Source organism: Ambystoma mexicanum, chromosome 11, assembly GCF_040938575.1.
Source record: "Ambystoma mexicanum isolate Mex_15411 chromosome 11, UKY_AmexF1_1, whole genome shotgun sequence".
Taxonomy (NCBI): domain Eukaryota; kingdom Metazoa; phylum Chordata; class Amphibia; order Caudata; family Ambystomatidae; genus Ambystoma; species Ambystoma mexicanum.
In genome coordinates, this window is record NC_090934.1 from 275928871 (window position 1) to 276000959 (window position 72089).

Genomic DNA, 72089 nt, shown 5'->3' on the forward strand with positions numbered 1-72089 from the left:
TAATCATTTATTTCCATTTAATAAAAAAAATCTTCACTTGCTGAAAAAAAAAAAAGATTATTGGGTCTCACAATGTGACCTTTCCTATTAGAATGGATGGCACACACATTGAAACCAATGATGTGTTTTTATATGTACACTGAAGCATTGTTTGATTGTGAGCTCTGGCCAATAAATGGCTGATAGCTTTGTTCAACCTATGAACCTACAGATGTGTCAGAGTATGTATAAACACTTATAATTAACACCACACTGAAAATAACAAAAACAGTTGTAGAGCCTGCAGCCTTGGTTTCTTTTACTTAACAAGGTCTGTTTTAACCACATTAACCACTGCAGAGTCTAACTTGTCCCTCTCAGCGATTATGCAGCCCAAGTGGGATGGCAACATTCCTGCAGGATAAATGCAACAACAACAATAACACTATATGTCTCCAAAATACCGGGCTGGTCCCACCTCTGGGAAAGCCGCTTTCACTGCTGCACTCATTCTGCTTTTAACCATTAAAAAAAAAGCTCCCTTGCCCACTCCTTCAAGATATCTGTGTTTTTCTTCTGGTTGTGCTGCTGTCAGCAACAGCTCTTGTGGCTCAGGCAAACGCGCAACAGACAACTACACTCTCGCAGAGAGAGCATCTCATGGGTCCTCTATGCAAGTCTGTAATTAGAGCATGCAGACAAAACGACACTCCACTTTTTGCATGAGGACGATAATTATGCAAATGTATCTATAATTGTGAGAAAAACGTTACCGTCTTACATGAAACAGGGAGACAGCAGAAGATGTATGCATTTATTTATGTATTTATGTATTGTGATTTTATAATGGGCCCCGAATCATGGAATTATCTTCACAGGAAATAGGGAACTTGCACGCCAAACTGTGTGCAAAATCCTGCTCGTCGATTCATGGTATTGAATTTGTGGGATTTTTCCAGGACCTTGCGAAAGACATCACACAGAGCATGGGCGTGGCTTGTGCAGAAGGCTAGGAAGGAGGAGGAACAAAGAAAATGGGGAAGAGCATGCAAAAAAGTGGGAGTTCTGAGAGACGCCCGCAGGCATTCCCTCACATGCCTTCAATTGCCCCAAACCACATGTATTCATGGAACCACCTGCGCAGCCTCTAAGCATAGAAATGGCCACACAGATTTGTCAATCTCTACACCACCCGAGGGCAGGCATAAAGACACTTGCTCATAGGAATCGCAGCAAGGAGGTGGGTTTGCATGTTGGATTTAGGGGTGCGTGTATGCAACCAGGGTTCCGATCCAATTTATGGGTGAATGTACACAGTGTAGTGGGGTTTGAATGCAGATTTTCTGAGTTTAACCCGAGTTATGAATTTTCATATGCATGTTGCCAGGGTGCCGGCAACAGTAACGGAAGACACTGTGCAGGGTTTCCAAGATGCACACCTGCTTGCGGGGGCTTTCAGGCACAGTTTGAAGGGTGTATGTATGTGCGCCCGCTTGAGAACACAAAGGTAGCTGTTCTGGCTGTTTATGCTTGGTGTGGGGGCGGGTCGGGGGCATTCCGGATGTGACTTGCGAATACAGTTACTTTGCACTGTACATTCCATGAATACAAAGGGCACTCATTTTTATTCTGCAAGCAGGCTTGCACAGTCTCGTTCTCAGCACCAGGCAAATGCGGCAGAAATGCACACTTTTCCATGAATGGGGCCCAATGTGTTTCAAGGCGCAACAAGACAAGGGTGGGGACAGGCATGATAAAACAAAAACAGTCCTTCTGGGCCTTGTCACATTCGGATCGTGCAAGTTCAGTAAACAGAAGTAACAGAAGTGCAGGGCTGGGGGGAGTGTGGGAGAGTTAAGCAAGTGCCAGGGGAGGCCAGGTGGACAGAGCCCAAGGAGTGCATGGGCAGAAGGTCCACATGTTAAGTGCGAGGAACAGGGCTTGAAAGTTTTGGGGGGTGCAAGCCCAGCTAGGATACTGCAGGCAAAAGGATACCAGAAGGGCAAGTGCAAGTTGGATGTGGGGGTCAAAGGAGACCAAGTGCAGGGGTAGACTGGTAGATGATAGCCTAGTGCCCTGTAAGAATCTGAAGGAGCTAGGTAGCCAGTCACGATGCAGAGGGGGAACACTAGCAGGGGAGGGGGAGAGGGAAGGAGGAAGAAAAAAGGAAGGTCTTGAGAAGCTTCCAGAACTTAAGGAGATCCGGCTCAAGTCTAAGAGGAGCAGAGATGCCATTCCAGGGCGAGGCACCTGTGGAGGAGAGAGATCTACCGCCCACTTTCTGCTTGGAGAAGCGTCTGATCTGCCGAGAGTTGGAGGTAGACGACAAAAGGGCTCTAGCAGGGAGGTATTTAGGGAGAGAGAGTTGGATATAGTGGGATCCAGGCCGCAGAAAGCCTTGTGGATAATGCAGAGGGTTTTGAACTTGATCCTTGCAGAAACCGGGATGTATCGCACTGTGCCACTTTTAAATGAATAATACAGGAAATAAGGAATTTGGTTCTTCACAAGAGCAGACTTGTCTCTTGGATAAGGCAGTACTGAAATAACCCAATAAAGAATGTATCATGTTTAGTGGGGCTAATTGTGGCAATGCACATTGATCAAGTGCAGTGCAACATTTTGAGAATGTATCATTCCTGCCTTTCGATGAAACTCTATGAATTTGAAAACAAAGGAACAGAGCATCTAGTATTTTAAACCACCCTGAAGAAGGCCTGGCCTAGAAACACATCGGCCACTCTTGTCGAAACTTAAGTAGACGTTCTTTGAAGGGTTGTGATTTACAGTGGAAAAACCAATATCTAAACAACACCCGAAGAATAGGTGAATACAGTCCCACCTTGACATTAGCATTGTGAGAATCTTGGGGCTCAGAATTCTAGATGATGCCTAAGCATCTGGACAATTGCCATGTTAAAGTTTATTACTATTGCTGTGTTAAAAGTGTGAATGTTGTGTGAGTTTGTTTTCCTGGATTCAGGGCATGTGTTCTCAGGGGCTTATGATAACATAACATTGTACTGTTGCATTTTGCACATTTGCACTTTACTTGTTTTCATGTTCGAATGTGTGCTGCTAATTGCGATGTTTCCAATATCTCCATTTTAAACTTAATGTTTGACTTCAGGTGAATTGAGAAATAGATGAGACAAATGTTGGCCAAGAACCCGCATCTTGTCTACAGCCTTTTCCAAAACAATGAAAATGTATGTGTAGTTACAGGTGAGCAGATAACAAAGTTAAATGCCTTTAAACCCCATTACAGCCCCCCTCCAAAGCTGTATTATCAATATGAATTGAGACCAAAGCTGAGAGGTACATTTTACTCACCAGGGAGTCCCTCATACATTTGACATCTCGCTGGTATAGAGGGAAGGTATTCTAACTAACCCATGCCCAAAGTAACGTGAGCGTCGCCCCTCCCTACCTCCATTCCTTCTCCTGACTGCTTTTAAATGTCAATGATGTATTTCTTCCTGAAACAGCTCCCTTTTCCTGGTTTCCTGCATGACTCTCCATTCCCCTAGCCATTATTCTCCAACCTCTTGTGTCCCTTCAGGAAGCTTACATAGTCAATGTGAAGGTGTGAAGGGGGATGGGACCAGTGGAAGGCATTGGATGCCTGTGCGGTACCAAGTGCCACCCAGTCTTTGGGCCCTTGCAGCCCCCATTCACCTTCAAAACCATAGTTTGGAGGGTTCTATGTGCCTAGTGCCACTCGCCCAAACCTGGCATTAAAGCCATGCAAATACCTTAATATGTCTGTGAATTTGAAAGGGCAGCTCTTAGTCATTTGCGAATGGTGTCAAGTCTCCTAATGTAGTAGTAATGTTTGGGTGACAATAGCCGAAGAGGGAATTTTCATCTGAAAGCACCCGATAGCTCCACCTTCTACTAATTATTTCTGCATCATCTTTCAAGACACTTAAGTGGAGTCACAACATTGCCACTCGCACCCCTGTTAAACCCAGGTATTTCCACGATGTCCTGGCATACAAACGTTATTAAAGAATTATTTTTTTTTACATTGTGCATAATTATTAGGAACTTCACAATATGCCATCATCAGGCTTCCTCATCACAGTCCTTACTTCTGTGAGGCGTCACCTCTCCAGACAGACTCTCCAAACCACCTTGTCCCACATCAAAATGGAGGGTTCTCAGGACTGCTATAGCCCTACCTACATCACGTATGTTTGGTGCTTTCCTTTAGCCATTGATATAAGGTCCTTCACACCCATGCTCTCGGCCTGGTTTTCAACACGCCCTACCAAAGGTATGTGGGATATTTTAGCCCACTCCGCTGTGCTCACTTCATCACTTTACTGAAAGAAACAGCCCAAAATAACCTTGCTGACTCCTGTGCGTGCCAAAATCTTTAAACTGTGCTGAGCAATAATCGGAAAATGGCTGCACCGCCCTGCCAAAACACATTTCAGGTAGGGTGGAACAGAGTAATCACAGCAGAAATGTGCCAGTGTGCTCTGCAACATTTTACATAGAGCAAAATGAAAGAAGCAGCATTGTGCTGAAAAACCCCAAATGCCTCTTTTAAATGTCTACTTTTCAACCTTCAAAGTGCTGTTTGGCGCTAAATCCATTCATTCCTCATAAACCACTATGATCAAAAAGGCCCTGAGTTGCTCAGGATCATCCATTGTGGCTCAGAGGAAACGGGCATCACTTGAATGACAGCTCCTGCCAACATTATCTTTGGAAAAGTTTGATATTCAGAATAAACCTGAAAACTGCACTGTTAGAGAAAACACCCTTACCTAGCTCTGTCCCACTAACTGACTGATCTGTCCCACATGTCCTGTCCTCCTATGTTGTCCTGTGTCTCCTTGTTAGCGCACTGATGCCCACAGGCTGTGGCGCTCTATAAATACATAAATAAATAAATAATAATAATTATTATTATTATTTATTTATTTGTTTAGTTTCGAAGAAACTTTACAAAATTACACTAAAATCACAATACAATAAAAAACACAGTATATCGAAAACACAGGATAACAAACACTGTAAATCAAATCCAAGTCAAATCAAGTCAGATCAAATCCATTATGACAATAAAACAGTAAAAGACTAAAACAAGTACAATCTATCATACAATATTAAAACCGAGCATTTACCAGCAATTTACCAGCAATTACCAACCATTTCGTTCAGACAACCCATTAGTGCACTTTACACTATCTAAACGTTTTTTAATAGTTAACCACAAATAATACATAGCGATATGGACTTTTTGGCTGTCCGTGTTGAGACAATAAGCCCAAAAATGATCACCCTTTATGTATTCCAAATTGTGAACAAATGGTCCCAGCCACTTCATATATTCTGGGCCCAATGTCCTACATTCAGTGAAAATATGTTTGGCAGTCTCTGGGCTAAGTGCATTTTGACACAAAGGACAGTATCTGTCTTTTTTAAGAAGGCCCATCTGTGTATCCATTACTGTTAGTATCTGTAGCTGATTTATCCTCAGCCTTAGCCTAAATGCCCGCATACCCCTATTTGGGCATTGTCTAAGGTAGGCTTGAGGCTGCAGATAACTATGCACAATATTTGACATACATGCGTAACTCTGTAAAGACTCTACATGCCTATAATTTGCCACCCAATCCCACTGTCTTAACTTTTTTGAAAAAACCCTCTTCAGTGAGTCATAGGGTGTGCCCCTGGTAAAATCAGGGAACCATCCTGTGTCTTTGAACAGTTCATGGACCACCAGACCAAAACTGTCTTTACCATGTACCGGGGCAGCCAGGAGACTGAGCAGTTGACATTGAGGATTTGTACGGATTTTGATGTATAACAGCCCACGTCTTCTCAACAATTCTCCTTTAAGAGAAGTCAAACCAAATTCGAGTCTTATATACGGAATTGTTGCAGATGGCCTGAGTCTCAACATTTGCTTCCAGAAACTGCCTTCTAAGATGTCTAACCATGATAAATCAGCCATGGCCAGGGCTTCCAATCCATAGAGTATTGTTGGGCTAAAACTTTGTTTGTACAAGGCAATGATTCCCTCCAATGAATACCCTGCTGTATTCCTTACACATTTCGAAATAGAGTGGATCATCCTATGGGCTGTAACCTTTTTTCTTACCTTGATACTCTTATAAGATATTGTGCTATCGATATCTAACCCCAGATATGTATACACCTCAACGTAATCAATTATTCCCAGGTCACACTTAAGTATAGGTCTCTTCATCTTCTTAGCTGAGACAGCCAAAATTTTGGTCTTATCCATATTTATGGTCAAATTGTTTAAATCTGCATATTTACAGAGTGCCATGAACATTGCCTTGATACCCAAGAAAGTGTAATTTAAAAGAACCAAATCGTCTGCATACAATAGACAGGGCAGTTGTCTACCCCCTACTCTGGGACAACAACCCACCTCTGTGTGGAGCCAGTTTGGGACATCCGCCATATACAAGTTATACAGGGTCAGAGCCAGGGTACAGCCCTGTTTAACTCCTTTCCAATTTTCAACCATCTTGGTAATGACCCCATCGTCCGTAAGTCGGACTGATGCCTTAGTAGATAGGTGCAATCCCTGTAGTACACTAACAAGCCATGCAGGACAACCGGCTTTAATACGTTTTCCCAGAGTCTGGGCCGATCAACCGTGTCGAACGCGGCTTTGAAATAAACAAAAATGATGTATAAAGTCTGGGTACCGGATTCGAGGGTACCACGTATGAGTAAATCCAATACCCTGAGGTTATGACTTGTACCTGAACCAGCCTGAAAGCCAGTTTGAGTAAAATGCAGGATCTTAGATTCCTCAACCCACTGATTCAGAGCAACCAATATAAATGACGCAAAGATCTTCCCTGTTACATCTAATAATGACAATAGTCTATAATTCTCGGGGAGCATCCTGTCGCCCTTTTTGTAAACCGGTAAGAGAACCGAATTATGCCATGTGTCTGGTATATGCTGATTTTGGCATACCTTTTCAAATAGAGCTCGTAGAACGAGGGCCCACTGGTCCGGGTTCCTCTTAAGAACAATATTAGCCGGCCTATTAGGACCAGGGACTCTCGAATTATTCAACTTAAGAATTACTTCTTTCAAGGACTCTGTGGTGAAGGAGAGTGGCCACCCCCCTCCACAGTAGCAGGCAGTATATTTTGTATTGGGTCCCCCCTCGATTTTTTAAATAGGTTACCCAAGTTTGCCCTTGTATAGGGTTTACGGTGTGTTTTCTAACATCCCCCTTGGCTTTCGACCGTACCGACCATATTGAACGGGTACACTTTGCCCTTAATAATTTAATCATATGTTGCCATTCAGCATTCTGGATGGAATATTTCCATCATCTAAGCCAACCCTGGTAGGATCTACGGAGATCTTTACAATGGTTCGCCGTCTCTTCACATTTACCTCCCTTTAATGCCAGATGGATTTGTCGATGCATAGATCTTTTTTAATCCCGAATGTTTTTATCGTAGCAATTGGTATATTTATTACAAACCGCCACACCCCGTAATGCAACCTTACCCACTGTACTAGTGAGATGTTGGATCCTTTTTTCAATCTCACACTCATTCATGCAATCTATATTGCTTATCAATGCACTTGCAGAATTACCAAGAATACCATCTAGTTTACTTAAAGTATTTTCAGTCTACCTAATTGTATTACCTGCGTGGTTAACTTCCAGATTTTTGACTCCACTCCTATCGCTCTCTTGTATAGAAATGTCCATATCCAGTATTACCGGATCATGATCACTATGTTCCATACCATATACTGTAAAAGATTGTACCCGTTGTAGGCATGCATTGTTCCCAGAGAGGTAATCAAGAGTTGCAACTCCATTATTACCTCTCCAGGTATATGCCCCTGGTATATCCCCTGTTGTTCTACCATTCAACATCCATATATCGTATAGGCCCAAAAAAAATAAATAAATAAAAAGCAAACCAGGGACTGTGTTTTCATTTTTCCACGGGAAACACAGATATTTCTTTGCAACACGTATCAAGAATCAGCTATGCAGAGAAAGACTATAAACCAATGTCTGATATATGTATCCATAATGCAAACAACTACAGCACTCAAGGAAAGGATTAGAGCAGACTAAAGGTTGTATTTGCTGCAGTGGAAAACCAAATCTAAAAGAAATAAGTTAAATGTGCTTTTTCGTGAATGATGGGGAAAATCGCCTATTTTAAAAGTATATGCTTGTGTAAAGGCTTGATTATTTAAAAATGTAAAAGGATTTGCCATTGTTAGAAATACACCTACAAACCGTTTTGATTCCTAGGTTTCAGGCTAGATTTAACATGAGAAAATAAAAGCTCAACCCAGGATAAGCTGGTCAACTTTATATAAAAAAAACCTTCTCTGCAAGTTTCTAACACTGAGAAAGGGTGACACCCCATAAATTGCTGGCACATGAAAGGCTAATTGCTGGCTTGGAGGCTTTTGAATCCCCAGGACAATGGGGCCTTTCAAGTCACATTAGACATTCGTCTTTACCCCAGGCCAAGACAATTGTAGGCTAAGACACTCACCCTTCCAGCGGGAGAAGCAGGAAGCTTCACTATCAAGGGAGAGGACCCTCATTCTATCTCAAAGGAATTGACCGTTGTTTACACTTGAAGAAAAGAAAAAAAAAAACTGACAAGGACATTTGGTGTTTAAAATGCCTATTTTGCAAATTAACTTTCAAGACATTTAATTTTGCCACCAGGACGAGAAAAAAATGTGACATGTGCATAATTCTAAATCTAATGTTATGCTCTTTCTTTGAAGACGTGATAGAACCAAGTACTACATAAGGAACAGAAGTTATAAAGAATAACCAATTTTGGGGAAAGTATTGATATTATACACTTGACATTTTGTACACATATCCAAGGGGTAAATGCACATTCATGTATAAAGTTGGTACATTTTAGGCCAAATCTTTCATGGTTAAAATTGCCAAAATGTCGCAGAAAGCCTACCGGTCCCACAGACTGGCGATTTGGATTGAAATGTGACCCACGAATTATGTAACCTGTACATCTCATTTTCTCAGAGGTCATAAATATACAAATATGTATTTGTGGGAAAATTAGATTTTGGTTCTACGAGCTAGGGGAGGTTCCTAGACATTGTAAAAGTAACACAATAAAACATGACAGCCTCCAGTGACCAGTGCAGTAACCAGAAGGGCCAATCCAGTCCAGTCCAGTGCGTCCAGGTGACCAGAACCGCCCAGCTGATCCTATCCCACCAGATGTGCCCTGCTGTGCTTGGTTAGACTGATCCGTGTGATGACTAGAAACCTTGACGGTCCAAAATCCTAAATTAATGTGGACTGTAACTATTGATAGGAAGCATAGAAAATCAGAGTATATCTTGCTGTGTTTTGTTCCATCCCATCTATAAACCCTCCTATCCTTACCTTAATTTGTAACATTGTCTGAATCCTTACCGTTATCCTATTATTGATTTATCTTGCTAAGCACCATTTAGTCATTTTCATCTTGTGTAAATCTTAAGTCATCCATCCTACTCCGAGTGATCCGACTAGTATCGCCAGGAGAGAACACTGGAGGATTTGGTGTTAAAGTCATGAATCAGCTACACAGTTTACTTTATCCCTCCTTGGTATTCTAGGCGGAATGGTCGAGTCATAGAGTAACACTATAGTAAATATTTTATTGTCCAAACTGAGTTCTTTTCTGTTTTTACTGCCCAATTTTTCTAAAAACGCCTCTCATTCAATCTTGCATATCTTCCTCAGTTTAATAGATAGAGACTTCATTTCAACTCTGACTTAAACATAGGACCTGTAGCTACATCCCAACACAAGAACCACACTAAATCAGTTTAGTGAATTCTAGGCGGGAATCCGCATTTCTGCAAAATTTTACACATGTGATTTTCAATTTCAATTAATTTCAAAGTTCCATTAAGATTAAATTAAGATTAAATATTCTGCTTAAATTATAGCTCATTGTGGTTAGCATCTTGTCAATGTTGCTCCAATAGAATTTTTATTGATTTAAGAACTTTTGCACACATTCATTGTTTCACACAGCCATTTTCTAATGTCATTTTAAAAGTGTAAGAGTTCCAACCTGTTTTTCTCTCTTGTTTGGGGAGGGAAGGTTGTATCTAAATTCTGTTTACTGGTTTTTATTGCTGAATACTTGCTGCATCCTTATATCTATTTAGAATTGCTTATTTGTGAGTTGAGCAATGTTGCATGGGGAAATCCTAAAATAAGTGCTATCGTTCTAAACAAGCCAAAAGTTTTCTTTTCTCTGGTGTTTTCCTTTTGTGTGCTAAAGAATGAATTCAAATGCCTTATGTACCTTTTTTATTTGTTATTGTCACTGCATTGGTGATTGCTCTTCCCTATTACGAAGTATAATGTTTAATTTGAATTTTAAATAAATAAATAAATAATACCTTTGGAAACCAGTCTGATTCCTGGTCCATTGTGACCTGGGGGTATTTTGAGAAGGGGTGTGATATGAGTGGTATATCACTCAGAATATTCAACCTATAGACATAATAAAATAAGTATTTCATTTGTGCGCCGCTTACTAGGCTGAGACCAGGGTGTATTACCTGATTGAAATACTTAACAGATTTGGGGCCTCATGCTGTGATTTAGAGTTTGAGTTACCACCCGTGACAGTCTAACACAGCAGAATAACCTACAGGGTAGAGACACCTTGCTTGGTTGCTGTACTGTGCTACACTGTACAAGCACCTCTCAAAACAAATACTCCAAAGACCAGGCCGGTCCGTAAAAGTAAATCAACCCTGAAATAATTAATAAAGAAATTGATATTTCCAAAATGATGATCCCTGTAGAAATGAAAATGGCTAGGGAGCACCTCCTGCACAAGCTTTTTGTCAGGGATGAGTGGCCAGAGCAGACAGAACATGTCTGGCTGCAGGAAATCACAGAACAGGTCACTGCCATGAAAATGGATACATGGCAGGGCAAGGGCCCATTACACCAAGCTCTTAGTGAATTGTACATGGCCCCAAAAGTTAAAGAGGAGCAGAGTAAAATTGCCAGAATTGCGGCCTACCTATACCTCCACATAGGAGTGATCCAGGAAAAGCACACTAAAAACATAGTTTTGGCACAAAATCACATTGAAGCACTAGAAATAATCCCGAATGATCTAGACTCTGCAGAACAAAGGCTACAGAGAGCCAACAATTAGGGGCAGAATCTAGACAGTATGTCACAAAATTAAAAGAAGATCTGGGTCTCCTACAGAATGAGAATGCAGAGCAAGACACCCAATTACAGGCACTGAAAGAGGAGTGTCAGGAAAGGGATGACTCTCTGCAACAAGTCAACAAAAGCTGGTGCAACAATTAAATTATAATAGAGCTTGCACATAACAGATAGTTACCCTACAAAACCACATAGAAACCTTGAAAGAGGAAAACAATAAATTAATTGTGAGAGACCTAGACTCTCAAAGAGAATTTGATGAGGAGCGCCAGAATTCCAATCAAAAAAACAAAGGGATGACCTGGCTGAACAGAGAGGCACGCTAAGTCAGGAGAGGGACGCCTTAGGCCAGGAAGTAAGCCAATTAAAAACCAAGCTAGAGGGAAGAAAGCTGGCACTCCAGGAGCTCAACAAATTAAAAAAAGAATTTGGGAAGCTACTAGAGTACACCAGATGGGTGAAGGATGCTCTGGAAGAGAACACCCAGACCAAATATGCTAAAACTCAGGAGGTGAGTCTCAAGCAGCAGAAATTGGCCCAGTATTCCCAGACCAGGCAGGAAGCACAGAGAGACAATGAGGCTCTCTGTGAAAAGATTGATAGACTCCACCTACAAGTAGCAATGCAAGAGCAAATCATTGAAACCAGTAAGGCCTTGACAGAGGAACAAAAGGCTCAGATTTTTGCTTATCACCAGAGAATAGGGGCTGAAAGAGAAAAGGTAGAGAGGGACAGAGCAACCCCTGATCCTAACATCAGGAGCCCTGTACTCAGGGACTCTAACCCCTTCAATGCCATTAACTCTGCTAGCTTCATGTGCACTGGCTCATATGAACCAGGGGCCATGGAGATGGTAGAATTCAATAGAGTTCATAAAATGGGACTGACAGATCAGCGCCCCCAGAAATTGATGGAAAGGTGTCCCTGTACAGATCCCCAAATGTTAGGGCTAATATCTCTGATCCGGAAGACTCGTAAAAGGGGAGAGTCAGGGAATTGGACCCACAAAAATACTGCCTACCAAAAAAGATCAGTTTGTGAAATTTGGTGAGGCACTCCAGGAAATAAAGCCCAAAAAGAGCATCCTGAAGACCTCTGCCCAGTAAGGGCCTTGGGAGGGTACTTCGCTAATGCTGGGATCAGGGGAGAGTCAGAAGATTCTTCTGAGCACCACAGGAATAGGAAACTAGGCCCACATGTTAGGGAGAATTCTCAAGAATGGCTACTTTCCCTTACATAATGAGTCCCTCAGCAGCTTTGCTGGATTTCTAGGATTTTTTGATTTTCACCTGGTAAGAGTGTGAGCCCGTTTTCCCACTCTTACATGTGTTTTGCTGTGTGTGTGTTTAACATTTTTGTGTTCATAGACTGTGGAGCCTCACCTAGTCCACTGGCATCATCGTTTTACTGTGGGTTACACAGCACCTCCAGTTCAGTGACACACGGTTGTCTTTTAGACTTCCCAAATCAGACTCCATTTTCTGGGACTGACTACTGTTTCCCAGAACATGTAAAGTTGCCTTTGACTTTATTAGTCTTTTTAAATCCACAGACCAGTACAAAACATCTTACATGGAGTACTGGAAAGGGGTAATACTTATCCCTTTTTGTCTGTTTCTCTTTGAGCATTGTTTTGCTCCCTTTTCATCAAGACTTGGCTGGTGGCAGTGGTAACTACCCTATTTTTCCTACTGCGGTTATCTTAAATAACCTTGGTAGTGTTTTAGGCTATCTTGGTGGACTCGAACTTAAACCCGCTGGACCATATACGGTTTTATACGGTTCCAGCTGGGTTTATTCAACATTTCTTTTTAAAAATGTCTTTCTCGTGTTTTTCTCTGCGCACCAAACCAGGCTTGGTTCCTTTGTTCAACGTCTCTTTGCGGGCTTCTACACAGAAGCCCCCATTATGCGCCTGAAAGTCTGGGTAGGCAGGATGTGAGGGAGGGGTTTTAGGATCCCTGCCATGGGTTCCCTTGGTAACCTAAGTCGCACTCCTGTTTGATTGGCTAGGTGACTGTTCGGCCAGGACAGCCACCCTGCTGTGTGATTGACAGCCAGGTTGTGTGAATGGGGGAAAACTGAATATAAAAGCAGGTCTCTGGGTCTGGAAAGGCAGAGCCACCACTGGAACGATAGAACCGATGAGGAGCTGACGGAAGAGGGCCCCTACCATGACTGAACCGCCTGGTGAAGCCCTGCTGCAAGTATGAACCCTTGAACTCCAACAACAGAGAAGATCCTCCAGGAATGTTCGCCCAAACTACAAGCCAGGACTCCCTCCTCTGATTCAATTTGCTGTACAGCGCTACAGCGGGCCGGATAGCCAGGAAGGTCGGGTTGGATCCTGTTTGGAGCACACCTTTTATTTGTTGCTTTGCTCTGCTGCTGGTTTCTTCTCTGGACAGTGCAGGACCCTCTAGTCTTCCTACTTCATGTCAGCCAAACATTCGCTTCAGGAACCGTGAGCCTCAGGAATGTCCGCCTCAGCTACAACTTCTTCTCCATTTAAAGGTACTGTGCAAATCTGGTTGTTCGTTTCGTTCAGCTGTGGTGAAAGTGTGTGAAATCTTTCTCCAATCCGAGGGCTTGTCTTTCTCTACTCTTTAAACTAACTTTTCTGCCGACCAACTTCGTCCGAAAGTCTTGGCAAAGACTTAACCGTGAACTACCCTGAACCGTGTGATCTTGAGCCAAAGACTTTTGTCCTATTGACTTTGGCCCTAAGCCTATTTGATTTGATTCCATCACTGTAGTTCCTCTTTCTAGATTCCCCTGCTTACTTACCTGTTGGTGCTGCTCAGTTTCTGCCTAACTTTGTCTTTCCCTCCCTTTTTAAATTACGAGAGTGCCATTTTGCTCCCACTTCATTTTGTGATCTTGACTTGTCTGGAAACTATTGGGAGTAGTGTGGTGTATTAAGAGTGTGATTTTTGAACTGCTTTACTTTAGTGAAATGTTATAGAACTGATGTGTAAATAAATGTATATTCTTTTACTCAGAAACCTTGAGTCAGTGTTTGTTTGAATCATAGTAATTGCTGTCCTTTGTGTAACTATTGATACTGCTCACTTGCTCTTGAGATACGCCTGGCTGCTCAGCCATCGCTACCACTTTTACTGTGTAGTACAGGCTAACACCCCACATTCTGCAAGCACTTCTCAAGCTCGCAGAATCAGGGAGTGCCTAGAAGCAACCTCCAGTAGCAGTGCCTCTGAGTCAGAGGATGAGTAGACTCGGGTGACTAAAACCAAAAAGGCAAACAAAATTACGAGAGCTATGCAAAAAGATCCCCTTAAGCAGATCAACGCCATTAGGAGTGTTATAACTCCCTATCATAAAAATACAAAGTATTCAGTCTGGGAACACCTTGAACTAGGAGAACAGATGATGGACACTTTTCATCTGAAATACAGCCAGAATTGCATCCAGTATGTGAAATGGACATTCTCTCCTGGGAGGCCATCTTAAAACACTTCTCTGCACATAGAAACCCCCAAGAGGCCCGCAAGGTGCCCTACAATCTGCAGTGTGGGGAATATCAGGCCCCACAAGAATTTGTGCAGGAACTCAAACGTGCCTTTGTGCAGATCACCAGGAGGGTGCGCACAGATAGTAGGGAGTTCATCAACACCTTCTTCCATGCACTACCCAAATATATAATGACCCAGCTGGTGAGGCACTTTCACGAGAGGAGATCACTGGACTAGGTCATATAACAGGCGACCCGTATTTATGAGGTACAGAAACCTGTAGATAGTAAAAACATAAATAAAAACCCCAAACCAGCCAACACCCCTGCTGCTAAGGTGGCGGAGGTAAGGGTTGCCCCAATTTTAGATCTGGAGATGGGGGGCATACAAATTTACCTGTTCGAAATCCTGCCAGCCAAAGAACCAGGAGGCCCTCGGGCCAATCCCAGACAGGCAGTAGTCTGGGAGGTAATCCCACAAATGGGACCCCTAACTCCACTGATTACATTAGCCCCTGATACAAGGGCAACACACCCATCCTGGGGTATGTGTGGACTCCCCCAGCCCAAGGGGGAGATCCAACCAGGTAGGTACCACCCCCGGAAACATCCCTCCTAACTTTCCCCAGGAGGGCAGTAATCCCCCAAATGTTGGGTTGAGTTTATTTCCCTGGTGCCCTCAAAACCTCAACCTACAGAACAACCTTCCTTTCTTTCCCCACTTTCCTGAGTCCAGGCAGCCCAATCCTGGAGAGGGGAGGCCAAGGGTGGCGGTTACCCCAATTTTCCAAACCCACGGTACTATGGGAGAAGGGATAGCTACCCTTCCCGTGAGTCACCTAGAATGGACCAGAGACCCCCGTACCAGCCAGAACAGGTGTCTCAACTGGAGTGCCAGGTCCAGAACTTGTCACAGGATCTGGGTTGCTTGATGAGGGCTCAACAGAACCCTCAGATGAACATGGCGGCTCAGAACCCCACCAACCAAGGGTCTGGTACTCCAGAACAATGAGGGGGAGAGAACCCCAACAATTCACTGGTTCCCGAGAAGGAGGCACAGGGTGAAGGGAGGTGTAAAGCCTTAGAGGAAGCTTCCTTCCCCACCTGGGAAAAGCCCCTGGACACCCAGGAAACCAGAACTAGAATCTCCTTCCCCCGAAAGCCTGCAACCCAAGGAACAGAGGGCGGGGAGGAGAAATAAAGAATCCAAAAAGACCCATTTTGTGGAAGAGGTTATTGTCTGCCAATTTGAAGGAGATGGGTCCTCAGAGGATTGTGGGAAAAAAGATCTTCTCCTTCAGGGACGGAGGAACTTCTCCCAAAGAAAAATGGGTCATGAGAGATCCTAACGAAGACTGGGTGAATGTGGGCACTGCGTTAGAATCGCCCATCATTTAACCCCAGAATGATAATCCAGAAAACCACATTGCCCAAACCTATTCTGGTGACTGCCTCCGAAAAGGGGGAGGGGGGGCAGCCCAGAATCAGAACCAGGGGAGCCCAAAATTCCCCCAATATCCAGCTGCCATATTTTTCTTGCAGATCGCCAAGCACCCACACAGAATCATGCCCAAACTACCCATGTGTCGGAATCAAGAATCAAGAAACTAACCCACCAACTGACCCAAAATGCACATTATCTTTGCCCCCTTGAGGAGAAGGAGGGAAGATTTTATGACCCGGTCCAAGTCCAAGGGTAGTGTACATTTTCAGCACTGTTGGACACTGGATCCCAGGCTACTCTTCTGTCAAAGAGATCCTTTAGTCAGCTGAATTCATGTAGGTTGGAGAGATACCACATTCCTCTCACCCCTCTGCCTGGACAACTTCGAAACTTCAATGGGAATGAAATTTCTGTTGAGGGGACTGCAGATTTGGAAATTAAAATTGGGCAACACAAGGCAAAAAATACCTGGTCATAGTCGTGACGCCGGAGAGCACATCCTGTTTAATAGGGAATGACATCCTGCGAAGGTTGTCCCCCCTAATAGACTGCGTGACCAAAATCCTCTGGACCCAGACTAACTGGCCAATAAAATTAAAACATAGTGTCAAACATGTTAGTTTTAATGGCACTTGCACATGGTTGAACAAAAACAGGATCATATTGAGTTCCATTTTCAAAACAACCAAATCCGTGACGTGACAGTAATTACAGTAGGACAACAAACTGGTGATGGGAATTCCTCTCTATTTCTGAAAATCAAACTTCCTTTCAGTTTCAAGTGGCATCCCACACTTGAAGGAAATATTCTGAAATTCCATAATAATTCACAATCAGAAAATCCCAATTCCATAGTCAGGGGTGATGAGAAACCAGTTCAAAGCTTAGCTGACATTCAGAAGATTAGAGAACAGTTATTTATACCTATTCAGTTAAATGACAGGAAGGACTCTGTTCTTGCCCGAGTGTGCATGAACAACGGTAAGAGTGTGCATGAACAACGGTAAGAGCTTCATCAGCAAAGCCATGTTCCGAAATCACCCAATAGATCAAGCCATTCCCACAATTAAAGTGATAGACAAATAGCCTAGCAGGTGTATGCTCAAAATGTCTATAGGCAACTACAGCAAAGTATATAACTGTTGGGTCGTGCGAGATGTCCCTGCTGCATTCTATTTAGGTAGTGACATTCTCAATCGCTTTGCCATTAATTTGGACCTGATAAACTACAAAGCCTGATCCCGATTAGGGGGTAATCCCATGGACTTTGATGATTCAGAAAAAGCATTTCAGTCAGACTAATTGCTGCCGTATGCAGTTGAAGTTCAAATTGGAGAAGAGGTCACCATCCCAGGATGGACATGACTATCCCCACTCGATTTAAAAATTAAAAGAGGACAGAAACTGCAAAATCCTGATGCATATATTCACCTCAATGCCCATCTCCAACAGCAAGGGTTGGGGTTAAACCTAACACCAGTAGTCAATGTAGAACACAACACCATTCCAATTTTCGTGGATAACTGCCACCCTAGGAGTATCACTCTGGGCGCAGGCACGATTATTGGAATGGCGGTTGATAAACCACATTTATCCATAGATCTAGGTTATGAACTGATAGGACTAATGCCCATGACTGTTTTGACAGTGATAGCGACAATGACATAACACCGGACAGGATCTTTACCCGGCATGGGGGAGAATTTCCTGGTGTACTCTTCCTGCCTTTATGGTAAAGAAGAGGTGACCTGTGATTCAGGAGGGATGAGCTAATCTCCCAAGTCCACAAGGACTGCCTTCCCTGTCTGAAACCCTCTGTCCAGGTCAATACTTTAACCGGGGACTTCTCCACCCAGCTGGAGGAGGCCGCTGAGATAGCCAAACTAGAATTCTTTCCAGGCTCCAGGCAGATGTTTTAAGAGAGAGTCAACCTAGCTGATGCCTGTGAGACTCTGGAGCAAAAGCAAAAGTTGAAACAAGTTTTCTTAGATTTTCAGGATCTCTTTGCAGTGGACTCATATGACTGTGCTCTCACCGAAATCAATACAACAACAATCCCCACGGACCCTGGAATGACTCCAGTGTTTCTAAAGCAATACCGCTTGCCTCTCGCTTCCTTGGAGGCCTCACAGAAATAATCAAAAACCTTGAGTCCTGTGGGATAATCCGTCAAGTCCACAGCACCTTCAATAATCCGGTGCTGGGGATTTTAAAACCCAACGGCCAGTGGAGACTCTGTGCTGACCTAAGGGAGCTAAACAAACTGGTCCATACGTCCCAATGGCCCCTCCCCTACATTGACCAGGGGCTGGGCCAGGTCCAGGGGTCGAAGGTATACACTGCCATTGACCTGCCCAATGGGTACTGGACCGTACCTGTCAGTAGGGTGGACCAATACAAGCTGGCCTTTACCTTTGGGGGCAGCAGTACACATGCACCCGGACTCCCTTCAGATACATCAACTCCAGCAATTAATTTAACATCTTCTGACACAGTGCTAAGCCCGACATGGGTGAAGGGGATAACCTGGCCTATGTAGATGATGTTCTGATCAAAAGCTCAACTGTGGAGAAACACATAGCTGAAATCTGTTATATTCTTACCCAGTTGAGGGTTGCTGGAGCAAAACGTTCTTTCCAAAAGGCACAGTGGTGCAGGACCCGTGTCAATTTCTTGGGGCATGAGATAAGTCCTGAGGGTCTCTGTCCCCAGGAAAAGAAAGTGGAAGCACTCCTGAAACTAAAAGACCCCACAACTCTGCATGAGCTAAGGAGCCTCCTTGGACTGACTAATTACAGTAGAAAGTTCATTGAGGATTACGCAGAGATCACAAGACCCCTGATCCATTTGTTGAAGGGGGGGTCAAGTGGGAGTGGGGTCCAGAACAAGCCGAGGCAGTAAAACAACTCACAAGTGCCTTGTCTAGCATACCCTGTCAAAAACAAGGAGTTCTTCTTGGAGACAGGGTTCTCCAATAAATGCTTGACCGCAGTATTATACCAAATGCATGACAAGGTCAATAAAGTCATATCCTATGCCAGCAAGACTTTATCCTCTGTGGAGGAAAAATTCAACAATTGTGAGAAGGCACTCCAGGCAACAGAGCGGGCATTGGAAAATTACTGCCCGTTCATCCAGAGGGAACTCATCATAGTGGAGACTCCACACCAGCCTCTGCAATATCTGCAACGTGACAGAATCAGGGCCAGTAATTCCAGAATTTCTTCCTGGATTCTCTCAATGCAAGGCTTTCCTGTGGAGGTCAGATATGACCAAAACAACAAGAGTCTCCTCGCGCAAGGTCTGGCTGACTTTCATGATTGTGCCAGAGAAAACTGTCTCAAGGACGAAAGTCTTAAAACCCAGGACAACATGGAGGCATACCTGAATTTCCCGCACAAAGTCTATGAAGAAGACAAGTGCGAGGGAATGCCCACAGTTTATGTGGACGGCTGTTCCTACCATGTTGACAACAACGGGGAAAAGGAACTGGTGGCCGGCGTTGGGAATGCCTGGGTGAATTATGCCCTGGAACCCTCCGGTGGGTACAAAATCAGTCCCCGTAGTAGTCAGGTGGCAGAGCTGATGGCAGATCATCAAGCCATCCTCACTGCTGTCCAACACCAACTCCACAAACTTGTCATAATCACTGATTCAGATTATGTCAGGAACGGCGTCGTGGAGCACCTGGTAAATTGGAAAACCAGAGGCATGCTATGAGCTATCAACAAACCATGCAACCATGACAAGCTAATAAACAATATTGGTGATCTGTTCACCTCTAGTGGGATGACCATCTACTGGAAAACGATCAAGGGTCATTCCAGAATAGAGGGACCAGACAAAACTGGAAGTTACCTAGCTGATCAGCTGGCCAAAACCGGAGCCATCCAAGGGGATCTGCTTGAGATCGAGTTCCTGTTGGGGGAAATCCAGGTCACTGCTATCACTAGGTCCCAGACACATGCTCACAATGAACTCTCAACTGCCCAGTGGAGTAAGGACACCCCAGATGCTGATTTAATCACGGCTCAAAAAGGGGATCCAATCATTGGTAAGTTTTATCAACACATTGAGAACCCTGAGAACTTTCCCCTGACAGATACCAATTGCATTGGGAAAGAGGACCTCAGAGTGTTGATGAAATGTCCAAAAATGTTCTGAATCCAAGACGGTTTGTTGGTGAGGAGATCCATATCTGGCTGTGACCAGTGGATGGTCCCTACCTCTTTCCGAAGCCTGATGCTAAGTCACGCTCATGATGCAGCCACAGCCGGTCATCAGGGGTTTCACACTACCTTAGAAATCCTGCAACAGGTTGCATACTGGCCACACATGGAGCAGGTCCTTGACCAATACTTGAAGGGGTGTCTTGTGTGTGCAGAATTTCACCCAACAACACTCACACACCAAGCTCCCCTTCAAAAGTGGGGGATGACACTGCCTTGGTCAGATTTCCAAGTAGATTTCACCGGGCTCCTCTAGGGGGACCAAGTACATGTTAACCGTAACATGCTTGTTTATTAAGAGGGTGGAATGTCTCCTGGTCCCAAATTGCTAGGCAGAAACAGCAGCTGCCCTGATGATCAATCACATCTTCTTGCGTTTTGGACTACCCCAATGTATTGAGTCAGAACGAGGTAGTCACTTCACCAGCGAAGTGATGACAAAGATGTTGGAGATACTTGGGGTAAAAAGGAAACTACACATTGCATACCGCTGTGCTCTAGTGGTGGAGTTGAGAGATACAATAAAACCATTGTGAGCATACTAAAAAAGTTTGTGGCAGACTCTCGGCCAAGTTGGGATATTCGATTACTACTTGTCCTGATGGCCATCAGATCTACCCCTTCTTCTGCAGCTAAAATGTCTCCATTTGAGCAGATGACTGGACAAAGGATGGTGCTACCCCAGCATCTGCTCTATAGAACCCAAGAGCAGACACTAATAAAGGCCTCCACAACTCATGAGTATGTTGAGAATCTGAGAAAACATCTTGAACATGCTTTTGCGCATGCTCAGCGGAATCTAGAAAGATCTGCAGACAGCGTGAAGACCCACTATGACTAAAGACAAACAAAAATGAATACCAAGTAGGAGACAGGGCCTACTTGTACAATTTCCAAAGGACCCAAGCCAAAGAGTACACATTTTTACCTAGCTGGTGGGGACCTTTTGAAATTGTGGACAAAATCTCACCAGTCACCTACAGAATCAGCATCCCCAAGAGCAAATTGACAGAAGAAAATAAATGGGTCCACATCAATCAGCTAAAGAGTTGACAGCCTGGCACACTTTGCGTCAAATAGAGGAGTCCATAGAAAACACAGTGTGGGATACCTCTGAAGCATAAAAATATGTCAATATTTACTGAATGCATGTATATCCCACTTCTGAAATCCCGATGGGAGGATAGTAGGGGGGAACATTGTCATAACCAGGTTTGTGTTCTATTTGATAGAATTGCACTGATCATACCTAACAACCAAGGAACCTCCTCGGGGACCGGAAGGAAAAAGCCAAAGAAATCTGAAGTTTCACTGCATTATTCGCTGATGGAAGAAGGACTTCTACCAGACTGAAACCTGTTTTTTCATTAAAGAAAAATCCCACTTGCCAGACTCCCCCATGACTGAAAATCAAGACTGGGTGGGGGGGGGGGGTTTGTGGGATATTTTAACTCACTCAGCTGTGCTCACTACATCACTTTATTGCAATGGTGAAAGAAACTACCCAAAATGACCGCGCTGACTCCTGTGCGTGCCAAAATCTTTCAACTGCGCTGTGCAATAACCGGAAAATGGCTGCACTGCCCTGCCAACACACATTTCAGGTGGGGTGGAACAGAGTACTCACTGCAGGAATGTGCCAGTGTGCTCTGCAATATTTTACATGGAGCAGAATGAAAGAAGCAGCATTGTGCTGAAAAACCCCAAATGCCTCTTTTAAATGTTATCTTTTCAACCTTCAAAGTGCTGTTTGGCGCTAAATCCATTCATTCCTCATAAACCACTATGAACAAAAAGGCCCTGAAATGCTGAGGATCGTCCATTGTGGCTCAGAGGAACCGGGCCTCACTTGAATTACAGCTCCTGGCAACAGTATCTTTGGAAAAGCAAACCAGGGACTGTGTTTTCATTTTTCAACAGGAAACGCAGCTATTTCTTTGCAACAGGTATCAAGAATCAGCTGTGCAGAGAAAGACTTTAAACCAATGTCTGATACGTGTATCCCTACTGCACACAACTACAGCACTCAAGATAAGGATTAGAGCTGACTAAAGGGTGTATTTGCTTCAGAGGAAAACCGAATAAAAAAAAGTTAAATGTGCTTTTTCCTGATTTAAGGGGAACATTGTGTATTTTAAAACTATATTCTGTGTAAAGGCTTGATTATTTAAAAATGTAAAAGGATTTGCCATTGCTACAAATACACCTCTAAACTGTTTTGATTCCTAGGTTTCAAGCAAGATTTAACATGAGAAAATGAAAGCTCAACCCAGGATAAGCTGGTAAACTTTATATAAAAAAAACTTCTCTGCAAGTTTCTAACCCTGAGAAAGGGTGACACCTCATAAACTGCTGGCACAGGAAAGGCTAATTGCTGGCTTGTAGGCTTTGAATCCCCAGGATAATGGGGCCTTTCAAGTCACATTAGACATTCATCTTTGCCCCAGGCCAAGATAATAGCAGGCTAAGACACTCACCCTTCCAGCGGGAGGGACAGGAAGCTTCATTGTCAAGGGAGAGGCCCCTCATTCTACTTCAAAGGAATTGACAGCTGTTTACACTTGGAGAAAAGAACAAAAACTGACAAGGAAATTTGGTGTTTAAAATGCCTATTTTGCAACTGAACTTTCAAGACATTTAACTTTACCACCAGAATGAGAAAAAAAATGTGAAACGTGCATAATTCTAAATCTAATTTTATGCTCTTTCTTTGAAGACGTGATTGAACCCAGTACTACATAAGGAACAGAAGTTGTGAAGAGTAATCAATTGTGGGGAAAGTATTGCTCTTGTATACTTCACTGTTTGTACACATATTCCATGTGTAAATGCACATCTGTGTAAAATATTGGGAAATTTTAGGCCAAATCTTTCATGGTTAAAATTGGCAAAATGTCGCAGAAAGCCTAAACCAAGTTCCGCAGACTGGGGATTTGGATTGAAATGTGACCCACAAAATATGTAACCTGTGCATCTGATTTTCTCAGAGGTCATAAATGTATACATATGTATCTGTGGGAAAATTTGATTTTGGTTCTAGGAGCTAGGGAAGGTTCCTAGACATTGTAAAAGTAACACGATAAAACATGACAGCCTTTCCTGTTATCCAACCAGCAGAGAGCAAGGTGGAAACTATGCTCTTGCCCAATCATAGCATCATGGGTGTGGGTTGGAAGGCTGCCGATGTCATATAATTTAGTGATGTCATTTGGCATAATAAATAGGGGAACCTGACAACACACAAACACACTAATTCCTGGTTTCTTCCTGAATTTCTGTGTGGCACCCTGTTCCTGAATTCTCCATCCTTGTTCCTGATTCCTGATTTTCCTTACAAAGCTAAGGCCTCAGCATTGCTGAACTCTTTTTTAGCTTGGCCTCAAATACTGAAACAAATCCCAAAACCCCAAAACCCCAGGGAATCATTTTGATCCAGTTTGGCTTGCTACTACTAAATGCATGCCTGCCGCAAACTTGCCATCCCACTAATCCCCAGTCTCCAGTGACCAGTGCAGTAACCAGAAGGGCCAATCCAGTCCAGTCCAGTGCGTCCAGGTGACCATAACCACCTAGCTGACCCTATCCTGCCAAATGTGCCCTGGTGTCCTTGGTTAGACTGATCCGTGTGATGACCAGATCCCCTAATGGTCCAAAATCCTAAATTAGAGTGGACTGTAAGTATTAATAGGAAGCATAGAAAATCAGAGCATATCTTGCCGTGGTTTGTTCCATCCCATCTCTAAACCCTCCTATCCTTAACTTAATAACTTGTAACATTGTCCGAATCCTTACTGCTATCCTATTATTGATTTATCTTGCTAAGCGCCATTTCTTAAGTCATTTCATCTTGTGTAAATCTTAAGTTATCCATCCTACTCCGAGTGATCCGACTGGTTCCGCCAGGAGACGACACTGGGGATTTAGTGTTGAAGTCATGAATCAACTCCAGAGCTTACTTTGTCCCTTCTTGGTATTCTTGCTGGAATGCTCTAGTCATAGAGTGACAGTATAGTAAATATTTTCTTGTCCAAGCAGAATTTCTTTCTGTTTTCACTGCCCGATATTTCTAAAAACGCCTTTCATTCAACCTTGCATATCTTCCTCAGTTTAATAGCTAAAGACTTAATTTCAACTCTGACGTATACATACGACCTGTAGCTACATCCCAATACAAGCAATAAGAATCAGTATATTTCACCCATTTTTCTTAAAAACCGTTTAGTGAATTTTAGGCAGGAATCTGCATTTCTGCAAAGTTTTACACGTGTGATTTTCAATTTCAATTAATTTCAAACTTCCATTAAGATTCAAAGTGTGTCATTTTGCTCAAATTATAGCTCATGATTGTTAGCATCTTGCCAATGATGCTCCATAGAAATTTGTATTGATTTAAGAACTTTTGCACACATTCATTCTTTCACACAGCCATTTTCAAATGTCATTTTAAAAGTGTAAGATTTCCAACCCATTTTTCTCTCTTGTTTGGGGAGGGAAGGTTGTATCTAAATTTTGTTTACTGTTCTTTATTCCTGAATACTTGCTGCATCCTTATATCTATTTAGAATTGCTTATTAGTGAGTTGAGGTGTGTTGCAGGGGGAAATCCTAACATAAGTGATATAATTCTAAACAAGCCAAAAGTGATATTTTCTCTGGTGTTTTCCTTCTCTGTGCTAAAGAATGAATTTAAGTGCCTTACATACCTTTTTATTTGTTATTGTCACCACATTGGTGATTGCTGTTCCCAGTATGTGTTTAATTTGAATTTCAAATAAATAAATATTACCTTTACCAACCAGCCTGATTCCTGGTCCATTGTGACCAGGGGATATTTTGAGAAGGGGTGTGATATGAGTGGTATATCACTCAGAATATTGAACCTATAGACATAATAAAATAAGTATTTCATTTGTGCACTGCTTACTAGGCTGACACCAGGGTGTATCGCCTAATTGAAATACTTAGCAGGTACAAGTAGAGTGGGAGGGAATCAGCACTGTGATGAGCAAGATCCGGACTCGGAGTAAAGAAGATTACCGGTAAGTAATCGGGACATTTTATTTACATTTTTCAGAATTGCAAGTTACAGGTTGTGTGTCTTTTAAGTTTGAAATTAAGTTGTTGAACCGAGAAAAGAACATTTAGGCTTAATTTTCTTAGCATGTGTATGTGTATGGGGAATATAAAGCTACAATGATACTACTTTTGTTTAACGTATTTCTCTGAGGATTTTTAAATTTCTTTAAAAAAACATATATATTCAGCAAGCAGAACTGAGAAGATATGTGGTGAATTGAGGGCATACATTGCATACTTATATCAAATCCCAGCTCCTACTTAAGTGTGTCATCTTGGCAAATCATTATTTCTTACAGTATCTTGTCTAAATTGTGAGCTAATAAAGGAGATTCAGTCTGTAGTCTACATTATGCAGAGCCTCAGTTGTAGTTTAACAGACTATGGGCCTCATCACGAGTTGGGCGGTATCCCGACTGGGATACTGTCCATCTGTATTTGCATTATCGCCAACCCATCCAGCAGTATTACCACTGAATCCTGGGTTGAGCGGTAAACGTAATTCCCCATTGGGTTGAACAAATGGGGAATTTTCGGCACAATTACCACTGGCGGTATTACCGCTCTGTAATTGTGCCGAAAATCAGCATTTTTCAGGCCTGTTTTCCCCCAGCTCTGAGCTGGGGTAAACACGCCATTGACATGTTTGAGCGGACCCTTAAATGAAGCGTTAATAGCATTAACGCTGCATTTAGGGCTACCACCCAACTCATGATGAGGCCCTATAAGTGCTGCACTTCTTAAAATAATATTAGTGACGGGTCAGTTGCACATCTCAAAGTTATTGTCTTTTGCTATTATATTCCTGTGACTTCTCGTGTATTGCATTCTAGTAACTTCCCGTGATGCACGAGAGAATCAAAGATTGATGTCAAACCTTGTGATGTCATTTTTTAAATTGTCCCTTGCAACAATGTCAATACTTACACAAATTAGGGGACTTCACAGGTCTTTTGCGACACCAGAAATCACACATCCTACAAATGGCTCTGTAGAGGAAACAGCTAAATTCCTGACCGAGCGGGAGGAAATCGACTCCAGGGTCCCATTATCCACACGAAGCAGGCACACATTGAAGGGACCTTTGGGTGCCATTTCTAAAAACCCAATAAGAAAAAAAATACAAAGCAAGAGCAGCAGAAGCAGAAAGAACAGTGAGAAGTGGGGCGCATAAACTCTCTTAATGCCCTATCGTGGCCCATTGACAATGGGGTTCTTCGTGATCCTCAGCATGTAGGATCACGAACGTGCATTATCGTGAGTGGGTCGCGATACTGCATATTATTTTAAAATAACGACTGTGCCCCCAGAAAGCATTTAGACACAAGGGTGACGGCGTACGGCATAATAGTGTATAGGTGATGGAATTAAGGAAGAATAATAGATAAAAAGAGGTATGGGAAATCCGCATTAAAAACAAAAACAAACAAAATAAAAACGCACATTGCAGGTTTGGGCACAAAACGTAAACAACGATGGAATGGCAGCATGCCATTTTTATGTGCTGTACACCCATTTTTAGTTTGAGCTACTAAGCGTCGCTTGAGACACTTAAAAAGTGAAACTATTGTATAAGAGTAGATAGGGATTAATGGCATATGAGGAGGGACACAGCCTGTAAGTGTTGCATGGTTATGTTCCCACCCATTGATTGCCCATGGACATGTTAATCCCTGTGGCCATTCCCACCCAGTTATTGCTACTCCCCGCCTTAACCACCCCCACATAGGAACAGTCTGAGCTAACTTTAAGGAAGCCTTACCATCAAACATTGCACTACATTGCCTGCCAGTGTTTTTTCATAACAGTCTTCCGAGAGTTAATGACTTAATTGGAGCTGTAAACCTGCTACTAGTGTAATACAAATTTCTCTTTCCAGGTCTAACTACAGCCACTCGATTTTTAAGCATTCTGTGTTTGTCCAACGAGGTCCCATTAAAAACAAGCATTGGCAAAGCCAACAGTTTTGGCTCGTGTATAAGTATTAGGGATTTGACAGTCACTGGCAGCCTTTAGATGCCCAGGCACCATTTTGAACCTGTCACCATCAATGGCCAATAATACCACTACGGCTGCGCCTGGCAAATGCCTTTCCCATGCCTACACAAAAGCCCTGTGTTTTATTTAATACTCTGACAGCCCTCCCAAATGTCACTTGTGAATCCACTAAAGACTACTGGACCCATCTCTCTGGCACATCACGTGCCACCTGGTTTTGCTCTTCACCTTATGCCATTACTAGCCTGTCTTTTCTGGTTGTTATAAAAGAAGAAGGGAAGTGAAGATAATTGATATTAGCTCCCTGCCCTTTCCCACATTGAGGCGATGGCTTTGCCCGTTCCAGCTGTTTTGCTCATTCTTTAGAACAGCTGTGCGGCATGTTTATGGCAGCACTACAAGCAAAGAGCAGTAGCAGGAACATATCTCTCCAGCCCGAGCGTGCTTTTCTTCAATGTTACAGGTTTTCTTAAACAGGGCAGCATATGTGTCCAGGTGTACGCAAGGATAACTGACTTTTTGCCTTTTGAAAGCTAACCTTTTAATCCCATAAGTGGCATGCCCGTTGCTATGTCATGTTCGATGAAGCTTGTACTGGGTGCCTCCCTGTTTAAAGAAGGTCATAAGAAGGATGAAAGCCCGATCCCCTTCTGCCAGATGCCCCTTTGGCAACTTCTCCTATATTTTTAAGATGCACAGGATGGATTAACGTTACAGTGAAGTATCGTCACATGACCCTGCATAAATGTGCCAGTGCAACTATTAGAACAACACGGCTTTGACATTGGAACAGTTTGTTTATGAAAGGTTTCCCTAGAGAGCCACATCCGAATATATCTGCCAGGTCTTTCCATCAGGCATGGTTTCTCACCGGATCCACAAATGCAGATAATACAGGATCACTGGTGGGTCCTTCACTTGCTCACCACCATAGATTTGCTCTTCCAGTCCTGAAAAACAATAGTTTGGAGGGTTGCCAAGAGCAATGCCAGAGCTTATGATTCATTCAACCCTTTGCACCATCACTTTTTTGTTCTCCTGAAGTCGTCTTGAGTTGGACAGGTATGCACAGATGTGGGTGCTGAGCTTGCCATACCTAAAGACCTAACTACACCTCACAGGTGAGGCCAATGAGCCTAACACATGTATCCTGATACTTGTGGTATTGTGATAGGAAGGTGTGGCCTAGCAGTTCAGGCTGAACTGGCCATTTTGGTGTAGGATCTAGCCGATTTACATGTGTTTTTTCACTTTGCAAAATGACATGTCAGTCTGAAAAGAAAATTGGTTTCGAAGATTTCCCAAAGCATTACCATACGTAAGGATTTATTTAAAGGATTCACATGTTTTAATTTTGCTGTTCTTCAATGCAGCTAGTTTAAGCAATCACTAGTTTCTTTTGAATAGGTCCTTTCACCCCCTGCCCCCCCACCCCATACGCCTAAGGGAAGGGTAGCCTGGTGTCTATTCCATTTTTTGCATTGATACTCACCTTGCCTTCTAGAACCAGACCACCCTTAATCAAAAAAGAAGGCTACCACCCGTGACATTTTATCCCTTCAGTGCAGCACGACAACGACTTACAAACGTTTCTTACTTTGGTAGTCCTATGGATCTGTGGATGCATGTGTGGTTTCAGAATGTAGCTTTTAGAGTGGAATATAATTTTTGTATCTGAATGAGTGTTCAAAGTTGGCCAGTTAGATATGAGCCTGGCAAGTGTGGAGATAACCAGTGGTGTACGTCTTATCTTTGTCTTACCTGTACCCATGAAATTATAATTATTTGTTACAATGGACATTAAAGTTAGTTACCAGAACTGGACCCGCGCTGTCCTCTGTTACTGCTCGGAAGAGCCAATGTAGTGTGATTTATGTGAATTTATGTGTTTATAACCCAACCCCAACCCCCCCCCCAAATGTTTATGCCCTGACCACAAGAAAGCACTCACTCGAAGGCAGTACTGAAACACATGTGCACCTATGTACATGCCGCAAATGAGGGAAAATAGTTGCAGAATCGACTAGTCATTCTGGAACTATGGCAAATGTATGAAGTAGAGCCACCTGTGAAAGTATGGATGCCTAATCAGCATAACGAAGGGGGCATAGCACCCATGGCTTTGCCTCCTCTGTGCAAGAGTAATGTGCCATCTTCGGAAGCACAGGGATTGTATCCATTATGAACATTAAAAGCAGCAGTGGGGTCTGCTGATCCCACATATTCGCACCCACGTACAGTAGTGAAGACATAATAAGTGGAGAAAAATAAGTAAGCAAAGACCAGTATCTACACAAATGGAATATGACGAGCGCCGTAATTTACAAGCAAAATTGACAGAAGGAATAGGTCCAGAGAGAAAGAGGCAGGCAGGGAAGCAAGGATGAGGCGGCGATTGTACCGAATTAATAGGTAGGATGACAGCGAATGCTCAAGTTGGATGGAAAGGGCGTGGGCGATTCTAAAGGAAGAGAAAGGGAAGTTAGAGAAAGAGAGGTGCAGGAATAAGAGAAAAGACAGGAGAGAGAGAAAGAAAGAGGTAATGAAGAAGAATGGGAGAGAAAAAGAAAGCAAGAGGCAGAGAGAAAAAGGGAGAAGAGATGAGAAGAAAAATGCAAAAATGACAAAGAAGTGAGGAGAGGGAAAGAGAGAGGTAAAGAGAGGAAGAAAGGGAAAGGGAGAGACTATGCGATGTAGAAAGAATTTGGGAAAGATGACAAAATAAAGTTGTTGATATTATTAGGGGCCTACGTTGCAAGACAGAGAGAGAGACAGGAAACAAGAACACAGAGAAAGAGCAAGGAACTTAGAGAGACGCTGCAATGAAGTCGATGAGATTCTTAAAAAGCATACTCTTACAGATGAAGGGGAGGAAAGGGCTATGTGAAGGAGGATTGTCAATCTGTACAGGAGAGGGAGGAATGGCACCAGCAGCATTAAGGGAAGTAGAGGAGTGTCTCTGCATGATTGGGGAAGGAATGTATTGGAGCCTGTGATGAGTGGAACATATACAACGATTCCCCTTTGGAGACTAGATTTTGAAGACAGAAAAGTCAATAAAGGTGATGACAGTGATGACACTATGTTGGAAGATGAAGAAAGAAAGGAAAGCAGAGCAGATGAAGCTGCACAAGCCCCTTCTACAAGCATGGTTATAGGGAAAGAGATAGCATGGTTATATCTGGTAGAACCAGTGAGAATGCCAGAGCCCAGATGCCTGAAGATGTGATCAAACTGTTTCAGAGGAGAGAACACTATATGTGAATAGACTGAGGAATTTACCAGGATGGAAGAGAATTAGTATGACAGATGTAGTGACAAAGACAAAGGGTGCTGCTGCACTCAGGTCACTGGATTTACATAATTCCCCTTATTGGAGAAAGGGGCAGGACTGCAGCAATACATTTTGTGGCCACAAATGGACAAAAATAATTGAATTTGTAAATTGCCATCACTTACATCAATAGCAGGTAAATAGATCTATGAATTAGAGAGAAATACAGCTGGGATATCCTTAGCAGTAGGTGACATAAAAAGCCTACTTAATACCATATTAGGGCGGCAATCAGATGCCATTTGGAAATGAGCAGGATATCCTTGGGTGAGAGCACAAAATACTAACTATGATGGATCACCTTTTAATAATTGTTGAACCTCGTATGGAGAGCACTTAGGATCCAGTAACCAGATTTTCCCGCAGTTATGACTAGTGAAATGAGAGCAGACGAAGATCTGATTGCTTATTTTCAGGATATTCAAGAAAAATGGCAGTTAGAAACTAGAGAAAAGTGTGGCAAATACATAACTGTTTTTGATATAATTTATGTCAGTGACTTCCTGAGGAAGTTCAAAGATGAAGGGCAAGATTGTGGGAATGGAAGCGTAGCCACGGGTGGAGATTCAACTGACGATTGTTCACCATTGTGAAAGAAAGAAGGAAAGAAGGAAAGAAAGAAAGAAAGAAAGAAAGAAAGAAAGAAAGAAAGAAAGAAAGAAAGAAAGAAAGAAAGAAAGAAAGAAAGAAAGAAAGAAAGAAAGAAAGAAAGAAAGAAAGAAAGAAAGAAAGAAAGTTGAGAGCAGGAAGATAGATGAAGCAACGTTAGTTCAGAAGAAATTGTCAACATTTTCAGTGGAAGGATCAGTATTGACAAGAAAAGGAGACTGTTTTAATATTCAAGGGACACACCAGCCAGCAGTGAATGGACAGTTTGAAGAAAGGGAAGAGTATAATTATTTTCCATGAACGTGAAGGTTTGCACCCAGAGGCAGAGGGTTCAGATTTCAAGCTCCACAAGGATGAGGGTTTAATGGGGGGCAACCTAAGTTTGGAGGACAGCCACATCAATGTTTCACATGTGGGAAGTAGGGGAGGGATGCAACAGAGTGGGCAAGCAGCAGGTCCAAGAGGGGGGACAGCATACCCCCACCATATAGCACAGAGCCATCTGCATATTATGCCCAAGATCACACACATTATCAGGCACATGTGCCACATATACAACAGACACAACAATGGATGCCATCCCAAACACATGAAGCACTGATGAACATACTGCAAACTCCAGTGCAGACACAGGAACTAGCACAACAGAATATAATGACACCATGGTACATGAACAGCAGTAGAAACGACTAGGGTTTCTTATAATAGACAGTGCGCTTATGAGTATTGCCACAAGTAAGAATGGTACAAAGTGAATATTACGTAGGTTGGATAGGCTGCGTTCAAAACACTCAAAATGGTACCCCCTAATAGGTGCCAAAAAACAGAAACTGAGAGAGAATGGAAGGTAAATTGAATACGCCAGTCTCATATGTAGGACTCTGTATTATACTCCGTATTTTTCAAAAAGTTAATAGGCGTAATAAATTAATTCCAATCTTTATTCCATTTCGGAATAATGCTCTAGACGACACGTGTTTTGATCCACGGGGTCGTTATCAAGGCTGCACATACATGAGTATTAGTTTTAGTAAGTAATTGTAACAAAAGCAAAATAAAAAGTATGCAGTACGAAAAGCATGACATATTGGGGGTAATTCATAGAATTCAGCGCACAAGTGGCGCACGCGGCTGGCACACAGTGTGCGTGTGCGAATCCCTGCGCCAGCCGCGTGCGCCAAAACCCATTTCCACGCACAGCGTATTCATGGATTCCAGCTACCAAAACCAGCCGTGGCGCACAGTGGCGCAGCGACCCTGCAGCAGCGCCAGTTACGCCCCCAAGAACGCCTCTCGCGCAGGGAAAAGCCATGAAAATCCCGAATCGAGCGCAAAGGGCTGCGCTAACCCTGTACCAGCACGGCAAGCGGGCTACGTGTATCACTGAGGTGCGCGGGAAGTACCTCACGTCATTTCAGCTGGGTACGTGCATTTCAGGGGTGCGCGGGAAGTTCCACACGCGAATGTCCTAACTACGTGTATTTCGGGGTGCGCGGGAAGTTTCACACGCGATATCAGCAGGGTACGTGTATTCCAGGGGTGCGCGGGAAGTTCCACACGCGAATGTCCTGGCTACGTGTATTTCAGGGTGCGTGGGAAGTTTCACACGCGAATGTCCAGGCTACGTGTATTTCGGGGTGTGCGGGAAGTTTCACACGCGATATCAGCAGGGTACGTGTATTCCAGGGGTGCGCGGGAAGTTCCACACGCGATTTCAGCAGGGTACATGTATTACAGGGGTGCGCTTGAAGTTCCACGTGCGATTCCATCAGGGTATGTGTACATCAGGGGTGCACGGGAAATTTCACACGCGATATCAGCAGCGTACGTGCTTATCAGGGGTGCGCGGGAAGTTCCACACGTGAATATCCTGGCTATGTGTATTTCGGAGTCCGCGGGAAGTTTCACACGCAAAGTCAGCAGGGTACGTGTATATAAGGGGGGCGCGAGAAATTCCACACGCGAATGTCCTGGCTATGTGTATTTCGGGGTGCGCGGGAAGTTTCACACGTGATATCAGCAGGGTACGTGTATTCCAGGGGTGCGTGGGAAGTCACACACGCGAAGTCAGCAGGGTACGTGTATATCAGGGGTGCGCGGGAAGTTCCACACGCGAATGTCCTGGCTACGTGTATTTCGGGGTGCGCGGGAAGTTTCACACGTGATTTCAGCAGGGTATGTGTATTACAGGGGTGCGCGGGGAGCACCACACGTGAATTGCACGTGTGGGTCCTCCCAGGTGTTCCCTCTACACCCTCCACGGCCCCTGCAGGTGGCTCACACCACAGGGGCCTACCCTGCACATGTCCTGCAGGCACCCCATCCACCATGGCCATGCCCCCCAGCCAACCCACATGTCAACTTGCACTACTGCCCACCAACGCATGTCCCCCTGCACCCCCAGCCACCAGGGGCACCCTCCACCAGGCCCCCACCCATGTCTCCCACCACCCCACCCCCCAGCAGTGCAGGGGCAGCCTCCACCAGGCCCCCACCCATGTCCAACTCATGTTCCCCACCACCCCCACCCCCCAGCAGTGCAGGGGCACCCTCCACCAGGCCCCCACCCATGTCCAACTCATGTCCCCACCACCCCCGCCCCCCAGCACTGTGGGGCACCTGCCAGCAGGCCCCCACCCATGTCCAACTCATGTCCCCACCACCCCCATCCCCCAGCACTGTGGGGCACCTGCCGGCAGGCCCCCACCCATGTCCAACTCATGTCCCCACCACCCCCACCCCCCAGCACTGTGGGACACCTGCCAGCAGGCCCCCACCCATGTCCAACTCATGTTCCCCACCACCCCCCAGCACTGTGGGGCACCTGCCAGCAGGCCCCCACCCATGTCTCCCACCACCCCCACCCCCCAGCAGTGCAGGTGCACCCTCCACCAGGCCCCCACCCATGTCTCCCACCACCCCCACCCCCCAGCAGTGCAGGGGCACTCTCCACCATGCCCCACCCATGTCTCTCACCACCCCCACCCCCCAGCAGTGCAGTGGCACCCTCCACCAGGCCCCCACCCATGTCTCCCACCCCCCAGCAGTGCAGGGGCAACCTCCACCAGGCCCCCACCCATGTCTCCCACCACCCCCACCCCCAGCACTGTGGGGCACCTGCCAGCAGGCCCCCACCCATGTCTCACACCACCCCACCCCCCAGCAGTGCAGGGGCACCCTCCACCAGGCCCCCACCCATGTCTCCCACCACCCCCACCCCCCAGCAGTGCAGGGGCACCCTCCACCAGGCCCCACCCATGTCTCCCACCACCCCCAACCCCCAGCAGTGCAGGGGCACCCTCCACCAGGCCCCCACCCATGTCTCCCAACACCCCCAACCCCCAGCAGTACAGGGGCACCCTCCACCAGGCCCCCACCCATGTCTCCCACCACCCCCAGTCCCCAGCACTGTGGGGCACCTGCCAGCAGGCCCCCACCCATTTCCAACTCATGTCCCCACCACCCCCACCCCCAGCACTGTGGGGCACCTGCCAGCAGGCCCCCACCCATGTCCAACTCATGTTCCCCACCACCCCCACCCCCAGCACTGTGGGGCACCTGCCAGCAGGCCCCCACCCATGTCTCCCACCATCCCCAGCAGTGCAGGGGCACCCTCCACCAGGCCCCCACCCATGTCTCCCACCACCCCCACCCCCCAGCAGAGCAGGGGTACCCTCCACCAGGCCCCCATCCATGTCTCCCACCACCCCCACCCCCCAGCAGTGCAGGGGCACCCTCCACCAGGCCCCCACCCATGTCTCCCACCACCCCCACCCCTCAGCAGTGCAGGGGCACCCTCCACCAGGCCCCCACCCATGTCTCCCACCACCCCCATCCCCCAGCAGTGCAGGGGCACCCTCCACCAGGCCCCCATCCATGTCTCCCACCACCCCCACCCCCCAGCAGTGCAGGGTCACCCTCCACCAGGCCCCTACCCATGTCTCCCACCACCCCCACCCCCCAGCAGTGCAGGGGCACCCTCCACCAGGCGCGCACCCATGTCTCCCACCACCCCCACCCCCCAGCAGTGCAGGGGCACCTGCCAGCAGGCCCCCACCCATGTCTCCCACCACCCCCACCCCCCAGCACTGTGGGGCACCTGCCAGCAGGCCCCACCCATGTCCAACTCATGTCCCCACCACCCCCACCCCCCAGCACTGTGGGGCACCTGCCAGCAGGCCCCCACCCATGTCCAACTCATGTCCCCACCACCCCCACCCCCCAGCACTGTGGGGCACCTGCCAGCAGGCCCCCACCCATGTCAAACTCATGTTCCCCACCACCCCCACCCCCCAGCAGTGCAGGGGCACCCTCCACCAGGCCCCCACCCATGTCTCCCACCACCCCCAACCCCCAGCACTGTGGGGCACCTGCCAGCAGGCCCCCACCCATGTCCAACTCATGTTCCCCACCACCCCCACCCCCTAGCAGTGCAGGGGCACCCTCCACCAGGCCCCCACCCATGTCCAACTCATGTCCCCACCACCCCCACCCCCCAGCACTGTGGGGCACCTGCCAGCAGGCCCCCACCCATGTCCAACTCATGTCCCCACCACCCCCACCCCCCAGCACTGTGGGGCACCTGCCAGCAGGCCCCCACCCATGTCCAACTCATGTTCCCCACCACCCCCACCCCCCAGCACTGTGGGGCACCTGCCAGCAGGCCCCAACTCATGTTCCCCAGCCAACATGTCATCACAATCTAGATCCCTGGTCCCTATGGTCAGCCTCCAAATGCAAAACATCCACCCGAGTATTGCATCCACCCACTCAGAAATGGCAATTACATGACAGAACACCAATTGCAAGTTTCGAAACAAACATATGTCCCTCACATACACCCAATGGGTGTCAGTGAATCTCAAAACCCATATCATGATATGCATGAAACCAAAGAGATGATACTACACATTGAAGTTCGATAAAAAAATATGTATTAAAGGAAACATAAATAGATTAAAAAATAAAGAAACAGAAATGGGAATGTACAAAAATGAAAAGAAGCATGTCCGTGAAAAAAAGCTAAACCAAAAATCATAATCCAAAGTAATGGTGTCCAAAGTCACTGTCCACAAAAGAAAATCCAATGGGAAATAATAATTGAAAGCCATTGCTCCATGGCTAAATTGTGAAAGAAAAATAAAATCCAACAGTGAACTATGTACAGACGAACAGGCCAGGGTCCATTATCCCAACAAAAAAAATGAAACCTATCTAACAACACTAACTAATAAAATAAACTATATACAAAAATGTGGCCAATGTCCAAAAGGTCCAAAATAAATCAAAAAACAAAGGAAACCTAACACTACCTACATAACTATGTACACGGGCAGCGGGCTATTCTGACAGCTCACTTTTGGATGTCCCGGGCCAGGGCATCATCGAACTCCTGCTCAATGTCCCGGAGGCGGTCCTCCTCCATGGCCCCGAGGGTCCGCAGGGCCATCGACGTGTCCACCTCCAACCCCCTGCGGATTGCCTGGAGGCACTTGGCCCGCCTCAGGGCCCTCCGCATGGAGTTCTCCGCCCTGACCATTGTGAGCCGTGCCTCTTCCGCCCGCTGCCGCTCCGCATCTATGGCGTGGCCCAACCGCTGCCACACGGAAGACATTCTCTGTCCTGGGTCCTACTGCCCTCCAGCCGATGCCTGCCCCTCCGATGTTGAAGGCCCCGAGCCTTCATGGCTCCCACCACGTTGCTGCTGCTGCTGTGCCTCTGCCCGTGCACTGCCTCCTGCTGCCTGCACATCCTCCGCCGGCTGGGGTGCAGTTGTTGATGTGGCCACCTCTGCTGGACGTCCGACTCCCGACTGTGGCAGGGATGCCTCCTCCACCAGCCTGGCCGCACCGTCAGAGGCAGCTCTACAGGGCACCCAGGTGACTGATGGGTGGGAAGATGGCACGGAGGACGACTGGGACGTAGGGGGTTCAGTTGAGGAGGGGGTCGTAGCAAGCCCCATCAAACAGAGGAATCTGGCCTGGGTGACCTGTCCCAGTAGGCTGACGTGGTCAACGAGCCATTCCGGATGACGTGTAGTCTCCTCATGAAAAGACTGCAGGTCACCTCGCATGGCCCGTTGACGCAACGCCACACCAGTCAGGACAGGCTCAACCCGGACCCGGATAGCCACATCCGCAGGCAGAGGAAGGCCAGTTGTCGTTTGCTCATCCTCTGCCTGAAAACGGGTCTGGACGAAGGCATCCCTGCTGGTGCAAGATGATGCAGGGACAGGATCAGGGACAGGATTGCACACAGGCACCTCCACGGCGGCCTGTGCTGCCTCCTGTCCCTGGTCCTGCACTGCACCACTAGCACCAGTGGGATCCCCACCTCCAGACCCCGTCTCTGTTGCTTGCACGGCCTCCTCCTCCACCAAACCCCCCACCAACCTGGATGACTCCGTTCCATCTTCCCCTGTTGGGCCCTGTGGGGTCCCAGCTGCCCCTTCTGCTGCCGAGGAGTCCAACTCCAACCTCCGCCTCTTGGACCTCCCCCCGGCAGCTGCGGCCTGGGACGCGGCACCGGACTCCTCACTCCCCGACGCGATGACAACATGGGAGGGGAACCGGGCCTTGCGTCTCCGGCTGGTGGTGGGATCCCCGCCGCTGTGCTCCACAGCACCTTCTCCGACCTCTTCATCAGTTGATGCTGCAGACAGGGAGAAATAAAACACAGGCATCAGGGCACTGTACAATGGACACATACACACATGACAGTTGTACATGAGTGGCATTGGCAAACCTCAGACATGCCATCACAATCCCCAACACACATGTAATTTCAACTCGCACACATGAGCCATACCACAGCCATATCGCAACTGCCAGCACCATCCATACCCATACAACAGCACGAGCAGGCAAAGCTGAGCCAGACATCACATGCAACACAGGAAGTGCACCACACATGTACACACACCACCACACTTGCATGCATGTGTACACCTCTGCCAAGTGTCGCAGTGTTCAGATGGGCATCCATGTCACATCTGCCAATCAGGCTTCCACATCCCACTGTCACATGCATCCATGTTGCATCACTGTTGCACCCTTGTCAAATACACACAAATGCACATGTACACAGTGCTGATCCATGCAGCTGAAAACAAAATACATGCGTGACATCACGGACATGACTACTTACATAGACATTCATCCAAACATGTGTGCCCACACAACTGCATTTGGCATGCAAGCCTACACACACAAGCACCATCCATGTCTCACACATGACAGCCCTCGCATGTGTTAGCCCCACGGCCCTGTACACCCCCACCCATACTCGACCCCATACAAACAGATGTGCAACCTGCACACTACTGAAACATCACCACACGCACAGCTCACAATCAGGATGCATGTACACTTACCGCTCGACTCCAGACGGGTCTGCCTCTCAAGGACCTGGACGTGGAGCGCTGGGGATATGCGTTCCAGGACCCTCATCTGATCTTCCGACAAGTAGCCCCGGCGCCCCTTGGCATCCGCTGCCTTCAAGAGGCGCCGGGCCTTGTTCAGGGTCCTGGACCTGAAGTCCTCCCAGCGCTTCTTGACATGTTGGAAGTCGCGGACTGCCACCCCCTCCGCATTGATGGCAGTCTTGATGTCAGTCCAGATCCGAGTCCGTCCTTCCTTGTCGGCGCGGGAACTTCCGAAGAGGGCATCATACTGCCCCAGGACTTGCTACACCAGGACACCAACTTCGGTGGCACTGAAGCTGGTGCCCCTCTGCCTCTATGGCCGGGGGTTGTTAGTGGTGCCAGATGTTGCAGTGCCCGACATGACAACCCCAGAGGCAGGAGTGGGTGGGCAACTGGGTCCTGGGGCTGGGCTGTGGAGCGATGGAATCCCAGTCGGGAGTCTTTGGTTCCAGCAGGGGTGGTCACAGCAACAGCACCCCTGGCTGATGTGCAGGCAGCAAATGGCAGGGCACATGGGCAGCAGGCAGTCAGGCAGCAGCAGATGGCAGGTGGGAGCGTGCTCAGGGCTCTGGGGGGCAGTAGTTCGGCCTTCTGGGCAGGAGCGTGGTCTTCCGTGTGCTTACACGTGGCCAGCTTGATACAGAGTGATTTGGCACGTGAAAATTCGGCACGTCAGCGTGTAATTCGAGGAAAGGCCCTTAGCGCGTAAGCGCGTCTGCACGCATACGCAATTTCATTGGACAGAAGGCCCCTCAAGCGCAAGCGCCCCTGTGACATGACGCGCACAAGCGTGCATGGGCATTTCAGCGCGCGTGAAAAACTGCACATACGCGTGTAATACGATGAAAGGGCCCATGCGCGTAAGTGACGTGACGCGCGCGTGCGTTTCCCTCAGCACGGGTTAAAGGTGAGCGGGCCCAGCAGTTCGCTGTATGTGCCTTTCGTGGAGACCGACGTGTGTTTCTGCTTCCTGTTGTTTCGCGCGCCATCACAACTTCTCAGCTATCAAGGACGTATCTCTTCTTTTGGCGGGGGTATTGGCTACGCGTGTTTTTCTGCATCGCGCTAGTCAGACGGTGAGTCGCACACGCTCTTTTTCCCACTGCGGGTGCCCCTGTGTATCGCACCCATTTTCAATGTCATAATAGCCGGTGTGTCCCACGCGTACGTGTTATTCGTGTTACTGGGTGCCACCGCGTACTGCGGGAGGTTGAATCCACGCACGTAGGCTGCAGGGTTGCGTGCACGGTTTTACTGCAGTTTTGGGGTGCCTGAGCGTTGCGTGACCTGTCACCACATCACCGGGGTCACATACAGTCTTGCAGGTGCAGGGGGGCTGTTAACATCTTGCTTCCCACCCTCTTCACCCCAATTGCCCAGGTCAATTGTGGTGTACACCTCCCATTGGCACCACTCCATCTGTGCCGGCACTACTACATCTGTGCCATGGTTGGGAGGACACCAAAGGTGAGGGGCGCCTCAGCTGGGAGTACTCCTCATGGTGGGCGTGGTCGGGGACGTGGCCGTGGTGACCAAGGAGTAGGGGGACTCCAGGGTGTCCAGGGTGGCCACAGAGGGGGAAGAGGCAGGGGTGCGCCAATTGAGCACAATGTTGTGCCATGTGTCGGTGCAGTCATGCCACCACCCCTGTGGTTCCGGGGGATGCACCTTCTGCATCTGGCACTGGCGCCCGTGTGACCCGGCAGTTCGTTCCATCGACTGCCACGGGCCCAAGGGTAGTGGTAGCTGCAGGTGCAGCTGTGGACACCACCACCCAGGCTCGGGGTCTGAAAGTGCAGGCTGCGTTGGCACTTGAAGAGCCCTTGGTAGATCTCCAACAGGCCAGGGAGGAAACCATAGGGGCATGCCGGGCTGCTCAGACCAAGACACTTGTCCCTGGGGCAGTCATGTCATCTGCTGCCCCGAACAGCCGGGTGTTGCCAAGTGCAGGGGCAGATGCACCCAACAGCACCCCGGTTGTGAGTCTGCCAACCAGGACCGTTGCGGTCAATGACCCTGCCACAGCTGATGTTGCTGCGCAGGGTCCATTAGTGGGCACCCAGCTGCCACCGACACAAGTCAGGCCTTTGGTCATCCCTCCACCTGCCACTCCCTTGGCTCAATCCACCGAAACCACTGGCCATACTGGTCAGGGCGGCATTAGCCAGCCAGGGTCTGCGCCACAGTCCAAGAGGAGGAAGGTTGCACCTGCAGCACAGGCTGGGACCCCACACACAGCCACAACCTCCTGCACGTCGAGGAAGAAGCCTTTCTGTAAGCAGGAACTGGACTTCCTCGTGGACTACGTGCGGGGCCACAGCCGTGACATGCTAGCAGGTGCCAATAGTCAGACTACGGCTGCCCAACGTGACACCCACTGGAAGCATATTGCGGAACATGTCAGTTCATTCGGCCATGAGGTGCGCACAGCGCAAGAGTGCAAAAAGCGTTGGAATGACATCAAACGCAGCACTAAGGCTAAGTGTGCCTCTAATTACCACTTGACTCTGGTGACTGGCGGTGAGCCTGCACCAGAAGAGGAAGAGCTCACTCCGCATGAGGCACTCGTTGCGGAGTTCATACCACCTGAATTGGTCGAAGGAGTGGGAGAGATGCTGGACTTTGATGCCCAGTCCAGTGAGTGTTGATGCGTGTTTGTTGAGGACGTATGTGTTTCACTTGTGGGATGTGTTGTGCATGATTGCCGCTACATGTGGCGTGTACATGGTTCTGATGTGTAAGTTATGTAATGCTTCCGTCATGCATGTCTCCTCTGCCTGCATGCAGGGACTCCATGTAGGCATGCTCCCTTGCCCCTCCTCCGCCACTCTGCACCCCAGTAACACCTTTGCACTGGTGTTCTTCAATCTTGCCAATGTGAACTTTCTTGTTCATGCGTCCTGTGTAGATGCTAACTTCCAGCGTAGAATCTGCCAAACATATGCAGTGTGGTACAGCCTTAGTACTTGATGCAGGGTATCTCACTTGTACTGTGCATAGATCTGATGTCCTGCAGGTACATGAGTGCCCATTCATGCTCCATGTGCATTGCACGCATGCCCCTATGTGTCCTTGACTGGATGATCACTGTAATACAAGTCCTTGGTTAAATACATTGCCTGCCATCTCATCAGCCTTCCCATGTCAACTGTGGCTCAGTCCTGTGTTGCACACATGTTTAGGGTCTGACAATCTGTGTGGCTTACAGGCCTCAGCCTGTTCAATTGCCAATGACTCTGTCCAACTGTTGTTGTGTCTTCCTCACACATGGGTGGCATCCAGAGTTTTCATCATGTGTCCTGCTTACTGTCCCATCATCATTTGCAGTGTTTTCACTTGAATCACATTAAGCTGTTGATGCCAGTCAACACTGCCTGTCAATACACAGGTGTATGGTCAGCCTTTTGATACCATGCTAGGCATCCCTGCTTTGGTACTGGGGTGGAGGGGTGCTTGGCTTCTAGATATGGTACACATTGAATGCAAAATGCACGTGTTGTCTGAATTTGACATTGCACTGCCTTCACATTTCCTGGCACACACCATGGAGTCCTTGTACATGTAGGTAGTGAGTGGCGTACACATTTTCTGCACTGCATAGACCCACTTCCATGGAAACTGCCACCTTTCAACAGGTCTGATCACAGACGCAATTCAAAGTTGACCCAGCAAGCATGCCAGGTTATATGTTGTGTGTCACATGTCTGCCTGATGTGTTTGCTGTCGGTGTGTGTGTGTGTTGTGTGCTTCTGACATGTGTAGTGACCTTTTTTCTCTCTATTTTTCAGGTAATGACGCAATGGAGGCGGTGGATGGTGTTGTCATGCCAGACAAAGGGTTGTTACCACTACATCAACCCGGCACTAGTGGGGGTCGTGGGGTAGTAGGCCACGAAAACCCCCAAGTGCTACAGTCCATCTTGTCTCTGGCTGCCTCTGAGTCCAGCCTTGATGACGACTCTGACGTCCATGTTGAGTTGGATGAGCATCAAGTCCATGTGTCAGGGGTGAGTGATTCTGATGTGGACACTCCTCTGTCTGCGACACCTGCACTGAGGGATCAGACAGTCTTGGTTCCTCCGCCCGTGGTGGATCGGGACGCAGGGTCACCCTCCACACCAGTCACTGATGTGCCTGGGACATCACGTCGACGGGGGCATGTAGTCGTGCAGCCGCGGACGGTGCCAACACAGCGAGGACCCCCGGTCCTTGGGTCCCTCAGGGGTCAAGCCCGGCAACGCGGTCGCCGCGCACAACCGCAGTATACTGAGTGGGAGCAAGACATGACTGCCAATTCAGAACGGCAGGGGGCGGCAATGGAGAACATCGCTGAGAGCATGGAGCGTGTGGCCCGATCTGTGCTCCCCCTGCTAGGCAAGTGCTTCTCCAGCAGCAGGTGGCACGGTCCACGGCCCGCTCGCTCAGGCTGGGCATGGCGGCCTCAGACAGGGAACGCCAGGCTGAAATGTCGTCTCTGCATCAAGCAATTGCTGCTCATGCAGAGGCGCACATGGATGCCCTGAGGGAGGAGTATGCTTCCCTCAGATCCAATCTGGGTGTCCTTATGATGTCCCAGAGGCAGCAGGCAGAGGAGAGGTTTGCACAGCTTGAGCGTACCATCTCGGCTGAGCTGCAGGTTTGCCGGGAGGTGCAGCGGTTGTCCAGCCATGCCTTGCAGGAGCAACTCTGTGTTACATGTGCTACCTTGCAAGATGAAGCACGTGTATCACGTGAGGTTCTGCATGCAGACCTACGTCACATCGCCACACAGAACCAGGCTCACCCATCTGGCAGACTTGCTGCCGACGAGGGGCAAGCTGCGGCTAGGCGTGGCCAGGCTACTGTGCCACCTCCTCCTTTCCAGGATGAGCCAGACTCGGACGACCATCTATCTCCCACATAGGTCGGGCTGTGCAGGCGTTGAGCCCATGGAGGTTTTTTTTTTTGGCTCAGCATTATCGCATGTGGATGTTGAGCAGCACCCTGTACCTCCCCCCTCCTGGGTGCCTTCCCTCCCACCGGGTCGTATGTGGCCATTTTTGATTTTTCTTTTAGTTTAGTTAGTTAAGTTTCTGTTTGATCGTTAGTTTAATTAGGTAATGTAGGTTTTCCATAGTTAGTGTAATTAGTTAATAGTTAATATACTTTAAAATTGCTTGTCTATTGTGCTTTCATGTGACAGTGCGGTGCTTTGTTGTTTTTAGAAGGCATCCACTGTCTGTTCCAGCTGGGCCCTTCAGGCTTGTCTTGTGTATGTGTTTGCTGCTTGGGGTCCTTGACTCACATATGCCACTCCTGCCTCCCTTATCCATGAGCTCGCAAGGATGGTTCGGTGTCACAAACTTTTACACAAGGGCTTTGGACTGTCATATCTGTGGCATGTCTGGTGCTGTGTGACTTGTACTTACACCCCTAGTGGGGATGATTTTGGTGTTATTGTCCACTGTTCAGCTTTTGCTAGATGGGGCGTTTCATGATTAATGTGTACATTAATTGCTATGCATTGTGTAGTATGTTTCTGATCTTTACTGTACACGTGCTTGTTGCAATTCATGCTGTAGATAGTGTTCCACACTTTGGATGTGAAAGACGGACTGATGGTGTGATTTATGATGTGACTCTCTGACATGGTCAAGTAATGAGATGACTGAAGAGACACACACAGATGACTTTGATGCATTAATCATGTGTTTCATGGCCTTTCTGCAGGGGGATGAGCCTCCAGAGCACCTTTGTTAGCAGACATGGCCCATTGGACGATGGAATTCTGGACACGTTTGTTGGTGCCCACATGCACATGTGTGCACAAGCAGAGGCACAGGGATTGCAGACCTACATCCTAGAACTGCTGACGTGTTCCAAGGAACTCCAGGCAAGGTGAGCAGCACAGGGGGGCCACAACACAGCAAAGCTTGCACCAGGCGAGTTGCACATGCAGGCTAAGTCACAGCACTGAGGGTGAGCTTGGACGAATATTGGTGTTGAAGCACACAATGCAGCTCAGATGTGTTGGTGGACTGATGGCTGTTGATTGCAACGTTGTCTGGGACACCTGCAGGGGCAGTGGCACATACCCTCCGGTACACCAAGGTCCATTGAGGCACTTGTATCAACCATGTAGCCTTCCGAGACATGGAAAGGGGCAGCTCACAGGGACATACAGCAAGGGACATACTCGGGTGCAGTGCATTTCATTTCCATGTACTTTATGATAAATGCACTGCCAACTTTGTTTCGGTCATGGTGGTACGCAACTTGCTCTGAAGTCATGGCTTGCTATATGGGTCTGTCTGCTTACCCAGGGAACATTGCATGTTTTGTGAATTGTGACACATTGGTGTTCCATTTGCCACGCACCCACCGGCGGCTGACTTACTGCATTGACTGTATATGACCCGTCACAGGGGTAATGTTATATATGGGTACGTAGCATCTACACCAGATTGTCTGTTTGTAGAGTAGTTTGTTGCTATGGGGCATGTTTGGTGGTGTGTTTTTGTGTAATTGGCATGTACAGGTTGTTCACTGTGGCTCTCTTTGCAGCATTGCAGTGCTCCTGTAACCGGACCTGAGAGTGCGCAGGCAAGAGGCCAGCACTCAAAACCAGAGCTAAGTGTCTTGTTGTTTTTCTTTCAAACTGCTCTGCATAGGCTTGCTGGGGGGTGCACTAATGCATGGATGTATGTGTGATTCAATTTGGTATGTTTTTTCCCCCTAATCACCCGGAATCCTATGCAATTTTGAACCCTGTACCCTCTACCCGGTGTTCCTGCTTCCCGTACCTATCCAAGCAACGTTCCCTAACCCTCTTTCCCCGCTGGGGTTGCGGATGCCTGTGTAAGCCCCGAACTTGCAGGTGCCAAAACCCTAGAGGGGTTGGTTGGTTCGTACCACTCCTAAGCCTGGACTACAGAAGGCCATGACAATGATGTCCAATTTGTTTGGATTGTGTATGTGTTCATGCAGGTAGTACATTTTCGTGCATTCCCTACTTTCATGTGTCATTCCTCCTCCCCTCTCCTGCCACTCATTCCAGTTATCCAGTGTGCCAAAACCTGTCCCGACTGCATATCCCTGAACCTCCTTCCCCACCAGGGTCTCAGGGGCCTGTGTGAGTTTGACCTTGCAGGCACCCGGGACACAGTGGGGGTGGTTGTTTCGTGACACTCCCGCACCTGTACACAGGACCTGTGACAGTACACATCCGTTCATGGTGCATCGTCCTATGTTATGTACCACACATGGTTCACATCCTGTTGTGACATTGTTTTACTGTGCTATCTTGGTTGTTGCATCATTGTGTTAGTACTTGGCCTTTGTGAGGTACTGCTACGTCAAGTCATCTACTGGAGGGTGTTCTGGTTTGTTTTTATGCCTTGGATTTTGTGATTTTGGAAATGAGTGTGGATTCTGAGGGTGCAGGCACCTTTTTACACACAAGGTGGGAGATGGTGACGAAGGGTAAAGGTGATCCTGTGGCCAGGTGGAATTGAGGGTTGAAGGCTCCATGACCCAGGTGCAGTTGTTCAGTGGGTCATGGTCATTTGTGAGGGAGGGGGGGGGGGTTGTTGTTGATAGTTGCCTTGCCCTGCAGTGTGATGGGAACTCTGACATTGTAATGGTGGTATCCTATGTACATGTTGTGTTGTGCTGATCAATGCCTGTTCAAGTGTTGTGTTTACCTTTCAGGTGTGAGGGGATAGTTGTGGTTTGACATGCTGGGGTGCACACATGGTGAATGTTCACATGTGATGTGTAGAGAACACTGATGGTCACTTGAGTGCACATGCATATGTTGAGTGCATGTCCTTGCAGACCCACACACTTGCACTCTGATGCACTACATGTACTCCCACCCTTGCATATCCACGTGTACACTGTTTGCCTTCTTGTGGCCACTGTGTCCCTGCAGCACATGTTCTGTGACCAATTATGGATCCTGTACATGCCTAATTTTCTTTTTTGATGTGGTCTGTCGCTTAGATGTGATGCTCAGGGTGTGCATCACACACAATGGCTGTTCACTGTGCTGTGCGCTGAGCAGTGTGTTGCAGGAGTAGGACACAGCACACAGAAGCTGCAGTGTTGATTTTGCAATGCACAATGTGCATGTAGACAGGCATTCCTTGTTATGTTACGTCTACAACTCTTGTAATGCATTTGGAAATGACTTATTTTGGGTGGGAGGTTGTTGGTCTGTCATTTCATCTGATTCCAGGTCAGGCATCATTGTCTGATGCAACTGTACATTTTGGACATGACAATGTGTACCTTATTGTTACTGTGTTGGTGTATGGGTATTGCTTGCCATGTCATGTTGTGGTTTGGGAGGGTTTGAGTGACATAACAGTGATGGCCATGGCCTGTTTTGCAGGTGTGTGTGATGCACACCTTGCATGTCAGGGTCATCCGCTTCTCAGAGCAACTAGCTGGTGTTAGATCTCTCTCCGCGGCAGGGCCCTCCCTCTGGAACAGCCTTCCTGCCTCACTTGAACTTGAGGGGAACCATCTCCAGTTCGGGAAGCACCTCAAGACCTTCCTCTTTGCTTCTGCTTTCTCTCTGCCTCTCCCTTGCGGAATTCTTCACTGGAACTGCACTGGATCTGCAACTGGGCCACTCTCACCGACCTCTGTCCCTGGCCCAGCCACTCTCCACTTGCACTGCCTCCCTGGCAACCCCTGCACTGCAGTACTGTCTCTCTATCCCTACAGCCCCCCCTTCCCAGCACTTGTCTGCACTTACCTTTGCAGTTGCCACCAGCTGACCTATGTATTTGTTTTTTGGTCTACTTCCCCTGTACTGCACCCCCCCTCCCCTTCCCCTTGCACTTTTCCCTTTGCCCTACCCCTGCACTTGAACAATCTAAATGACACCTGGCCTAGTAGTACCGTTGTCTGTCTTCCCTTGTTCCCCCCTCCCTGCCTCATCGCACCTTGAAATACTTGTGTATAGGCCATATCATGTCATATGTCATATGTGTGCCTTTTGGTCACACAGGATAGCTTGTGTTTAAGTAGCTAGGGATGCAGACGATGTGGCACTTCCATGGCAACTATCTCAGGGTGGTAGGGTTGTGACAGTTGACTGTCTCTTTGTCATCATCGATTGTCACCTGGTATGTGCCAGGCCTGTGTGCACTCCGCAGGGGTGGGAGTTTAGGTGAAAAATGTGGCCACAAGCTGGGTCCGGGCTTCCTCGCAATGTGCCCTGTCCCCTCCTATGGGCAACGCATGTGCCTGTGGTTGGGGATGTGGGGGCACCACCATGTCCACCGGGACGCCCTGCCGTGTTGCAACATTGTGCAGGACACATGCTGCCACAATGATCCTGCACACTACTGGTGGTGCATAGAGTAGCTGCCCGCCAGAGCGGTCAAGGGAGCGGAAACGTGACTTGAGCACTCCGAATGTGCGCTCCACTATGGCCCTGGTTGCAATATGGGTGGCGTTGTATCTTACCTGGGGTGGTGTGGTGGGGTTCCGGATTGGCGTCATCATGTGGTTGCTCAGAGGGTAGGCACTGTCCCCTGGGGAGGTGATAATAGTTGAGATTATTAGGGTTTGGGTATTTGTCTGTGTGTGACTTGCATGCATGTGCAAGGGCATTTGTACTCACCTAGGAGCCATGTGTCGCCATTCTGGCCAGCTTCCAGGGCCTGGCTCAGGGCGGACATTCTGTATATGAAACTGTCATGGGTGGAGCCAGGGTAGTTTGCATAGACAGAGGTGATGATTCCCATTGCATCGCATACCACCTGTACATTGATGGAATGCCAGTGCTTGTGGTTTCGGTAGATGTGCTCAGTGCCCTAGGTGGATGTAGGGCCACATGGGTGCAATCTATGGCACCGAGCACTTTGGGGAAGTGTGCCACCCTGAAAAAATCCAGTACAACTGCCTGCCTTTCTGCGGGTGTTCTGGGCATGTATATGTGCCTGCGGACTGAGGGGCGCGCTGTCATGATTGCCAGTACCTGGTGTAGGCAGCGTGACTGCGTGGCCTGTGAGACCCCCCCCCACTATGGCAGTAGTCCGCTGAAATGACCCAGTGGCCAAAAAATGCAGGACATTGAGCACCTTCTCCAAGGGGCTCAATGCTTGGGAGCAAAGGGTGGGGGATGTAAGGTCATCTTCCCACTCCCTGACCAGGTCTAGGATGATGTGGTGTGGAAACCTATACCTGCCATAGACCTGGTCGTCAGGCATCCCAAAAAGACTTGTCCGTGGTGCGAAAATGCGTGCCCTGGCTATTCTCCTCCTCCTGCGGTGTCCCACGATCAGTGCTGCGACAAATGGGGCATTCATCGTAGCTGTATATACGTGTTTGTTGTTTGCGCGCACTTTTGTACTGTGCGCGGGACGCTTCCACCTGCCTTCGTGTGGCGGACACGTTGACGCCTGTGTGCGTCTTTTGCCATGCGCGGGTTTCCCGTATTCGTATCCATGAATACGGGTTGTTCGTGTGCATGTGGGCGTTCCGTGTAGTTCCCTGCAGTACTTCCCCAGTTACGCCTTCTTTTTCACGCATTGTTCCCCATTCTGCGTGTTACGCCCACTGTTCCGCCCACTTCGGTTGTGTGCGCCGCGCTATGTGCGCTTTTGCTGGGCGCGTAGAGCCTGCGTGCGCCATGGCTGGATTGGGTGCACGGACAGCGGGAAACACGCGCAGCGTCTTCCTTGAATTGCACGCATGCACGTGCAATGCGTTTCTCACGCTTGTGCTCCCTTGCGCCTGCTTGCGCATGGATTTTCGGCGCACGTTTGTTCCATGAATCGGCCCCTAAGTGTGTAAACCAGAAAGTCATAACATAGCAAAAGTCCATACCATGGTTCAGAAGGATGTTGAATTACATCATGGCAATTGAAGTGACCATAAAAAGAAAATAGCAAATTGCATTGAGAGTACAAACATATTAGACTTGAGTGAATTTTGCAAAAAAGTGCTGAGTACCAGTTTATTAATATGCTTGTGGGAACATCACACGGGAACAGTGCAACAGTGAATGTTTTTGGGTTTTTAGTGGTAATGAGCTAGAGGATGGGAAGAATAGAAGTATTTTGTAGTTAGTGGCAAGAAAGAGAAGTTCAAAGATAAAGGAGGTGAGGGACTCTTTTAAGACACTAGTGAAAATATTGGGTAGAGACTTTATGAGCAAATTAAACATGACAATACAATTTAGTTACCAGGGGATAATATGTTCTACCCCAGGGATCCATGTGAATGCACAACAATTAATGACAGCCTTTTTATGGTCAGGAAGCACAAAGAAGAGTGCCAATAAACCCAGAAGTATTCCTTTATGGGGTACACATAGTGCTTGCATAGCTTCTGAGAATACAGCACAGATTAGTGCACTAACCCAAATAATTTGTATTTCAACCAGAAGTACCCACAGACGTGTAGTAAGGGCAGATATTTACAGTTGAACTAGAAGAAGCAACAGTGAGGGAAGGCAGAGCAGTTTTACGAGGAGTTCCTGAGGAGGGGCAAACTAGAAAACAGTGATAGCTCTTGACAAAGGACATAGATTGATTGACTTAACAGAGGAAAGCTTGGTTACAGATGACAACTTAAATGACAAAGTGAAGTTTAATATAATTCTTACAGGATCAGCGATCAAGAACAGCATAAAAATGTCAAACTACAGAGAGAAAAGAAAAACCGCAAACATTACCTGTCTTTGAAGACCCACAACCAAAATCCATGACCTATGTTATTGTTATTGAGACATTGGTGGATGGGGAGGATGGGCTAATTCTGAATAGAACCAATGTACTTCGACTCGTACATGTGTTACCCAAATAACAATTCATCAAGATCAATGACATTATAATAGTCAAATTTGTACGAGAATCAAGAATGGATTGGGTAGCAGTACATCTAGTCTCAAGAAGAATGTATGCGACCATGTTAGATCATTAGGCCGTTTTTTTGCTGGTTGGATTTGACTTTACCAATGCTGTCACGAAAAACAAGCCCATTCCAGGTGAATCACATAACAAACAATGTGAAAATAGGAGAGACTCCCTTTCCAAAGCTCCAACGAAGAAGCAAACTAAAAATCAAGCATATTTCAGGAGAAGGATATTGATTGTCATTATATGGAGATAAAGTTTAATTCCCTGGATGGAAGGTGGTCCAGAGAAATCAAGACTGCAAGGAGCCTTTCAGAAAGGAAAAGAAACTCCAAATCCTCCCTAAATCAGCAGACTTGTGGAAAAAAGCACCCATAACTATTACTTCCAGCTGAGAATTCACCTAGGAAACAATGTTCATGGACCACGCAAGGGTCTTGTTGGGTATTTTGTGGATATTTGGGGCTTTGCAGTATTTTCTTACCGCCAAAATACCTTTAGCAATAATCACTCTCTGTATTCATATTGGATCACACATAACAATAATACATTGCATTATTTCAGATTTCAGACCTATTTAGATAATGTGCGCGATAATTTGCGTGGTTGGTTTATTTGTGGCCCCAATATCCAACATCCCTTGTTTTTTATCTAGATTGTTCTTGATCACTAGAGAGACCTCAGGCCTACATTTTAGGGATACCACATTTTCAGTGTTAGTGTTGTCTGCCATCATGGGCTATTGTGGTATTTTTGTGGTAATTTCCACTACCTTATATACGGTATGGAACTATGTCCAGAGAGTCTCTCTTCCCGTTGGCTCATGTACCTCCAACAAGCTATGCTACAAACAGTCACTCACAACTGTCCATACTGAATATAATCATGCACACATCTGTTTTAAAATGACAATTGCACTGTTTAAAAATCTACCCACGTTTAAACCTTTTCCCATGCAAAATGAAAGAGAGAAATAATACACACTAGCTATCTGTTTTCAGATATTTTTGTATTATAGAAATTTCCTTTAAACACAGTTTAACCCTTTTTTACAGAAATAAATGAAATGGTACAACATTATTTGTGATAAAATGAACAGAGAACTGCGAGAATATATTCAATTGGTAACATTAAATATGCTGATAAGGCACTGGGACTCCCTCGAATACACTGACTGAACAGTTTCGCACACTTTCGCACAGCTCCCACACTTCTGTAATTACCTTATCTGTTCAGCATGAGTTTTCTCCGGCTATTCTCTTTCTGAATTTGGCTCCCATGAAGATTAACCCCAGTGAAAACAAGCGTCTGCCGTTCTCAAACCGGGGTTATTGCCTGGAATTCTCAGCTTTTGCAGCAGGAATGCTTCAGCCAGGAAACAGGTCCTTCTCCCAGCTCTGCAAGATCTCGATTGTTCTCCCCCTCTCCTCAAGCTTCCCCAGCAAAACTCTAATCACAGCCTCTAGCATGATACTTGCTATGACGCTGCTCCAATCAGAATCAATCATGTCATCTCCTCCCTCACTACATTGGCTCATTTCTACAGTAAAAATTGTAACAAACTGATTTCCTGTTCCTTCAAGCTCTTTGCTTCCTGTAGTTATGTGGACAGGGCAGCAGAGAAAAAAAAATGAATGTGCGTTTAAAGGTTCACTTTCAGAGTAGGCCTAATTCTGCAGTGGAGACACATTTTTATTAGTGGGTTATGTTAAATGAAGTTTTATTAGTCAGGTTAGCTATTAATAAGGTTAGTTATTAATTTTCAGATGTGTCTCTTGCAACATAGGCATTTCAGGTGAAAAATAGTGTGCATTTTTGAATGTGCACATGTGGGCTTTTAACTGTAAAAATAGATTTGCATTTTATATGTAAAAATCGTTTTTGACTGAATAGCCTGTCTTTACATATATGTCCATGTTACTCTGGCAACACATATAGCAATGCACCACACCCATGTGGTGGTGCTGCATCAAAAATAAAATTGCTACCTGTGCAGTAGTGCTGTACTCTGTGCTGTAACACGCCAAATATCCTTACAGTCTGTTTAAGGAAGGAAATCAAGATCTTCAAAACTTCAATATAATTTGTCTACAGGAGACCTGGATCAGCTAGTAGCCCATTTGTGATGAATATATAACCTATATCAATCCAGCCATCACAAGAGTGAAGGGACTCCCTTCTTCGGGGCTCCTTACTCTGGTAAAATCTGCAGTTAATCTGTCTGTCATCGAGATGCTCAACCCTAACCCTTTCATGCAAGGCACCATAATTGAGACCTGCCAAAATGACTGTAAAAGTGAGTACTTAGTCAACAAAGTTGCACATCGGAAGAGGCTCAGAATTTTCAATTTATACTCGAACCCGGCATCCATGAATGACAACATCTTCATCGATTTTCTACTTTCAAAAATTGACGACATACAGAGGTGCTACAAAATATCTTTTTATTTTATTTTTTTATTAATGTGATACAGTTTTATACATATGTAAAAAAACTTTACACATATCTACATAAAAACAGTGAAAGAAAAACACAATTAAATATTCAATATGTACAAATCATCAACTATGATAGAGATTAGAAGAACTAGACCAATAATTCATATGAAAAGGAGAAAAGCAAAAGAGAAAAGAAAGGGAAGGACAAAGGGAGTAGAAACCTCAAACTAAAATCATCATATAACTTACAGGATCAGAGGTTATTCTTTGTGGACATCTGAACATCCACCTTTTTACTAACACCAGGACTTTAATTCTGCTTAGAAAACTGCTGTTGCAAGCCCAAGTATGGCTGAAAGAGCTAACACAAAGAGAAAATGAATGTGCGTTTAAAGGTTCACTTTCAGAGTAGGCCTAATTCTGCAGTGGAGACACATTTTTATTAGTGGGTTATGTTAAATGAAGTTTTATTAGTCAGGTTAGCTATTAATAAGGTTAGTTATTAATTTTCAGATGTGTCTCTTGTAACATAGGCATTTCAGGTGAAAAATAGTGTGCGTTTTTGAATGTGCACATGTGGGCTTTTAACTGTAAAAATAGATTTGCATTTTATATGTAAAAATCGTTTTTGACTGAATAGCCTGTCTTTACATATATGTCCATGTTACTCTGGCAACACATATAGCAATGCACCACACCCATGTGGTGGTGCTGCATCAAAAATAAAATTGCTACCTGTGCAGTAGTGCTGTACTCTGTGCTGTAACACGCCAAATATCCTTACAGTCTGTTTAAGGAAGGAAATCAAGATCTTCAAAACTTCAATATAATTTGTCTACAGGTGACCTGGATCAGCTAGTAGCCCATTTGTGATGAATATATAACCTATATCAATCCAGCCATCACAAGAGTGAAGGGACTCCCTTCTTCGGGGCTCCTTACTCTGGTAAAATCTGCAGTTAATCTGTCTGTCATCGAGATGCTCAACCCTAACCCTTTCATGCAAGGCACCATAATTGAGACCTGCCAAAATGACTGTAAAAGTGAGTACTTAGTCAACAAAGTTGCACATCGGAAGAGGCTCAGAATTTTCAATTTATACTCGAACCCGGCATCCATGAATGACAACATCTTCATCGATTTTCTACTTTCAAAAATTGACGACATACAGAGGTGCTACAAAATATCTTTTTATTTTATTTTTTTATTAATGTGATACAGTTTTATACATATGTAAAAAAAAAACTTTACACATATCTACATAAAAACAGTGAAAGAAAAACACAATTAAATATTCAATATGTACAAATCATCAACTATGATAGAGATTAGAAGAACTAGACCAATAATTCATATGAAAAGGAGAAAAGCAAAAGAGAAAAGAAAGGGAAGGACAAAGGGAGTAGAAACCTCAAACTAAAATCATCATATAACTTACAGGATCAGAGGTTATTCTTTGTGGACATCTGAACATCCACCTTTTTACTAACACCAGGACTTTAATTCTGCTTAGAAAACTGCTGTTGCAAGCCCAAGTATGGCTGAAAGAGCTAACACAAAGAGACATCTTGCTAATGAACGGACAATTGAGCGAAGATATCCCGCCTGTGCCAATGTGGAAAAAAGGGCAGTCACAAGCATACTTAGACTTTATCTTCACCTCTCATTTGCTACTCTCCAATCTTGACACAATGAAGATCATCCCTGATACAAATAGTGATAATCACAAGTTAACCTTGACATGGAAGGATCAACAAGAAAGACCATTAGGCTGTACTCTACCAAGGCTTAAACTGAACTATGGGAAAAATAGACTCAGTATTTCACAAGAACAGACACAAAGGTTAAAAGAAACATTTTTCAGCTGAATGGAGGCTGCCAAAAAGCTGGAGTATGAATGGCTTCTCCTCCCATTTAGAACCACAGACTCTAAACTATCGAATAAGCGGCACAAACATGATCATGTCTACAGCAAAGAAACCACTGCAAGGAAAAAAAACTATTGCAAGCCCGTTTGAAGTTTGTGCTGTTTCTTACCACGGAAGATTGCAGGAAGCTCACAAAAACGTATGAACAAAGCTGCCGGAATTGGCTCTGTAACACACAAGCCATACGTTCCTAAAAATATGCTGAATGCATGTTAGTTTCTCTGGCCAAATGCAATAATCAATATCTTTGGAGGCTCTTAAATGGAAACTCGCAACAATCAGACCTCCTAATCTCAGATGTACCGGAAGTGACATGGGTGACCTATTTTACCCAACTCTTTGCCAAGACTGAAGAGCTGCTTGATCCTCTACAAGCTCAACCTGAAAAAAATTGGAATATAGAATGGTAATACACTGAGATTCTAACACAGATTAGACATCTCATTTCATCTCACGCTCCCAGACATGATGAGCATACCAATGCAACCCTAAAATCAAACCCTGAAGCCTGGACAGATCTTTGCCAGCAGATATTCAAACTAATAATGGAGCTCAGACAAATTCCTAGTACATGGAAAACGGCAATCCTGATTCCAATCTTTAAAAAAGGCGATAACAAGATGGCATCTTACTATTGACCATAGCACTGCTGGATCCACTAGGCAAAATATTTGCTTCCATCCTGTTACAGCGACTGACCAAATGGTCCATATTGACTAATAGAAGAGACCCAAGACAAACAGAGTTTATCAAAGGTGTGGGCACTATTATCAATCTGATGGTCTTGAATCTCCTCAAATTGGAAGGAGTAAGAACAACATCACAAACCTTTGGCGTGTTCATAGACCTACAACTTGCATTTGAGCGAATAAACCATCAAAAATGATGGCATAAATTATGTTCCTGGCAGTGTCCGATGGATCTCCTGGTGACGATTGATAGCTTTGTACTCAAATACCACCATACGAGTAAGGTTATCAGAAAAGGGGGCAACCAAAAAGGCAATAGCAACTTGGAACAAATTGAAATCAGGCTGCCTGCTGGCAGCCATGCTTTTCAACTTATAGATCTCAGACCTTGCAACCTCTCAGAATTCAATAACTGCAAATGCACAGATCTTAAATGGAATCTCTGTACCTTGCATCATGTAGACAGATTATCTCGTACTACTCGACAGAACGCAAGTCGGCCTCAAAGGTGAACGAATGCCCTAGGGAAATACTTAGATGCTAATGATCTTACCATCAATACAACAGAATCACAATCTATGTCTCTTGCATAGCAACAAGGCAAAAGGAAGAAGGAAATTGTGGTTTACTAGTAAACTAGAAGATGTTACAACTATCAAATACCTGGGAATATGGCTAAAACCGATGACTTGTGAAAAAGAATGGGTGAAACACCAAAACTGAGTCACTGGCCCGTCAAGGTATGATGATACAGAAAATACTAGAAATTCTCCCTAAGGCACTCTTTGACTTCTACCAACAGAAGGTTGTATCTATACTTACCTACAGGGGTGATGCAATACTCAACCTACTTTGGCAGAATTGGGATCTCCTTGAATGTAGTCTTTGGAGAAAAATCCTGTCCGTCCCTCATTCATATCCTGTCAATGGATATGTTTTGAACTAGCCTTTCGATCCATGCATTCAATCATAGCATGGAAATCATTAGACTTGTTCAGTTAAACTAGAACAGAGGACAAACTACCACCAATTGACATATTAAGATCAAGGTCAAACTCTTCACACAACACAGTGTTCAACATATGGAAAGAAGCATACTCAACTGGACTGCTCATTGGAAATGTTGAAACAGCAACCTCTCGAAATGAAAACAAGAATACAGCGCAATGATTGGATAGAGACTATAGATAATAAAAGTTAATACAAAATGGCGATAAACTGTATCTTTGAGAGCAGAGCTTTAAATCAATTACTGCCATATCTGAAGCTTTTCCTTTGTCAACAGACCCGAGACATTTTCTCCAAATGCACCTCAATCTACTACAGATAAGAGAGGTCTTGGTACAAACCAAACAAATTCCAGCCAGCCTCAATTTTGTTAATCTGTTGCCCACCTGGAATCGCTCTATCATCTCATTAGGGAATGACCAGCCCTTACCAATGAAAGAAGAAGGTATTGCTCTATGCTTCCCTCAGAAGCGTCCTCGCTATTCTGTGAAGATCGCTGGGCAACCCTGATGCCTGGCCGTCACAAAAGACTCATATTCAGAGTGGTACAATTCTGGAGAGAAGTGATTGGAAAGGCCTCAATATAGTTTAGGCAAGAGTTTGGAAAATATCAATCTGTGGATCATTATTTGATTGGAATAGGACAGCAGCACATTTGAAATGTTGCCGTTGTGAACTGCCTATGTGAGACTCATGCTTGCTGTATTTTTCTATTATGCCTTTTTTTCTTTTTTTTCTTCTCTTCTATCTCTGTTTCTTTCTTTTTTGTTGTTCACCTTTGTTTTTGTTTTTTCTCTGACAGTGGTTTAAGCAGAAAGGAAATTGGAGGATACAATGAAAAAGTCCATAAATAAACTAAATCTTTTAAAAACAAAATACAAACAAATAAGACTTACATATCTTTGGCAAATTGAAAATAGGATGATACCACAGAGAATATCACTAAAGAAAGTGCTGTCCTTTCTCCGGGAGGATTTAGCATATGTACCGAGCACATTGTGGACCAGGAGTCCATATGATGTTGGTCTATTGAAATGAGTGGGGGCAGTCAAAATTAAATTGAAGCAAGGGACTATTTTACCACAAGACAAAATCCCATGTCAAAAGAAGCAGACACAGGTATCTATGAAACTATTGCTGAGTTAATGGGGCGAGGGATATTGCAGCCTTCAGAATCCCCATGTAACACGGCTGTGCACTCAGTGATAAAAGTGACAGGAGGTTCAAGGAGATCTATCCAGAATGTATGCCCCCTCAAAAATACTATTGAGGCAGAGTTCCCATTAGTTCCAAACCAAGCCACAATATTATGTGAGATCCCATCCAAAGCTTGGATTTTACAGTGATTGATATAAAGAATGCTTTCTTTTCCATCCACTTGCATAAAGAGTCACAGTACTTGACCTTGTTCACTTACCACAGAATTAAACTAAAACATACTTGGTTGTCACAGGGGTACTGTGAATCCCAATCAGTCTTTAACCAAGTTTTGCAGATGGACTTGAGAAATGTACAACTTGATAGCACAGTGATACAACATGTAAATGACATTTTAGTGTCAGCAACACAGGGGAATAGGGTAGGAGAGACTCAGTAAAGCTGATGACAGTATTGACTGAGAAAGGGTACAAGTTGACAAAGAGAACATACAATATTGCCAGGGAGAAGTCCTATATACAGGCCTGCTAATAATGAAATAATTAAGGAAGATGACACCTGAAAGAGCAGAAGCAATCATGAACACATCCAAGCCCGAGACACTGAAAGGGTTACAGCAATGTGCAGGCTTTTGCAATGATTGCAGTGCATATGTTTTTGACTACAGCACATATGTAAGGCCACTTTTTCAAATGACTGTAGGAGGCAAAGAAGAATAACAATGATATAGCCTGGTCAAAGAAGATGATATATGCCTTTAATAAATTAAAGCTAACATTTAGCACAGCTCCTGTGATAAAGATCCCTGATTACAATGACACATTATTTTTATTCTCTCATTGAAATGTAGTAGTGATGACTGCTCTCCTCACACAGAAAACTACCATGGGACACAAACGATTATCATTCTACAGTTGGACTTTAGATCCAGTAATGATAGGTCATTATCCCTGCAAGCAAGTATTGGCAGCAGCAGATTTTGTGATTAAGCATACTGCCAATATAACTATGGGCTGAACATTATACGTTGAGCATGCCCTATTTTCCATACTTGAAAAGCCCAAAATCACATTGACTACACAGAGAGCATCTGTTTATGAAGGAAATATATTAAACTTATCTATTACAATTGTCAGGTGCTGAGTGGACAATCCAGACAGATTTATAGCAGAACCAGTAAAGGAAGCAGATAACATGGATGATTGCACTAAGTACACTGAATACCATGATGAAATACTACATGTCAACGGAAATGCCCTCGTAGGGGGAATAATGCTCTTCACTGTCAATAGAACAGAGCACTGTTGAAATGCATAGTGGCACAGCAGTAGTGAAGGCAAAAGAGAATAACAGATTTGAGACTGTGACAAGTGTGAGATTGCCAGTGCATTTCTGAGCACAAGCATCAGAATTGGTAGAGCTGATTTTGGCAATTGAAGCGCATGAAGAAGAGGCGGTAACAGTGTATTCTAATTCCATCTACGTTATGTCAACAGTACATGTAGGTCTGTCACGCTGGAAGAGAAAGGCCATTCTGCTCATACAGTACACCAATGCAGCATGTGCCACTATTAGACAGACTCATGCACACACTCCAACTCCCATCGGCTATTGCCGTGATGAAGTGTGTAGCACACACCAGAGGTGCAGATTTGATTTTTTTGTGGCAATAAGGCCGCTGTAATCTAGGCAAAAAAAAGCAGCACATTTTCTCTGACATTGCGACTGAACCGAAAAAATACAACATTGTGATGAAGGAGGGTTTTAATATGCTACCCATAGAACACCTTACCAAACTACAGGGATAGGCACCACCAGAAGAGCAAGAGTTATGGAAACAAAGGGGGTACTCAATGTCCCTCACAGAGGCACCATGAAACTAGACATGCTTGTAGGGCTGCTTGCAATAGCACTACCCAGCAAACACATCAAGAGAGTGTCTTGAAATACTGATTTTGGAGGACTTTTTTCCCCCTAAATTTAGCAGAACATGCCACTAATTTTTATATAAATTATTTTAAATGCTAGAAGTTCACTGCTGGGAATAGTCTGCAAACAGATAGAGGAGCAATACCCAGTCCTACTGGACCATTTCAGCGTTTGTATATCAATTATGTAGATATGCTCCAAATTTGTAACAGCTATAGTTATATGCTAGTGGTCGTATGACCCTTTTCCCAGTGGATCGAAGCAGGTCCTTGCACACATCCAGGTGCCACATGTGCTGCGAAGTTCCTCATACGTGAGGTATGTCCAAGGTGGGGAGTGTGTAAAGTGATCCGGTCTGAAAATGGACCACACTTTTTAAATGAGGTGTTTGAACACATTATTATCCTGTTGGGTATAAAGCACACATTCTCATCAGCTGATCAACCACAAGCAAACAACATTTGCGAGTGCCTAAATGGCCCCCTAAAGGAGAAAATTGCCAAACTAAAAGAAACACTGAAAAAGGGTTGGCTCCATTGCCTTCCTCTAGCAATACTTGCATTATGCAAACAGCCTGGCTCTGATCAGAACATGAGCTAGTGACAGAATGCTGAATGCATACACCGTTTGATGCTGAATGCATACAACACTTGCTCCTCCCACTCAAGCTCGAACTAATGCAGGGAATGCTGCTACTGTGCTAGCGAAAGAAATGCATGATTATTTGACAACTATGATGAAATCTCTTACATGTATGTCTCAACAGGTGCGGGCACGACAAGGCGGCTCAATGAAGACGGGTGAAGAAAATGAATACACTGATCCAGATATCGGGGTGAGACCATTGGTATTGTTTCCTGGGAAAACAGTCCTATGAAGGAATTTTTCATGACAGTGACACAAGCCCCATTTCGTGGAACCGTTTGTAGTAGAGGTGGATACACAGTCTGCAGTGAAGGTTCAAGGAATCCTTCAAACGATAGACCTCCTGTCTGCCAACATTGGGCACAAAATTGAAGAAGATATAAGAAGTGTCCAAATGCGGTCAAGGATGAGAGTTACGAGGAAGAAGAAAAATAAAAGACAAATAGTTTTTTATATAGATGCACTGACATTTTAGTTCGACATCCACTGGGAACACTTGCCTAAAATAAAGCGTGATACTTCTACAGTAAAAGCAAAATAACAGATGCTTCCTATAGCAATTTTAATTTTGTGATATTGTTCTTTTTTATGAACACATCCCTTTTTAGGAAACTGGGACATTTGCATCACCATATTATTCTGAAATCTAAAGACTTATACAGAGTTGGAAAGGAATTTTCTTTTAATGTTGACATGGTATTTCTTGTGAACACTTGTTTTTAAGGATACAAAAGCAACACTTCTCCTGATACAAGAATGCATATGTTGAATAATATAAGATATTCTCTTTTAGCACGTAGAAGAGAATTTACTTGCAGAGACTTGAAGAAAGCAAACACGCTAACAATAATGAAAAAAGCTATGGTTTTTACATTTTATAGTCTTTATATAATTATTTTTATCTCACAAGAAATTATAATTTTTAATACTGCTATTTAAAATACTGCTAGACCAGTAAACATGAACTGTAACAATGATTAAAACACATTTCACAGATGAGGAGACAAAAAAAGAAGTGTGCTAACTGACTCGAGGCACCAGAGCAAATATATTGCTGATCCTGCCCATGTCACTAATAATTGTGGTACTAGCACATGAGCAAAGTAGGGAGAGAGACGTCTGATGAGAGCTGTTATGTGTCTTCTCTCATTCCCTACGCAATGAGTGCTTCCGGGACATTCATGGTCACAGATATAACTGTACATAAGGCACACTGCCTAACATACTTAGCACTTTGAACAACTATGGGGCAATTCCAAGGAAGATGGGTCATATTGCGATGGATGACAAAAAATACATTTCCGTATAAGGATACCTACATAAAACATAAGGCTATGATGGACGAAAAATAAGGTGATTCAATACACATTAAAATGCCCAAATAGAGGAGAGGTTAAAATAACACACCATACATTATTAAAGTGCATATGTGCCACGGGGAAAGAGATACTTAGGTGCTGGAAAGACCCCAGTTGTTAATATATGGACAGCTATTTACGTCAGAAGGTTGAGTCGACGGGGTGACAGGGTGCAAAGCATAAGCACTTGTGACAGTACCAGTAGAGGTGGTGCAGAATGCAAATGATATATGCCTCAAAGAATGGACTGAATATTCCAAATTGCTCACATGGGTATAGGTTGAATCAGGCCCCGACTTATAATACCTGTGAAGAATGCCACATTATGTCGCAGGAATATTGTCCCAGTAAAAATATGGGAAAACAAAGGGTGAAACTGCATTTTCGATGTACCTGGCATGATTAATGTACCACTATTGGGCTTGTGGTTCAAGATCTTATATGCAGCTTACTCCAAATTGGGGAGGCTAGTACTCCCTGGTGGTAATGAGTACAATACTCTTGGTAGTACACCAGAGTGAAATACAGATTGCTGATTTTCCCAAAAATGAATATGCACATAAGACTTAAGACGTCTCCCGCACTTGCAAGGAGGAGGAGGAGGAGCAACTATAACTCAATGAAGATGGAAAATCCATATGATGCCATACCAGATGAGCATACATTGTTTGCATTACTGAGATGTTATTTATCTTTACATGCCTCTTTACTGTCGGGTTGCAAGCCAACATAGATGCAAATGTCCCGCTGGGAGCTGTTTCAGATGATAAACACAACAGTAAAAGGCTTTAATGCCATAAGAGAAGGGTTGAGGGCTATAAGACTCATGGCCCTCCACAAATGTTATTGATCTGATAACAGCCATGGTGGGGGTGTTTGGGCAAAAATGCACCGAAACACCCGCTCATGATGAGAAGAATGGACCCCTCACATAGGACATGGCCACCTTAAGCAGAAATACACAAAAGAATGGTTGAGGCGGTAGAGATATTGCTGATGATGACTTGTTTAAATACCTGTTCTCACGGATCCCCTCCTAGCTGGCCAATGCATTCAAAGCACTGATGGCCATTTTAGTACTAGTACTATTTGTCTTCTCTGTTCTAAGAATTGCAATACACCAATACAAAAAGACTGTCAAAAAGGTAGTAGGAATGAAAATAATACTACACTTGGATGCTCACTTACTCAACTATACCCAAACAGATGACCTCCCTCGTCCCTAAGCAATGGAAAACCCTATTGCCCCTCCAGGATCAAAATGTATTAGTCCTCAGGATCCTCACAATTACACTGAGCACTGGGTATATTGTGATTCCAATGGGGGAATGCTGTTATATGACTGGAGTGTGGGCGAACATGTTAGACATACAGTCACCTTGAGGATCTAAGATGAAGATGGCATGTGTAACCAAACTAACATTGTGGCAATACTTGTGCATGCATTAGACATGAAGCAAATGTGCACACAACATGAACAACACAGACATTAGGTAATAAATGCATTTATAAATGAACAATATTAACATAGCATCCATAAGACATGAAGAATACTAACACAAGCAATGTATAAGCTGAATGCAACATGAATGACACATGAATATAGCTCACTAACATAGAAACACAACAGTAATGGGCAGCCATCTTTTCCAAAATGAAAGCCACAACATGCTTTTAATTAAACGAAGGGCCAATACAACATGCTGAAACCACAGAAATACAGGTCTGTGCAGAGTTCAGGCTACAGCTGGCAACCACAACCAAGGTTGCCACAAATTAAGTGAGGGCCAGAACTTTGCTATGAAAGCCCAAGATAGCAATTTCCAGGAAGCAAGAAGGATACTCCCAGATCAATTAAATTGTTATAAGAGTACAACTAGCCTTTGTAATCCAGGTTCGCAACAACTGTAAGCCAAAAGACTCCATGAAGAATATCTCAAGAGTGTCCCCAGTGGCAAGTGAAAACATAACATTTGCATCAATATTAGCTTAACTCCCAATAGATGAAGGGCAAAATAATTCCAAACACGGCCTCATCACACTTGACCAACAATTGAAGAACACTTTCTATTCATTATCAACACACACAGATAAGACACCTTCCTTACTCCTTAAACATATCCCCAGACACAAGATGCTATACAAGGCCAAATTCAAATAGATCACCTTGGCTCATGGCCCAGAATTGAGGGATTTTGTCTTTTTAATTGAAAGCAAAGCAGTCTGTGGATCTTTCTCCCCTTCTCCCGTTCGGCTCATGTCTTAACGAGGTGTCAGTTGTACAAGATTGTTTAGTAAGAAGCCAACCAATGAAAATCTCCAATGTTTCACCACCCATGAAGAAAGATGCTAGACACTTTCATATTGTACCTTTATCATTTTAGAAGTTGTCACAGGAGGAGCCATCAGACACGCGTTACACAACTAGAAATCTAACCCCTATATAATGTACATGTAATCACCACTATTGACCAATCCCTGTTCCCCGTTGATTTTTGTAGCTAAGATTACAGTATGATGTCAGTTATGACCAATGTTGAATATACAAAAAACAGTTTTTTATGTAACCAGCAAGAGTGCCAAGAATTCCATGGTTGTATGCCTTGCTTGCGTTAATAAAGCTGGGGCTTGCCGTGAACTTTGTCTATTTCTCTTATTGATTCTGGTTTCAACTGGCTCCCAAACCTCTGGGTAATTTGGAACTTTCCACGCCATTTTAACAAGGAGGTGGAAGACCCTAAAAGCATGGACCTGAACAAGGATGGGCAGGATGACCCTGAAGCATGTCAAGTGTGTGCGTGCAGTAGCATTGCAACATTTGGAGTTCATAGGGGAAGTATACTGCACATTTAAATTGTATTTCAGATATATCCTTATGTTTGTATTTGTTATTGTGCCATGTTTGGAGCATGATATATGGAAGGTGAGTTGTTCTTAGTAATTGTCATATTTGAGGGTAGTCACTTTTTGGCTGTTTTATTGTTTTGTTTACCCACGGATTGCTGTCTGTGTCACTGTGGGGTTTCAGAATGGTCTTCTGTTGTCCTGCATGACTCTCCACTCTCCTAGCCACTATTCCCCAACCTCTTTTGTCCCTCAAACAATTACAGATTCGGTGTGAAGCTGTGAAGGAGGACGGGCCAGTGGAATGCATGGTATGAGCATTAGGTATCCAGTGCCTCACTCCCTTTGGGCCCTCACTGCACCCTTTCACCTTGAAAACCATGATATGGCGGGATCTGTGTCCTGAATGCCCAATCCTGTTTTTAGAGTCATGCAAATACCTTAATATGTTTGTCAATTTGAAATGGCAGCTCTTTGTCGTTTGTGAATGGCAGCAGGTCCCGTAATATAGTAGTAATGTTTGGGTGACAATAGATGAAAAGGCAATTTTCATCTGAAAGCACCAGATAGCTCCACCTTCTACTAATTATTTCTGCTCCATCTCTCGAAACACTTAAATGGAGTCACAACATGGCAGCCTGCATCCCTTTTAAGCCCATTTATTTCCATGATGTCATGCATGCAAATGTATATTTTTGTTTAAAGAACAACACTTTTTTTTTACAATGTGCCAAATTATTAGGAATTTCATATTACCCACCATCTGGCTTCTTCGTCACAGTCCTTATTCACTGAGGCTTCACCTGTCCCACCAGACTCTCCAAAGCACCCTTTAACCACATCAACATGGATGGTTCTCAGGCCTGCTACATTCTTACCTCCATGTTTATGTATTTTTGGTGCTTTCCTTTAGCCGTTACTATAATATCCCTCCCACCACCACTGTTAGGACTGATTTTCCATCCTCTGGCCTGGTGGACAGATGTATAGAAGATCACCTATATTGTGATAGGAACAACTCTGGGAAGCTGTAGCCAAACCAGTTTAGGTAGCAGTGACAGGCAATCTAGGCTTAGTTCTTCAGAGGGGGTGAGCTTGTAAAGGGTGCACAATGAGATCACAGAATGGAAATCACAGATTACACCTAGACAGGATGTATAGAAATACAGTAATTTAATTATGGCCAAAACACACTATAGGAAAATGACTACAAGCAGGTAGACGTATCACACAACATTATTATATATAAATATATATATATATATATATATATATATATATATATATATATATATATATACAGCCATGTTTCCATAGGAAGATCATTTTTTGGGCGGCTTATAACTCCACTTCCCCCTGGACGAATCCTCACCAAACTTTGCAAGTATATGCCCACGCTGAATTTTTTTGCAAAGTTTGGTGAGGTTTGGTCCAGGGGGAGAAAAGTTATAGGGGGGTCCCAAAACGTCTTTTTTCCCCATAGACTAAATGGGGGAAAAACTTTGCGCATACCTACAGCCCAAACCGCTGGACGGATTGTCACCAAATGTGCGGCAGGGGCAGGGGCTTGGTCCCGAAAGTGTGCTTTGTAAATTTGGTGCCAATCCGTCCAGTAGTTTCCTTTAAAACGACCAAAAAATATGTCTCAAAAAATTAGTGATATCTATGTCCGCTCCACGGTCACACTTCCCTGTTCGCTCCGCGGACAAGATATCGATTGGCCAGGAGGGTGGTGTCATGATCGTGGACACACATCGTCTTCGCCGTTTGGCTACAGCGAGCCGTGATGTGCGTCAGAATGTGTGGATGTGCCTGACATCTTGGATCCGAAGACAGCGCCGTCGCCACCAGAGGTGAAATGCTGTTTCGGAAACTGTTTTGCTCTCTTACAGTGCGTGGGGAGGATCACAGAGTAAGAAATGGGTTAAATATTGTACTTGTTTGGGTGGCAGGTGGTAATGATGTATTCGCCATGCAAAATGGTGTTTGGGAAATTCTTCTGATCACCTACAGTGCTTGGAGTGGTTCAGAGCGTAAGAGATTACTGAAATACTGTACTTGTTTGGGTTGCAAAGGTTAATGATGTATTCTCCATTGCTGCCTTGTTCAGGACATTTGTACATGCAGAAAATGAGGGGTATAATAAGGGTAATATTTCAGTCCGTGCTGTGTAGAGGCACCTTGAAAATGTTCTAAGGACACGCGTGGTGTTACTGACCATTCAAATTGAGTACATGTCGTTATTACATTACATTTGCCTATGGGTCTGTAATTGATTAGTATGCCACCATGGTTATGACATGCTGCGGTGGTTGTGGCCAGGGCCTAAAGTCTTGGATGCATGGCCACAGGCTGTAGGCCAAGGGCCATACTTCCAAGACTGTAGGCCCTGGCCACAACCACCGCAGCATGCCACAACCATGGATACACCTGTACTATTGACTAACGGTTACATGGTTGTGGGAAGTGTTTACAGCACCCAAGATCAAAGTCATGAGCGCTGGAGGTATAAGCCAGTGCACACCCACACATTATAATATCTATGGACATACAGCTAGGAGTGCAGTCTCTGGCCAGAACAAGTGAAGCAAACCACACCTATCAATACACCCGTACTACTGCACATCACTGAGATGGTTGTGGGCAGGATGTAGAGTTTTGGTTGCATGGCTGCAGGCTGTAGCCCATACACCATACTCCTACAACCCTAGGCCCTGGCTACACCCACCGCATCATATTACAGCACTGCATACACCCGTAGTATATGTTAGCATGTTAGCTGGTTCTGGGACGGGTGTACCTTATAAGCAAACACGAAGGGGCTACACATGTGATCTCATCAGTGATGTCATCAATGACATTTGTGATACTGAACCCCTTCTACTGAACTTGATGTCCGCGAACTCTTTTAATGTCCGCGGACATGTTCGGAGAACAGTACCACTACCTCAAAACTCTGTGGGGGGTATGTTTGATTGTTATATTATAACATAGGAACATTTAACAAATTCAAAAAGCAGCACACATACACATTATATGTAGTAACACATAAGAAATGTGACCCATATATGTAACACACTAACCATTCATTTACATACAATATGTTCTAAAATGTAATGTACCAAAAGAAGATAAATTGGCTTCCAACATAATTACCTCACAGACACTACAGAACTGAGAGCAAGACCAGACCTACAGAGTACTTAGAACATATCTTTCCTGAAATAGTAAGTGTGCTTCATTTTACTCATATATTTATAAACTTTCTGTATTAGATAAAAAAAAAGATATTATCTTTTTTTTCGCACAAAAATGTCTAGTACTCTGGAATGGCTAGAGGAGCATTTCCCACATGAGGAAATGTCAGAAGATAGTGAAACTAATGGTAAATACTTTACAATATAAACCATTTAATTATTATTATTATTTTATATACATTTATTTAACATATATATTTTATTTGTACAAAGCATACCAAAATAGAAAATACCTCTGAAGAAACTGTTATGGATAACACTCTTGACAGCATAACATGGATTTATTGTTGACCAATTTTAATAATTTGAAAACTTTTGTTGAAGATCATTTTAAAACAAAAACCTCATACCATTGTCCCACATGTACTTGTCCACTCTCACCATATCCCAGTCAATTATCCCCAAACCCTCTCCATAACCCAAAACGTTTTGATGAGACTTTCATCCCTTCTTCACCTGTTACCAATCATGTTGAAACCCCTAATTCTCCTGTTTTTGTTTCCGTTTCTGCCTCACCTTCTCTATCATAAATTATTAATATATGTTAAATAAAGTTACATTTTTATATTGTGTTGTAATTAGTTTCCGTTTAAAAAAAGAAAAAACAATATAGGTGTCTGCGGACAGCGCAGCTGTTCTGAAATGTTCGTAAATAAACGAAAATGGAGGTGTCCTGAAGAACACTATACCTGTCCGTACTGTTGGCTAGCAAGTTGAAACTGTTCTAAGAACACACGCTGTGTCCTGAAATGTTTGCAAAGAAACGAAAATTAAAATCTCCTGAAGAACACTATACCTGTCCGTTGTGTTCGCTAGCAAGTTGAAACTGTTCTAAGAACACAATTGTTGTCCTGAAATATTCGTAAATAAACAAAAATGGAGGTGTCCTGAAGAACACTATACCTGTCCGTACTGTTCGCTAGCAAGTTGAAACTGTTCTAAGAACACACGCTGTGTCCTGAAATGTTCATAAAGAAACGAAAATTAAAGTGTCCTGAAGAACACTATACCTGTCCATAGTGTTCGCTAGCAAGTTGAAACTGTTCTAAGAACACAATTGGTGTCCTGAAATGTTCGTAAATAAACGAAAATGGAGGTGCCCTGAAGAACACTATACCTGTCCGTACTGTTCGCTAGCAAGTTGAAACTGTTCTAAGAACACACGCGGTGTCCTGAAATGTTCGTAAAGAAATTAAAATTAAAGTGTCCTGAAGAACACTATACCTGTCCGTAGTGTTCGCTAGCAAGTTGAAACTGTTCTAAGAACACAATTGATGTCCTGAAATGTTCATAAATAAACAAAAATTGAGGTGTCCTGAAGAACACTATACCTGTCTGTACTGTTCGCTACCAACTTCAAACTGTTCTAGAACACATGCGGTGTCCAGAAATGTTCGTTTGACGTGTGACACACTTTTAATTCCTTCAGGACCAGAAAAGTGCCCGTAGAACATCAACGCGCAAGCGCAAACCAATGTCCGTGCATTTGGTGTCCTGCGGACATCCGCTTCCTTCGCGAACATGTTCACGAAGCGATCATTTGACCGCGCCCATGCTGATCGCGTGTTCTGAATGCGGACACTGTTCGTGTCCCCAAACAATTTAAAAGTACATTTTCAAGTAATCTACAATATTTCTCAATAAAAACTCACCATAGCACAAGTCCCACATACTAATCCTGAGTTTCTACATACTTTTTGAAAGTTTTTGAACCTTTTTTTGTGTTCGATCTGTCCAAGGACAGCACGCATGTCCGCAAACCGTGTACAAGCACCCCTATAAAAGACCACACCCTAGAGCTTATTCTCATTGTGTTTCTGGCTATTCTTCAGAACACAGCTATTTTTCCTGCAACTTGCAGATTACACCATCATCGAGATGGCATCCATGGCTGCACTACTGCCACCTGGTGCTGCACCTGCTTCACAACCACCCCCCCTCCACCACCACCACCTTCCCAAGGGCCTGAAGAGGGGAACAGGAGTGAGGATGCAGAGGAGGAAGAAGAGGATGACGAGAATGAGGTAGAGGAAATCCCTACTAACCGCACTTGGCGTGAGTCTTGGGTGTGGCGGTTGTTTACCATTCATGGGAATGGTCCTAAGGCTTGTGCGAACCGTGTCACCTGCAATGAGTGCAAAATGGTACTCAGTCACGGGAGGCATGGTTCGTACAGCTTTGGGACCACTACCATGAAGCGACACCTAAGGTCATTTCACTCTGGGGCCATTTGCACGGTTGTACCTTGCGAGGAGCGTAGTTGGTTCATTTCCTCTACTTTATCATCCGTTTCTGATCCTGTCACCACAAGGACCACCTCTGTGGGACAGCGTCTTCCTCAAGCTGCCTCACAGGCCATACAGAATTGCGACACAGTACTCTGCAGGGGGGAGCGACTTTGCAGTGCTTTTTAGACTATCGTCTCAGAGCATGAGAAGACCTGCTCACTACCCAAATAAAACCCACTCTACATCTTCCTCTCTCAGCTCGCCCTTTCTTACCCCTGTGGTTGGTGTCCCCCCTTTATCCTGCTTTCCCCTCCTCTCCTATTGTGTCATGTATAAAAAAAACTAAAAAATACAAAATAATAAAAATCAAAAAAAAATAAGGCTCTTTTCAGAGCCGCCTTTCACAGTTAAAAAATAGAAGTGAAAACAAATGAAGCAGGGCCCTTTGTATTTTTTAGAAGTCTGAGGACAGTCCGTGGACATCTAAAAATGTAGGGTGCTACCCTATCCTAACCATTGCAATTTTCTCTGGGAGGAAGTGGTGGCTCTGAAAAGAGCCTTTGGGAGGTGTTTGGATGTCAAAAATTAGAAATACTCAACACCTACTTCAAAATGGATGCTGTAATTCTAAAAAAGCTTGCAATGCATTTTGTACATTTCTCAGAAGAATCTGATTGCCAGCATAAGTAAGATGGGCTCCATCTCTGCGAAAAATGTATGTACTACGAAACATAATATTTTCATTGTGAAAAGAGGACATGCCAAAATCTTTTAGAAAGGCACAAACAGCCTTATTAACATTGCGCCTTGCTTTTTCCATTTGTGGACCAAATGAAGAAGAACGAAGCCACATTTGTCTCTGCGCAATACATGAAAATATTACTTGTGAATTAGGAAACATGTCCATGACCTTCCCAAGTCCTTCTTTCATAGCAAATTGCAAAGACATTCCAGACACATGTCCTTAACTGTTCCCTCCACAATGAATTACAATTATGTCTGGATGTTGCTCTGTCTCCAAAGTAGCACAGAGAGGTAGCAAGTCCAACCCCTTCATTCCACCTACTCCATGCCAGTGTACTTCCACATGTGGAAATCCAAGATCTACAGCTACTCCACAGCTTTCTGCATGCACCTTCAACCAATGTATCCACGAATCTCCCAAAATTCAAACAATCTGTTTTCTGAAACACACAGCCATAGCTATCTGTTGTTCTCTCAGCAAAAAGATTATCTGAGAAACTCTATCCTGGCACAACACACCCACTAAACTTTCCTGACCAATCCCTTTCAGTGCTCATTCTCATTTGCATGACTTCTGAACCCAAAAATCCCTGGATATAACACCCGATGTCCACGAACTACCGCCATGTCCGTGGACATATCGTAACATGAACAGCCCTTCTACCATTTCCACTTCACTCTCTGTGCCACTCCCTCATTGGATGTAGCTAAGAAGTCACATGACTATCCACCAATCACATTCAAGACCTCTACATCTAACTGCATCATCATAGATCAGCACTGCAAATGTACTGTGAATCTCTCTGAGTACAAGTGTCATATCATTGGCAAGCACCATCTACAAGAAATACTGTACAAGTCTCCAAGATTTCTACTTGCAGCTCCATGCATATCCATATGCATGAACACAAACTACATGTATGCATATTTTCTGTACAGTACATGAACACATTTTCAAACTGACTATTAGCTTGTGTAATCTGTAAAATGAATCTACTGTCTTTTTTTCAATCTCCTAAAATCAACTGTCCCTTGTAAACCTTTATACTATTTAATTTCTTTATATACACACACTCAAATCATGTTAAACTAACATTTTTGAAATGAAATATATAGACTACATATATTCAAACAAAATTGCATGCATGCACACTCTATGTTCAAATCTCAAAAAATAATACTTATACAATTACATATTTTTTTTAATTTCTTTATTTATTT